The sequence below is a fragment of the Bos indicus x Bos taurus genome, chromosome 16, assembly GCF_003369695.1.
Source record: "Bos indicus x Bos taurus breed Angus x Brahman F1 hybrid chromosome 16, Bos_hybrid_MaternalHap_v2.0, whole genome shotgun sequence".
NCBI classification, from domain to species: domain Eukaryota; kingdom Metazoa; phylum Chordata; class Mammalia; order Artiodactyla; family Bovidae; genus Bos; species Bos indicus x Bos taurus.
In genome coordinates, this window is record NC_040091.1 from 53,621,524 (window position 1) to 53,693,612 (window position 72,089).

The 72,089-nt window shown below is 42.0% G+C and overlaps 2 protein-coding genes and 1 pseudogene across 2 annotated transcripts; all 3 read left to right on the forward strand.

The window, feature by feature from the left end:
• Positions 1–12,251: 12,251 nt before the first annotated feature.
• On the forward strand, positions 12,252–15,127 carry LOC113906226 (melanoma antigen preferentially expressed in tumors-like). Its single transcript, XM_027564117.1, has 3 exons — positions 12,252–12,538; positions 12,972–13,544; positions 14,554–15,127. Exons 1-3 carry the CDS (start codon positions 12,252–12,254, stop codon positions 15,125–15,127), a joined length of 1,434 nt encoding a protein of 477 aa, XP_027419918.1.
• Positions 15,128–31,932: 16,805 nt separating this feature from the next.
• LOC113906227 (PRAME family member 8-like) lies at positions 31,933–34,278 on the forward strand. Its single transcript, XM_027564118.1, has 4 exons — positions 31,933–32,177; positions 32,601–32,943; positions 33,091–33,170; positions 33,930–34,278. The coding sequence occupies exons 1-4, from the start codon at positions 31,933–31,935 to the stop codon at positions 34,276–34,278; spliced, it is 1,017 nt and encodes a 338-aa protein (XP_027419919.1).
• Positions 34,279–42,412: 8,134 nt separating this feature from the next.
• LOC113906228 lies at positions 42,413–45,513 on the forward strand (annotated as a pseudogene).
• The last annotated feature ends 26,576 nt before the right edge of the window (positions 45,514–72,089 follow it).

The window sequence follows — 72,089 nt, forward strand, 5'->3', positions numbered from 1 at the left end:
ATTTGGGCCCTATGTGATACTTTACATGTTTTCTCCTTTGAAAAGGGGAGTCAGCTTGTTCAATCTCCTGAAACAAATGCACAACAAGGAAACACATTAAGCAAAGCAGTGGAAGGAAATGAATGAGCTACTGGTTGCCTTTCTTCATTCTTCATACTGGAGAGATTCTTGCTCAAGTGCCAGAAGGGGCAGACCTATGGCTTAATGCCTACCAAATCCAGACTGGAAGTCAGACAAACTGAGTTTCTTCCATTCTGGTTCATCATTCCCAAGACAATGACTTTGGCTCTGATTTGATTTTCTTGAAGGATGGGGAGAGAGATCACCCTAATGGGTATGATTGACCTGAGAAGAATGCTTTGTTCCCTTGCATTTTCACAGGATTCCATTCAGAGAAGAGTCATGATGAGTGCTTATGACCCACACAGACTTGTGAATTTGGCAGCAATGAGCCTAGTGAGAGATGAGGCCTTGGCCATCTCCTCTTTGGAGTATCTGCCCATGGAGCTGTACCCACCACTATTCATGGCTGCCTTCTCTGGAAGACACAGTGAGACCCTGAAGGCCATGGTGCAAGCCTGGCCCTTTGCCCGCCTGCCTCTAGGAGGCCTGATGCAGAAGCCGCACCAAGGAACCATACAAGCAGTGCTGGATGGCCTTGATGTCCTGTTGGCCCAGAAAGTTCACCCCAGGTGAGTCCAAACCAGGTAGCTTGGTAGGATCTTGGGTGTCCTGGAAGACACTGCTGGTGTCAGGGAGAGTGAATGACCAAGAGGTGGACCAGAGACTTCTGAAAATGCTCAGAAGCTTTGAGCATTGCTGAGATCACATTGGGAAATACCTTACAAAAGTATAATGAGAAGGATGGAAGGGGAAAAGGAGCTGGAAGAAAGTGAGCAAGAGAGGAAAGAGAAAAGACAGAAGGTATATCAGGAATGTGATGTAAAAGCACAGATGGGAAGTTAGAATGTTGCCTAAGTTCTGAAGCTGTAGTTTCATTCAGTGAGTATTTTAAAGAATCCCACCCAATCTTCTGTTTCCCCACAGGAGATGCAAACTGCGGGTGCTGGACTTGAGAAATACTGGCCAGGACTTCTGGAACATGCGGTCTGGAGACATGGACCATGTGCCCTCAAGCTCACTGATGGCACCAGTGGCTGAGGACATGTCACGGACAAAGCACCCATTGACTCCCTTGGTGGTATACATAGAACTTTGTCTCAAGACAAAGACCTCGATCAAATTCCTCACCTACCTCCTCAGGTGGGTGGAGCAACGGAAAGGCTCCATGCACCTGTGCTGTAAGAAGATAAAAATTATTTCAAGGTCCAAGGAAAATATTAAGAAAATTCTCAGTATGGTGAAGCTGAACTGTGTACAAGAGGTAGAATTGAGTCTCACCCAGAAGCTGTCCACCCTGGCCAAGTTTGCTTCTCTCCTGGGCAAGATGAGAAATGTTCAGAGACTCCTTCTCTCCCCGATTCATGGGTCTGTTGCTGAGGAACAGGACCATCAGGCTCTTGTTCAATTTACCTCTCAGATCCTCAGGCTGCAGTACCTCCGGGATCTCCGTATGGAAGGTCCATCTTTCCTCGAAGGCCGCCTGAACCAGATGCTCAGGTGAGGGGACTAGCAATGATTGAGTAACAGTGAACACAATAGTAAAGTATCAAGTGCATTGTCTCATTTGCTGCTCTACTGTGACCTGTGGCAACACATATGCAGAGCAATCAGGGTGTGAGAAAACCAGTATAGAAAGGTTAGCAAAGGAACATCTGGAAAGGGACATCAGGTTAGGAATCTACAAATAGCGGGGCATAAATGTAGTGCAGACATGTATGTGAATTCTTCTTTGGGAAGGGATATCTCTGTTCGGATGACTTAGGCAAACAGGTTAGTGAAGGTGGCATTGACAAGGAAAAACCACATCAGACCTTAGCATTTCTAAACAGAAACTCTGTCGTCACTAATCTGTGACCACAATGAGCCTGTCTTAAAGTCCCAGCCCTTAAAGGTGGTCTTGTGTTGCACATAAGGTAATATTCTGGAAGTGCATGATTCTAAAGTTAATGGTAATGAAGCAGAAGCAAAAGGAGAGTGAACAATGATAGAAGGTTTGTAGATGATGCCTGGTTGGAAGTTGCTGAAGTTTGGTAGCCCCAGGGCAATGTATGGGGTCTTATTGTTTCTACACATCTTCCAAGTGCTTGATCTGGCCAGAGATACAGGCATCTGGAGCCCAAGCATCGACTGAAGGGATCTGAATTAAAAGCATATTTATCTCATCTCCCGATACTAAAATTCAGTGGTGTCCACACTTGATGGTGACTGTCTCAGGCTCTCCTTTGAGCATTTCTAGTGGATTCTATTATATTCATTCATGCTCCTAAGGAAGTGGAATGTGTTGTACTCTGCTTGACATATGAGGAAAAGGAATTTTCAAGATTCTTTGAGCTTGATCCAGTCACAAAATGAAAATGGCAGGACTTAGGTAAAATGAGACTTGACATTCTGGGTACTGAGTTTTATCAGATGGTAATAACAAACTTGGCTTCAGGCCAATCATTTATCTCTCAAGTGGAGATCACTTATCACTCTGGTATTCCAGATCTAATTACTTGTTTTTCTTTTTTTTTCCCCTCCAGATGCCTGAAGACCTCCTTGTACAACATCTCAATAACCAACTGCCTGCTTACAGAATCAGACTTGACTCATCTGTCCCAGTGTTGGAACATCTGCCAGCTAAAGGGCCTGAATCTGAATGGTGTTACCTTGACCAATTTTCATCCTGAGCTCCTCCAAGTTCTTCTGGAGAAAGTTGCAGGCACTCTTGAAGAGCTGGACTTAAACCTGTGTGGGATCATGGACTCCCACCTCATGGCCATCCTTCCTGTCCTGAGCAGCTGTTCCCAGCTCAGGGTCCTCAGCTTGTGTGGAAACCTCATCTCCATGACTGTCCTGAAGAGTCTCCTGCGTCATACTGATAGGTTATCTGCTTTAAGTCTAGAGCTTTATCCTGCCCCTCGGGAGAGTTACAGCTCTCTGGGTATTCTTCACCAGGAGAGACTTGCCCAGCTAAAAGCTGAGCTTTGGGAGTTCCTTACAGACTTAGGACGTCCCAGGAAGATTTGTGTTAGCCCCAGCCCCTGTCCTCACTGTGGTGATGACATGTGTGATCACCTGAGTCCCAATGCATAATACTGTAATACCCTGCTTGCTGCTGCTGCTGCCAAGTCGCTTCAGTCGTGTCTGACTCTGTGCGACCCCATAGACAGCAGCCCACCTGGCTCCTCTGTCCCTGGGATTCTCCAGGAAAGAATACCTGAAGTGTGTGGCCATATATTCCCTTCTCCAAATACCCTACCTAGGTGGTTCCTTCTATTGAAAACTTTCTTCTGGATACTTGGAAACTGAAATCCAGGGCATAGGTCCATTATGAAGGGAAAATGCACCCCTGGTTTCTGATATCTGCTCAGTGTGATTGAGAGAAGCAAATGTGATCCAGCAGGGGTGCAGGATTCTAGAAGGATGTGTTGATTTGGGTAGTTGCTGGGGACTTTTAGAGACATATTTATAAAGTCAAATATGAACTTGAATTTCTGGATGATTCAGTTTGAGTTATTTCTGTATGCACAGTTGTACAAATGATCAGAAATAAAGAGACCTTCATTGTAAATGAAAAATGTTGTCCATGATATCATCATGCTTTCTGTGTTTACATCTCTGGAATCTCCAGTTTCTGATGTGAGTGAAAAGCACTCCATAGACTATGATCTGAAACTCCATCATTCCTTTATATTTTTTTCCTTTTGATTTCCTTACTTTCTTCTATTGGTTAATACAAGCAACAAAGGAATCATACTCAGTGTCCTCAACAACACATCCCAGTTGGGAACAAGATGGCAGAGGAGTAGGTCGATGTACATCTCTCTGCAGGTACATCAGGAATACACCTTCAGACACAGAAGTGCTTGCAGAACTCCAGCTGAGAGTAGGCAGGAGTACCTGACCACTGGAAAAGAATATATAGAACCACGCAAAACTCAGTAGGATGAAGGAACTAGGGGGAAAAACCGGAGTGTTAGTAGGACTGGACCTGCCCTCAGTGGGTGGGGGAACTGAAGCAGGGGTCTGATCCCCACATTGGGGCAATTGTCTTGGTCAGAGGAGAAACATTTGAGGCCAAGAGTGAAGAAGCTGATCTTTGACAGCCTAAATGGAATGAGAATCAGACAATCCTTGCCACAGCCCTATTTACCCTAGACAGGGATGCAGGTAACCTAGAAATAGCTAGGAGCTGGAGCTTAGGGATTGTGGAACGATCCCAGGGCAAGGGCTGCTGTTGACTGCTGGGAGACTGACCAAGGGGATGTGAGGGAGGAGATTGTGGTGAGAAATGCCTGTAGAGGAAAGCCAGGCAGCCACGGAAACAAGACAATACTGCTGAGTCATGCATAGGGGGTGGGGCCATCACCATAACCTCTCCCCACCTGTCAGCATTGGCAGCTGGACAATAGAGAGGCTGCCCATCAAGCGCCTGATGCATGGAACAACAGAGTAGGATCCCACCCAGGGTGCATGATGCAAAGAACAACAGGGTAGGACCCTAGCCAGGGTGGCCACTTTATGTGCCTGAGGCACTGAACAACAGAGAAGGACCCCAGGCAAGAGAATCCTCTAAGTGCCTGAACCAGTGGAGCAATGGAGAAAGACTAGCCAAAGAGGTCTGATCACCAGCTGCCAGAGGCTCCAAAAGACTCTGTTAGGGCCATAACTCCTTAAGCTGAGGCAGGCCGTGTCCCTGAACACTTGGTGCCTCCAGGGTTCCCATGACCAAGCAGCTGTGCCACCTTCAGGCTCAGCCCTCACTAGGGCAGAGTTGCCATAGGTAAGAAAAGTCTTGCTTCTATATATGTGGGGTTGCTTCAGTCATGTCCAACTCTGCGACCCTGTGGACTGTGGCTTGCCAAGCTTCTCGGTCAGTGGGGTTCTCCAGGCAAGAATACTGGAGTGGGTTGCCTTCCAGAGCACTATTTTTCCTACTTCTCTAGCCACCACCTCCCCTGAGTACCTGGTGCTGCCAGGGCCCCTGCGACCCAAACACCTGCTCCACTTCCACACTTGACACTCACTGGGGAAGACCCAAGTCCTCCAGGACAGCCCCAGGAGCAAACCCCAGTGGACGACCCACATACAGAGGTGAAGATAAAACCACAGTTGAAACCCAGGGGCAGTGTGGCTAAGGAAGAGGACCCAAAACCTTCCCACCAGCTGTACAAGCTGCAGGTTAAATCTACATGATCAACTAGGCAGACTGTCTATGGAATATATAAAAGGACATTGAGAGCTCCCACAAAAGGAAACACACTAGTTCTGACAGCTGTGGACAGTGGGGGCAAGAACACACAGGAGCAGGACCAGATTAGAGTCTGAGCCGGCCCCACAGCATGTTCAGAGTCCAGCACAGTGTTGGAGGACATCCTAGGGAGACAAGGTGGACTGTGACTCCCAGCGAGGGAAAGGGCACTGACAGCAAAAGCTCAAGAAAAGCATTTATTAACCTTATATTTTGACATTTTCTGTAGTTTATTCTGATTTTTTTTCCCTTTTTCCTCCCTCTGTTGTCGTTGTCGATTTTATTAGTACTATGAAATCTATTTAAGCTTTTGAGATTTTTTTTAATCACACTTTTTGTTTCTGTTATAAACTTCTGTCTCTATGCTGCCCTTTTGCAGTTCTATAAAGTTTTCCTTTTGTACTTTTCCCCTTTTTTAATTTAAATTTTTAAAGCTTATTATTTTTCTACATTTATTCCTTTGTTTGCTTTTCCTACTGTTCTTTTCCTCTTGCAATTAATCTTTTATATATATATATATATATATATATATATATATATATATATATATATCTTCTTTATCTACCTCTAACTTTACATTTCTATTCTTTCTTTTCTTTCTTTTTCTCACCATATTTGTTCATTTTGCTTTCATTGCTTTTTTATTTCCAATTTGGTACCTTGCTTTAGTTTTGTTTTCCAGATTTTTTTTAAGTTAGTTTTGTTCTTAATTGATGGATATCATTTTTGGTTTTCTTTGTTCACTGGGTCAATCTATTGTACTTTATTTTTGTTGGACTATTTGATTTTGCTTATGGGTGTATATGTTCTGTGTATATTATTTTAATTATCATTTGCCTGATTTTGTAATTGCTATTTGTCCAGGATTTGCCTTTGGTTTCTCATTTTGGGGTATTTGTTTTAAACCCATTTAATGTCATAACAGAACACCTGTGAAATTTCCATTCCTGGCCAGAGATCAAGCCCTGAGCCTTTGGAGTGGGAGTGCTGACTCCAAGGCCCTAGAGTAACAGAGAAATCCTAGCCCTGCTGCTGCTGAGTCACGTCAGTCATGTCTGACTCTGTGCGACCCCACAGACAGCAGCCCACTAGGCTCCCCCATCCCTGGGATTCTCCAGGCAAGAACACTGGAGTGGGTTGCCATTTCCTTCTCCAATGCATGAAAGTGAAAAGTGAAAGTGAAGTCACTCAGTCGTGTCCGACCCTCAACGACCCCAAGGACTGCAGCCTTCCAGGCTCCTCCATCCATGGGATTTTCCAGGCAAGAGTACTGGAGTGGGGTGCCATTGCCTTCTCCAAATCCTAACCCTAGGGAGTATCAAATAGTGAGAACTCCCACAAAGACAAACACTTGTATATAAGACCAAGTATCACCCAACTACCAGCAGCACCCTGTACAGGCCACCTCATCCAAACAACAAACAAGACAAAAATACAAATCCAGTCATCAGCAGACAGAATTATCAGCTCACTCAGCCCTGTCCAACAGAGGGAAAAATAAAACTCACCTCCTCCCACTAGAATGTAAGCACAAAGTTATACCCTACATGCAGCTTATACAAACCACTGGGACAATCTCAAGAGGGCAGAAACCAAAAGAAAGAAAGAGTTCAGCCTTGAAACCTGGGAAAAGGAGACCTCAAACACAATAAGTTAAAAAAAATAATGAAAAGGCAAAGAAATACTGCACAAATGAAGGAACAAACTAGAAACACACAAATCCAAATAAATGAAGAGGAAATAGGCAAACTACCTGAAAAAGAATTCAGAATAATGGTAGAAAGATGATCCAAAATCTTGAAAATAAAATGGAGAAAATGAAAGAATCAATTAACAAAGACCTAGAAGAATTAAAGGATAAACATTCAGAAACAAACAACACAATTACTGAAATTAAAAATACTCTGCTACTGCTATGTCACTTCAGTCATGCCCGACTCTGTGCGACCCCATAGATGGCAGCCTACTAGGCTCCTCTGTCCCTGGGATTCTCCAGGCAAGAACACTGGAGTGAGTTGCCATTTCCTTCTCCAATGCATGAAAGTGAAAAGTAAAAGTAAAGTCCCTCAGTCGTGCCCGACTCTTAGCGACCCCATGGACTGCAGCCTACCAGGCTCCTCCGCCCATGGGATTTTCCAGGCAAGAGTGCTGGAGTAGGTTGCCATTGCCATCTCCAAAAAATACTCTAGACGGAATCAATAGCAGAATATCTGAAGCAGAAGAATGGATTAGTGAGCTGGAAGATAAAATGGTGTGGAAATAACTGCTGAAGAGCAGAATAAAGTAAAAAGAATGAAAAGAACTGAGCATAGTCTCAGAGATCTCTGGGACAATCTTAAATGCACCAACATTCGAATTATAGGGGTCCCAGAAGAAGAAGAGAAAAAGAAAGGGTATGAGAGAATGTTTGAAGAGATAATAGTTGAGTTTGAGTAAGCTCTGGGAGTTGGTGATGGACAGGGAAGCCTGGTGTGCTGCAGTCCATTGGGTCACAAAAAGTTGGACATGAATGAATGACTGAACTGAACTGATAGTTGAAAAATTTCCCAACATGGGAAAGGAAATAGTCAATCAAGTCCAAGAGGTGCAAAGAGTCCCATACAGAATAAACCCAAAGAGAAACACACCAAGACAAATACTAATCAAACTAACAAAGATTAAACACAAAGAAAGACTATTAAAAGCAGCAAGGGAAACCCCATACGTTTAACAGCTTACCTTTCAGCAGAAACTCTGCAGGCCAGAAGGGAATGGCAGGATATATTTAAAGTACTGAAAGGGGAAGATGTACAATGAAGATAAGTCTACCCAGCAAGGATCTCATTCAAAATTGGTGGAGAAATCAAAAGCTTTATAGAGAAGCAAAAATTAAGAGAATTCAGTTCTACCAAATCAGCTTTACAACAAATATTAAAGGGACTTATATAGTCAGGAAATACAATACAGGAAAAAGATCTACAAAAACAAACCCCAAACAATTAAGAAAATGGCAATAGGAACATATATATATCACACAGTCAGTCAGTTTAGTTACTCAGTCGTGTCCGACTCTTTGCAACCCCATGGACTGCAGAATGCCAGGCTTCCCTGTCCATTACTAACTCCTGAGGTCAGCCATCTCTTCCTCAGTCATCCCCTTCTCCTCCTGCCTTCAATCTTTCCCAGTATCAGGGTCTTTTCCAGTGAGTCAGTTCTTCACATCAGGTGGCCAAAGTATTGGAATTTCAGCTTCAGCATCCGTCCTTCCAATGAACATCCAGGACTGATTTCCTTTGGGATTGACTGGTTGGATCTCCTTGCAGTCCAAGGAACTCTCAAGAGTCTTCTTCAACACCACACTTCAAAAACATGGATTCTTCAGTGCTCAGTTTTCTTTATAATCCAACTCTCACATCCCAACATGACTACTGGAAGAACCATAGCTTTGACTAGATGGACCTTTTTTGGCAAAGTAATGTCTCTGCTTTGTAATATGCTGTCTAGGGTGGTCATAGCTTTTCTTCCAAGGAGTGTCTTTTAATTTCATGGCTGCAGTCACCATCTTCAGTTATTTTGGAGCCCCCCTCCCCCCAAAAAATAAAGTCTTTCACTGCTTCCATTGTTTCCCCATCTATTTGCCATGAAGTGATGGGATGGGATGCCATGATCTTCATTTTTTGAATGTTGAGCCAACTTTTTCACTCTCCTTCTTCACTTTCATCAAGAGGCTCTTCAGTTCTTCTTTTCTTTCTGCCATAAGGGTGGTGTCATCTGCATATCTGAGGTTATTGATATTTCTCCTGGCAATCTTGATTCCAGCTTGTGTTTCATCCAGCTTAGCATTTTGCATGATGTACTCTGCATAGAAGTTAAATAAGCAGGGTGACAATATACAGCTTTGACATACTTCTTTCCCAGTCTGGAATCAGTCTGTTGTTCTGTGTCCGATTCTAACTGTTGCTTCTTGACCTGCATACGGATTTCTCAGAAGGCAGGTAAGGTGGTCTAGTATGTGCATCTCTTTAAGAATTTTCCATAGTTTGTTGTTATCCACACAGTCAAAGGCTTTGGTGTAATCAATAAAGCAGAAGTAGATGTTTTTTCTGGAATTCTCTTGCTTTTTTTTGTGATCCAATAGATGTTGGCAATTTGATCTCTGGTTCCTCTGCCTTTTTAAAATCCAGCTTGAACATCTAGAAGCTCATGGTTCACGTACTGTTGAAGCAGGGCTTGGAGAATTTTGAGCATTACTTTGCTAGCATGTGAGTTATCTCGAAAGAGAAGATGAGTGCATGTCCTTCTACTCTGCCAGCAGTAAATAAATAGATATACATCAATAATTACTTTAAATGCAAATGGACTAAATGCTCTAACCAAAAGACACAGACTGGCTGAATGGATAAAGGAGCATGACCCATATATACGCTGTCTACAAGAAACTCACTTCAGATCTAAAGACACATATAGACTGAAAGTGAGAGGATGTAAAAATATATTGCACGCAAATGGGAAGCAAAAGAAAGCTGGAGCAGCAATCCTCACATCAGACAAAATAGACCTTAAAATAAAGAATATTGAAAGAGATAAGGAAGGACACTACATAATGATCAAGGAATCAATCCAGCAGGAAGACATAACAATTGTAAATATCTATGCACCCAACATAGGAACACCTCAATACATAAGACAAACACTAACAGACATAAAAGGAGAATTTGACAGTAACACAATAATAGTAGGAGATTTTAATACCTGACTTACACCAATGGACAGATAATCAAAACAGAAAATTAATAAGGAAACACAAGTCTTAAGTGATACATTACATGAGATAGCTCTCATTGATATCTTCAGGACATTCCATCCAAATGCAGAATACACCTTCTTCTCAAGTGCACATGGAACATTCTCCAGGATAGACCACATCTTGGGTCCCAAATCAAACCTCAGTAAATTTAAGAAAATTGAAATCTTATCAAGCATCTTTTCTGACCACAATGCTATAAGACTAGGTATCAATTACAAGAAAAAACTCTGAAAAGCACAAATACATGGACCTTAACCAGTACTTTTCTAAATAATGAACAAGTTACTGATGAAATTGAAAGGGAAATCAAAAGATTGGCAGGCAGATTCTTTGCCACTGAGCCACCCAGGGAGCCCCCATAAGTGACCCTATTAGTCGAATTCAGTCAGTGTTCATAGAGTGAATCCATGGTTGAATATTTGACTCCCTTCCTGCCATGTATTCCTTTCTGAATGAATACCTGATTCAGTCAAATCATGTGATTATAAGCAAAGATCCAATCAGGATTTACCTGATGGACGTTTGGAAATCTAATCAAGCCTCACTTTCTGATTGGATGGACAGAGGAAAGATGTGATCAGAAAAGCGCATAAAAACCTGAGGCATCAGGAAGAGGTGTAGAAACTTCTTCCTCTGGAGTCACTGCCTGGTTTCTCCACAAGATCTGACCTCTGAGCACCCTGTCAACGCCAGCAGAGCTGGTAAGTTACAGACCTCAGCAAAGGAGCCCTCCTCTTTCCTATGGTTAGCAGGTTTCCACTGGTGGCATGCAGCAGTGGATGTCAGGGAGATGTCTTTCTTTTCAGATGTATACATGTAAGCCTTTGGTTTTACCTCTAAGTGTAATAATGCATTAATCCCAAACATTTTGTTATGTGCTTTCCTTTATATCGTTTAAAAATATCTTAACCAATAAGATTTTATTTTCTAATGAAAACATCTAAATTTTTGACATTTTATTTCTTGACGTTGAAAAATATCCAGTTTGTGCAAATGATATTTATTGAAGGAATATCTGTTTCATGTTTCTCAGTTCAGTAACTGTGGGAACTGAGGATGGAGGCTGTGCCGGGCTACATGATGCTCTTATTCCCATAGTTTTAAGGCTGTAAGTGATGATTTAAATATTCCCCCCCCCCAAAAAAGATGGAACTTAACCTTCAGCTCATGGTACATGCTTCCCAGTGAAACCTGATTAAGCAAAGCAGTGAACGGATATGAATGGACTAGTGGGTTGGGTTTTTTTCCTCTTTCAGTTCAGTTCAGTTCAGTCACTCAGTCCTGTCTGACTCTTTGAGACCCCATGAATCACAGCAGGCCAGACCTCCCTGTCCATCACCAACTCCCGGAGTTCACTCACTCATGTCCATCGAGTTGGTGATGCCATCCAGTCATCTCATCCTCTGTCATCCCCTTCTCCTCCTGCCCCCAATTCCTCCCAGCATCAGAGTCTTTTGCAATGAGTCAACTCTTTGCATAAGGTGGCCAAAGTATTGGAGTTTCAGCTTTAGCATCAGTCCTTCCAATGAATACCCAGGACTGATCTCTTTTAGAATGGACTGGTTGGATCTCTTGCAGTCCAAGGGACTCTCAAGAGTCTTCTCCAACACCACAGTTCAAAAGTATCAATTCTTCGGCACTCAGCTTTCTTCACAGTCCAACTCTCACATCTATATATGACCACTGGAAAAAACATAGTCTTGACTAGACGGACCTTTGTTGGCAAAGTAATGTCTCTCCTTTTGAATATGCTATCTAGGTTGGTCATAACTTTCCTTCCAAGGAGTAAGTGTCTTTTAATTTCATGGTTGCAATCACCATCTGCAGTGATTTTGGAGCCCCCCAAAATAAAGTCTGACACTTAGTCCTTGTGAAATGCTTGTTTTGGTGTCTATGGGTCATAGCTATCACTTTTTCCTCACTTAGCCTGGACTGGCATGAAATTGTGCAAAACTGAGGCTATTCCACAACTATCAGAGCAGAGACTTTCACTCAGAGATGGTTCCTCTGAAGTGTGGGGAGACAGATGAAGGGGTGTTCATATTTACCTGAGAATGATGCCTTCTTTCCTGCAAGTTCTCACAGGATTCCTTTAGGAGTAGAATCAGGATGAGTGCCCCAAACCCCCAGAGACTCCTGAACCTGGCAGGAAAGAGCCTACTAACTGTTGAGGCCTTGTCCATTTCTGCTCTGGAGCATCTGCCCATCGAGCTCTTCCCCCCGCTCTTCATGGAAGCATTCTGTGGAAGACGCAGAAAGACCCTAAAGGCCTTGGTGCAAGCCTGGCCCTTTGTCCGCCTGCCTCTGGGAGGCCTGATGCAGACACCTCATTTGGGAACCTTACAAGCAGTGCTGGATGGCCTTGATGTCCTGCTTGCACAGAAGGATCAGCCCAGGTGAGTCTGGTGCAGGTAATCTGATAGGTTATGAGCAGTCAAGAAGAGACAGCTGACATCCGGAGAGTAGATGACACATGTATGGATCAGTCACTTCTAGTGATGCCAATGAAGAAACACAGAGACTTGGCCATGGCTGAGCTCCCTTTGGGAAATGCCTTCCAGCAGTGTAGGAGCACCTAAGATGCAAGGAAATGTGAAAGTACATGCACCAGCCTCCTCACAAGGATGCTTAAGGGAACTAGAGTAGAAAGTTAGGGAAAATTTAAATGGAAAAGGAGATGGAGGAAGGTGAGGCAGAGAGGGAAGAAGAGGGCAAGGCAGCTTGTGACATTGGGAATGTGAAATAAAAGCTCAGGTGGGAAGTCAGAGTGTTGCCTAAATTTTTTGTGGATCTTAAAACCATCACTGCCAATTTGCTGTTTCCCCACAGGAGGTGCAAACTGCATGTGCTGGATTTAAGGAATACTGGCCAGGACTTCTGGAGAATGTGGTCTGGATCCAGTGTCCAAGTGTCCTCAAGCTTTTCAATGGCACCAGGGGCTGAGGACAGGTTGAGGACCGAGCAGCCCTTGGCTCCCTTCGAGGTGTTCATAGAACTTCACCTCAAGGAAAGGAGTGTGGATGGATTCCTTACCTACCTTATGAGATGGGTGGAAGAGAGGAAAGCTTCCATACACCTATGTTGTAAGAAGCTGAGGATTATTTCATTTTCCATGGATAATGTTATGAAGGTCCTGAGTATGGTGCAGCTGGACTGTATCCAGGAGTTACATGTGAATTGCACCTGGCATCTGTCTACCCTGGCCATGTTTGCTCCTCTCCTGGGCCAGATGAGCAATTTGCAGAGACTCCTCATCTCCCACATCCACATGCCTGATCCTGAGGAGCGGGAGGAAGAGCACGTTGTCAAAATTACTTCTCAGTTCCTGAGGCTGCACTGCCTCCGGAATCTCCATCTGGAATCTCCCTTCTACCTCGAAGGCTGCCTGGACCAGATGCTCAGGTGAGTGTGCACCACTGACCAGGTAACAGTAAACCAAACACTAGAATATCAAATGCACCGTCCCCTTTGCTGCTCCATTGTGAACTGTGGTATCACATAAACACCCAAATCTAAGTAGGGGTCCAAACTGGGAGAGAGGCTCTTGAAAGGGGCACTATGATAGGAAGCTCTAGACTAGGGGTTAGAATCTAGGGTGTGGGTATTTGATTTCTTAGGAAGAGATATCTTTCCTAAATGACTTAGGAAAATAGGTAAGGAAAGGGGGCATTGAACACAGAGAACTCCTCTAGCCCTGAGCATTTCTGAACTGATGCTCTGTGTTCTCCAATTTTGTGACCACGATGAGCCTATCTCAAATTCCCTGTCTGTAAAAGGTTGTTTTTTGCTCCAGATATGGCAAATAATATATGGGAAATGCATGATTCTGGAGATGATGGCAATAGGGCAGGTGTCAAAGGGATCATAAAAATTGGTAGATGATTTGCAGATAAAGCAGGGATGTAAATGAGCCCTTGCAGACTGGCATCCTCTGTGGATGCTGTGGGATTTTGCCCAGGTTGGTCCTCTATGCATGTCACCCAGAAGCCTCACCTGCTTGAGATGGATGTCTGGGGCCCAAGCATGTTCAGAAGGTAGCCTGCCTAGGTAGCTAGTAAGTATATCTCTTACTATTAACATTCAGTGATGTCCACTCTTTATTGAGACAAGATGTTAGGCTCTCCTCTAAGTTTGCCTGGTACATTCCATTATATTCATTACTCTTTGTAAGGAAGCAGAGTACATTTTTCTCTGCTTGAGTACTGAGGAGAGAGAGCTTTTAAAACTCTGTGTGCTTGTCCCAGTCCCACAAAGAAGGTGAAATGACTGTCTACAATGAGATTAGCCATTCTGAGTATTAATCTTATTAGATGATCAGACCAAACTTGGGCTTGGGCAGATCACTTGTCTCTCAACTTGTGATCACCTTCCACCTCAGTTTCCAATACCTAATTCCTCTCTTTCTCCTCAGGTGCCTGATGACCCCATTGGACAACCTTGAGATAACTCACTGCCTGCTTACAGATTCAGACCTGACCCATCTATCCCAGAGCCCGAATATCAGTCACCTAAGGGGCCTAGATCTGAGTGGGGTTACCATGACCTACTCTAGTTCTGAACTTCTCCCAGCTCTGCTGGAGAAAATTGCATCTACCCTCCAGGAACTGTACTTAGAGCAATGTGGGATCAGAGACTCCCACCTTGAAGCCATCCTGCCAGCCCTGAGCCACTGCATCCAGCTCACGTGCTTCAGTCTCTGTGGTAACCTCCTCTCCATGGCCATCATGGAGAAGCTGCTGCAACACACCTCTGGGCTGCCCAGTTTAAGTCAAGAGCTGTACCCTGTCCCTCAGGAAAGTTTCAGCTCTGACAGGATCCTCCAACATGGGAGACTTGCCCAGTGTCAGACTGAACTGCTTGAGATTCTGAAGGACTTAGGACGCCCCAGGACCATCTGGATTAACTTCACACCCTGCCCACACTGTGGAGATAACACATTCCGTCGTCCTGAGCCCATCATATACGGTGGTAACAGCCTTGCCTAGTTTGGTGCATCAATCAAAGCTTTCTTCTGAGCACTTGGAAACTGAGATCTAGGACAAGATACATCATGAAGGGAAAATAAAGCTGGTTCCAGACATCTGCTCAATGTGAATGTGAAAAGGAAAGGTGATCCTGCAGGGGGAGCGGGACTGCAGGGGGAAATGTAGTCTCCCTGGTAAAGGAATGCTTGTGGACATGTGTTCGTCCTGTAGTGTCAGAACTAGGAACCTAAATTTCTTTAGGTGGATTCAAGCTTGAGACTCACCTGTTGGAGTTATCCTTGGGTATATAGTTGTAAAGAAATGGTCAGAAATAAGAGACCCTCATTGTAAATGGATTGCTGTCATCCATGATGTATTATCTTAATTTTTCAGTTTATACCACAGGAATCTCTGGACACTGATTTTTTTTTTTTAAGGCACTGTGTTGTCTATGATTCAAAACCTTACCATTCCCACCAGTTCTTTATTCTTTGGGGGCATCTTTGACCTCCATTGTTACTTCTGGGGCTGTTCTGTGGGTTAATACACACAGAGAGGAGCATACTCAGTGTCCAATGAGCCACTCGCGTGAAAGCCCAGCCAGGATCTTTACGGCTGACTCAGGCCATGACCCTGGTCATGAGGAATCCTCATCATTTCCTGGTCCCTCCATAAGTTTCAGTTTTTGACCTTGACCTTTCTTTGTGGGAGGAAAGGGTTTAACTGCAAAAGGCATAGGTACCAATTCTAGAAGGGGACTTCAGGACTTCAGATAAACTGAACTTCTGGACTTTGCCAACTCATTACCCAGGTGGATAATGATCCTTCTTAATTAATCTGCTGGGCTAGGGAAGTTATTATATATCTTTTAGCAAAACACACAAATCATAGAGGCATATAACATGGTTTTAGTATTTCTATAACTCATTAAAATTATATTCTTTCAAGGACAGGGAAGCCTGCCTTGCTGTAGTCCAAAGAGTAGCACACACAACTGAGGGACTGAACAAAAAATAATATAAATGTGTAGGATATAAAACAAATAACACTTGCAGGCAGTATATATTTTCACATGAATTGCCTATAACCTGAATTAATGAACAACTGTTAGAGTCAGAGGGAATTTTATGCAAGAGTGGATTACATTATAAAGTCAATCATACCACCTGTATTTTACTTTAACCTACTATATAAAGCACCAACTTCTTATGTGTTGTGTGATTTTTCAAGAAAAAGAAAATCATGAGCCCACAAATATCTTCCACCTTCCTTCACAATCTTTCTATCCTATCATGCGTGACTGAGGCAATTCAGGCCATTATAACAATCCAATGGACTGAGGGGCTTAAACAAAGAAAATTTACATCTTCCAATTCTGGAGGCTTGAAGACTGAGATCAGAGAGGCAGTGAGGTTGGGTTATGGAGAGAACAAGCTTCCTAATTTCCTCACTTTGTCAGGGGAGGGGAGCTCAAGTCTCTTCATTTGATTCTAAGGGCACTAAATGGCTCAAGGATCTTCAGCTCTATGATCTCAGCTAAACCTAGTTACCTCCTAAGGTAACTCCAAATCCCATCACCCTGGGGACTAAGGCTTCAAGATATGAATTTGTGGGGTGTGGGGTGTATGGGAGGTGGGGTAGGAGTTCATAGAAACCCATCACCATGAAGAGAAAGCAAGATTACAGTAAACTCATCAATATTCCAGTGGTCATCCTCCTCTCTATGTTTTTGCCATATCCACACCCTAGCTGCCTGCAAACAGCCAAGGCTGTGGTGCCTCCCGTGTGTCCAATACGAGTGCTCTGATCAAGCCAGGTTGAAGGCTGTGCTCTCTCCCCACTCTCCATTCCTGCTCCTTTGTTGGCTGACAAAATCATTTCCCTGCAACCACTGGAGAGAGAGAGAGAATATTACTCAGATCATGGAAATCTTACAAAGTATTTCCAGTTTATTCCAAGCCCCACGTGACCTGCCTGAACCCTCCCTGCACAGCATTAGTGACCTTCACTTTTTCCCAAGTTAACTACATACTTCACTACATCAGTGTTTGCACAGTCCACCCAGTGACCCAACAAAATCCCGGTAATTAAAAGCATTATTTGTTTCACATACGATAATATACATGTTTCAATGCTATTCTCTCAGATCATCCCACCCTTGCCTTCTCCCACAGAGTCCAAAAAAGTGTTCTATACATCTGTGTCTCTTTTGCTGTCTTGCATGTAGGGTTATCATTACCATCTTTCTAAATTCCATATATATATGCATTAGTATACTGTATTGGTGTTTTTCTTTCTGGCTTACTTCACTCTGTATAATAGGCTCCAGTTTCATCCACCTCATTAGAACTGATTCAAATGTATTTCAGGATGCGGAATACATGTAAACCCATGGCTGATTCATGTCAATGTATAGCAAAAACCACTACAATATTGTAAAGTGATTAGCCTCTAATTAAAATACATAAATTTTAAAAATATATAAATAAAAGCATTCTTTGTTTGATCAACAATTATTCAGGTTCTTGAACTTCTCCCAAGAGGGTCTGAGGGTTTTCATGTAAAATTCATTTCGAATAAGAATTGTAACTCTGTTCAGGAAGAAACCACACTCTTGACATCAGATCACCTCCAAAATCTGATCAGAATTCCTCACCACCCACTCTTGTTATCTGATAATGTTGTGTTCCCTTCAGCAAGAAATCTTCTAGATTGGTTCATCCAGAATCCCTCCCAGATCTGATGTCTCCTCTTAGAAATTTTACACCTAGCAAAATCCTGCTTCTTAGCATTGAATCCACACTTGTGCCTGTTGAATTGCAAATAAAGCCCATTTTCATAATGGGGTATATTTTCCTGTATTGCATAGTTTTGGATAAAATGTGACTTTACCACTGACACCTGTGTCCGTCTCTGATTTTGCTGTGTCACAACTTCACAGCTGATTACTGCCCAGGCAAGGAAGGTCCCCTGAATACCTTTCATGTTCCCACATCCTCGAATGGCCCATTTGGAATCTGGCCACATTTAGAGCTCTTGTATTAGCTCTTGCTCCCAGGATGTCCCACACTTCTGAAAACTGCTACACCACCACAGCACTGTATGACTCACCTGGAGCATCATCTCCACATCTCAAAATCCTTCATCACAACTGCAAAATTCCTCTTGAATATAAACAATCTTATTCATATATTCCAGGGTTGAGGTTGTGGATATTTTGATCGGGGAGGGCATGATTCATCTGTATCCTGGAACCAGGCAGGAGTCCTCTGGCTCAGAACATGTTCCATCACTTAGCCCTTGATCTATGTACTCCTTTCTGGGCATTGAGAAGGTGGAGGACAAAGGTTGAGAGTGGAAGTGGGCTGATGAATTCTAGTGCTCCATGACCTTACACACACACACACACACACACACACAGTCTAAAATTGGCTCTTAAACTGAACTGACCAGAAGTACTTGAATCAGATCATTAAGGGTTCCAATGTAAGTTTAAAACTTTGCTACCAGGTTAATAATTGGGCTCCTTGACCAGTAGCAAGCACTAACATGGTTGGTGGAGGATTTCCCTACTCTCTCTAAAAGAGTGGAAATGAGGGTGGAATTGAGCCAGAGAGGACCTTTATCCTTCCTCTCTTCTTCACCTGGTGTCTCAAAGTGAAGAGGCTCAGCATCTCTGGCAGATGTGGTAGGTACTGGTGGGGGGGTGGGGTGGGCGGTGCTTGTTAAAACACTGATGTTGGTCTCACCCTCTGAATTTCTGGACAGTGGGTCTGGGCTGGGGCTGGGAAGCCACTTTTTGAAAAGTTCTCAGGGTTTCTCTGATGATCCAGTACTTAAGAAGTCTCCTTGCAATACAGGGAACACTGGTTTGACCCCTGGTCTGTGAGAGTCCCACATGCCATGGAGCTGTGGGCCCCTGCACCACCACTACTGAGCCAGCGCTCTAGAGCCTGAGATCCACAACTACGGCAGCCAGATCGTTCAGAGCCTGTGCTCCACAGGAGAAACCACCACACGAGAAGTGTATAGCCCCTCTCTCTGCAACCAGAGAAAGCCTGAGAGCAGAAGTGAAGACCTACCACAGCCAAAAATAAAATAAATGGATAAAATAAATAAAATCTTTAAACATAAATTTTAAATAAGTTCTCAGTTGATGCTGATACTACTGGGGGACCAGACATTGGGAACCACTGTAGTAGATGGAGCCACTCCACTTTTATTTAATCAGTGCAGTTTTTGGATAACAGGTTCTTCAGAGAAAGCAATGTGGAAAAATCTTAATCTTATTCTCTTTCATACTTCCTCCTGGAAGAGAAGAGCCCATGACTCCAATATTTAATTACAAAGCTCAAAGTGGGCAGAACATAGCTGGCATAGAGCAGTATTTAACATCAACCAACAGAACTTCCAGTTCCACGACTTCCAGGCTGTGTGCCTTTGAAGAAGTTACTGCTCCTCTCTGAATCTATCTCTCCTTCTATGGCATGGGCACCATATGCTCTCTAACTCAGATAAAAACACAAAGTCCAGAGCTTGGGGCGGAATAAGTCCTCCGTAAATGGCAGGACTGTTGTTTGACATTCAAAGACCACAAGGTGAAACAGCCATGGCGACAAACAGAACCTGAGGCAGAGTCTCACATGTCAGCCATCCCCGCACTGGGACGACCCAGAGGGATGGTATGGGGAGGGAGGAGGGAGGAGGGTTCAGGATGGGGAACACATGTATACCTGTGACGGATTCATTTTGATATTTGGCAAAACTAATACAATTATGTAAAGTTTAAAAATAAAATAAAAGAAAAGAAATCTTTGCCTAAACAATTTAAATAAAATTTTGCCTACACACACACACAAAAAAAATTGTGATGCTTTGATTTTGGAAGCCAGTAACTTAAGAGAAAACCCTGGGAGCCAAATTCAGCCCACTGGCTGGAACAAGGCTGTCCTCTGGTAGCCCATTAGACAATTATTTATAGTTGGCTATGGCTTAGGCTCCCAGTTGGCGCAGTGGTAAAGAACCTGCCTGCAATACAGGAGACTCAAGAGGTGGGGGTTGAATCCCTGGGTTGTGAACACTCCCTGAAGTATGAAACAGCAACTCACTCAAGTATTCTTGCCTGGAAATTTCCATGGACAGAGGAGTGTGTTGGGCTACAGTCCTTCGAGTGGCAAAGAGTCGGACTCAATTGAGCATGCAGACACCTATAAGGCTTAGGTTCAGGGTTTCTCTGATTGGCACTAATCCAGGGAGCAGATGTGAAAGAAAATCTGAATCAGATTTCTCCATCCAGCGACTTTCTGTTTTCTCTTGGAAACCATCTGAGGTGTTTTTAGGTGTACAGATGCTAGGAGAAGTGATACCTAAAATTGAAAGACTAAGCCTTGCTGCCCTACAAACAATTTGGGACTGATTCCGAGGTCCCAGTTTTGAGCCAGACATTATCTTGCTCCCAGCTCACTTCACACCCTGGATCTCAGGTTCTTTGTTTGAGGAAGAAATTGTTTCTGATGTTCCTGTGACATGTTAGGTACCCAGGCTAACCTCTGAGTCTGACTTTCCTGCTGGGTCCTGTTTATCCTGGAATTTGACTCCCACAGTCACTGGAAAAGAAGTTTGGCTGCAGGTGATTTCTGAAACCCAAGTCCCCAACTGCCACCTGGGGCTCTTCTCATCCATTGTCCACTTCAGTTGTAGGAGAGCAGTTTCCTCCACTCAAATCCCCAGTCTCAGGTCAAACTGTCTGGCATCTTCCAACATGAGACTGTAAACCCACATCCCCAGGGCCAAGTGGGAGGTGGGTGAAGGACTGTAGGTGGGGGCCAGGGAGACCTGGAGGACACTGGACCCCACATCAGGGAAGCTGCTTCTGAGTTAATGCTGAGTGATACCGTTTAGGAATGTGCATCAGTGCTGCTACATGTTTCTTTTACTGTTTTTCCCCAGGGGATATTGGGAGTAAATTGTGAAACAAAACTTAATTTTTCCTTCTGAAATACTTCATTCTGTATGACAGTCTCTAGCTTCATCCATGTGTATGCAAGTGGTATATTTTTTCCTTTTTAAGGCTGAATAATATTCCCTTGTGTATATATGTCACATTGTCTTTAACCACTCCTCTATTGATAGACATTTATGTTGCTTCCACGTCCTGGCTACTGTAAATAGTGCTGCAATGAACATTGGGATACATGTATCTTTTGGAATTATGGTTTTTTTCTGGGTATATGTCCAGGAGCAAAGGATATATGGACTCTAGAAAAAAATAGTACAACTGAATCTACTTTCAAAGCAGAAATAGAGACATAGACATAGAAAACAAACTTACGGACATCAAGAAAGGAAGGGGGAGGGATAAATTGGGAGACTTGGGTTGACATATGCATACTGCTATGTATAAAATAGATAACTAATAAGAATCTACTGTATAGCACAGGGGATAAAAGAGAATGTACAGTCTGTAGGATGTATATTAAGTTAACTTTTAAAATACATTCCAAAATACAGTAGGTTCAGACAGATATTGCTTGATTTCACTTATATGAATTACCTAGAATAGGCAAATTCATAGAGTCAGAAAGTACATTGTTGGGGGTGTGGTGTGTGGGGGTGGGGAAGGACTTAGTATTTAATGGGGACAGAGTCAGTTTCAGTTCAGTTCAGTTCAGTCGCTCAGTCGTGTCCAACTCTTTGTGACCCCACGAATCACAGCACGCCAGGCCTCCCTGTCCATCACCAACTCCCAGAGTTCACTCAGACTCACATCCATAGAGTCGGTGATGCCATCCAGCCATCTCATCCTCTGTCATCCCCTTTTCCTCCTGCCCCCAATCCCTCCCAGTATCAGAGTCTTTTCCAATGAGTCAGCTCTTCGAATGAGGTGGCCAAAGTACTGGAGTTTCAGTTTTGATGAAATAGAGTTATATCATTTTTGTGTTGACCAATCATGATACAATGGTATTAAGTGAGTAATAGTTACATAATCATAGTAGTGAAAGATGTTAATTATTTTCACAATCAATAGCCAGACAAAAATAAAAGATAATTACAATTGCAAGCCATAATGTGAACATGATTAATGATTCCCTGGTGGCTCGGATGGTAAAGAATCTGCCTGTGATGCCAGAGACCTGGGTTCAACCCTTGGGTCAGGAAGATCCCCTGGAAAAGAAAATAGCAACCCACTCCAGTATTCTTACCTGGAAAATCCCATGGATGGAGGAGCTTGGCAGGCTACACTCCATGGGGTCACAAAGAGTCAGACACGACTGAGTGACTTCACGTTCGTTCATAAAATAATTAAGTACAGTTTGGGGGCGGGGGTCAAGCCAAGTGATGTGGTAAGTGGAAGTGAATACATGCATATGTTTTCATCCACCCAGTCTGTCTATGTCTTTTGAATGGTGCACTTAATCCATTTACACTAAAGGTAATTATAAATATGTATGATCCTATTACCATTTTCCTAATTGTTTTGCGTTTATTTTCTGTAGGTTTTTTCCTTCTCTTGTGTTTCCTGCCTAAAGAAACTCCTTTAGCATTTGTTGTAAAGCTGGTCTGTGGTGCTGAATTCTCCTAATTTTTGCTTTACTGGAAAGCTTTTGATTTCTCTATCAAATCTGAAGGATAGTCTTGCCGTGTAGAGTATTTTTGGTTGTAGTTTCTTCCTTTTCATTACTTTACATATATCATACCACTCCCTTCTGGCTTGCAGAGTTTCTGTTGAGAAATCAGCTGATAGCCTGATGGGACTTTGAATGTTATTTGTCATCTTGCCCTTGGTGCTTTTAATATTTTTTCTTTATCTTTAATTTTTGTCAGATTGATTACTATGTGCTTGGTGTGTTCCTCCTTGGGTTTATCCTTCCTGGGACTCTGTGCTTCCTGGACTTGGTTGACTATTACCTTTCCCATGTTTGGGAATGTTTTAGCTACTATCTCTTCAAATATTTTTTCAGGTCCTTTCTCTCTCTCTTCTCCTTCTGGGACTTTTATAATGCGAACATTGGTACGTTTAATGTTGTCCCAGAGGTCTCTTAGGCTGTCTTCATTTCTTTTCATTCTTTTATCAATATTCTGTTCTGTGGCAGTGATTTCCACCATTCCGTCCTCCAAGTCATTTATCTGTTCTTCTGCCTCAGTTATTCTGCTATGGATTTCTTTTAGTGTATTATTCATCTCTCTTTGTTCTTTAGTTCTATGTCTTTGATAAACAATTCTTGCATCTTCTCAGTCTTTGCCTCCATTGTTTTCCCAAGATCCTGGATCATCTTTGCTATCATTATTCTGAATTCTTTTTCTGAGAGGTTGCCTATCTCGACTTCATTTAGTTGTTTAGTTTTTTAATTTATTTATTTGTCTTAATTGGAGGCTAATTATATTATTGTGGTGGTTTTTGCCATACATCGACACGAATCAGCCATGGGTGTACATGTGTCCGCCCATCCTGAAACCTTTCCCACCTTCATCCCCACTCCATCCCCCTGGGTTGTCCCAGAGCACCAACTTTGAGTGTCCTGCTTCATGCATCAAACTTGCACTGGTCATGTGTTTTACATATGGTAATATGCATGTTTCAGTGCTATTCTCTCAAATCATCCCACGCTTGCCTTCTCCCACATCATCCGAAAGTCTATTTTTTACATCTGTGTCTCTTTTGCTGTCTTGCATATAAGGTTGTCATTACCATCTTTCTAAATTCCATATATATGCATTAATGTACTGTATTGGTGTTTCTCTTTCTGACTTACTTCACCCTGTATAATCAGCTCCAATTTCATCCACCTCATTAGAACTGACTCAAATGCATTCTTTTTCATCAAAAGTGAAAGTGAACTCTCTCAGTCATGTCCAACTCTTTGTGACCCCATGGACTGTAGCCTGCCAGGCTCCTCAGCCCATGGGATTCTCTAGGCAAGAATACTAGAATGGGTTGCCATTTCCTTCTCCTTGTTATCTTCCTGACTCAGGGATCAAACTGGGTCTCCCACACTGCAGGCAGATTCTTTACTGTCTGAGCCACCAGAGTCTCCTATATTCTTTTCTATAGCTGAGTAATATTCCATTGTGTATATGTACCACAACTTTCTTATCCATTTGTCTGCCAATGGACATCTAGGTTGCTTCCATGTCCTAGCTATAGTAAACAGTGATGCAATGAACATTGAGGTACACGTGTTTCTTTCAGTTCTGGTTTCCTCAGTGTGTATGTCCAGCAGTGGGATTGCTGGGTCACATGGCAGTTCTATTTCCAGTTTTTCAGGGAATCTCCACACTGTTCTCCACAGTAGCTGTACTAGTTTGCATTCCCACCAACAGTGTAAGAGGGTTCCCTTTTCTCCACACCCTCTCCAGCATTTATTGTTTGTAGTCCTTTTGATGGCAGCCATTCAGATGAGTGTGTGATGGTACCTCGTTGTGGTTTTGATTTGCATTTCTCTGATAATGAGTGATGTTGAACATCTTTTCATGTGTTTATTAGCCATCTGTATGTCTTCTTTGGAGAAATGTGCGTTTAGTTCTTTGGTCCACTTTTTGATTGGGTCGTTTATTTTTCTGGTACTGAGCTGCATGAGCTGCTTGTATATTTTGGAGATTAATTATTTGTCAGTTGCTTCATTTGCTATTATTTTCTCCCATTCTGAAGGCTACCTTTTCACCTTGCTTATAGTTTCCTTCATTGTGCCAAAGCTTTTAAGTTTAATTAGGTCCCATTTGTTTATCTTTGCTTTTATTTCCATTATTCTGTGAGGTGGGTCATAGAGGATCTTGCTGTGATTTATTGTCAGAGAGTGTTCTGCCTTCTAAGAGTTTCATAGTTTCTGCTCTTACGTTTAGATCTTTAACCCATTTTGAGTTTATTTTTATGTATGGTGTCAGAGAGTGTTCTAGTTTCATTCTTTTACAGGTGGTTGACCAGTTTTCCCAGCACCACTTGCTAAAGAGATTGTCTTTTCTCTATTGTATCTTTATCTTTTTGCCTTCTTTGTCAAAGATAAGGTGTACATAGGTGTGTGGATTTATCTCTGGGCTTTCTATTTTGTTCCATTGATCTGTATTTCTGTCTTTGTGCCAGTACCATACTGTCTTAATGACTGTAGCTTTGTAGTATAATCTGAAGTCAGGAAGGTTGATTCCTCCAGTTCCATTTTTATGGGATTTTATCTTGTCCTTTCATCTGGGACATGACTTTCTTATTTTTTTATCATGATTAACTCTGTAATATAGTTTTTGTTTCAGCTGCTGTGAGACTGTGCTTCTTCTTGCTTCTTATCTGTGGCCTCTGGTGGATGAGGCTAAGAGGCTCATGCAAGCTTCTCGATGGGAGGGAATAGCAATGGGAAAACCTGGCTCTTGCTCTAGTGGGCAGGGCCTTGCTCAGTAAAGCTTTAATCTAATTATCTGCTGAGGGTTGCGGTTGCATTCCCTCCCTGGTAGTTGTTTGGCCTGAGGCAACACAACTCGGGGTCTATGGACTCTATGATAGGGTTAATGGTGAACTCCAAGAGAGTTTATGCCACCAGAGACCTTCCAGTGCATCAGTCCCTGTGATGAGCCCTTGCAGACCCATGCCTCCACAGGAGACCCCCAAACAATGGCAGGTAGCTTTGATTCAGGATCCTGTGGGGTCACTGCTCCTCTCCTCTGGGTCTTAGTGTGTGCAAAATTTTGTTTGTGCTCTCCAAGACTGGAGTCTCTATTTGCTTCAGTTCTCTGGAAGGCCTGTAATCAACTCCCATTGGCTTTCAATGCCAGATTCCCTGGGGATTCCCAGTCGCTTTTCAGATTCTCAAGCTGGGAGGCCTGATGTGGGGTTCAGAACCTTTAAAATAGCTCAAGAACTTCTTTGGTATTATTGTTCTCCAGTTTGTGGGTCAACCACCCAGGTATGGGATTTGATTTTTTCATGATTATGCCCTTTCTACAGTCTTGATGGGGCTTCTTCTTTGCCTTTGGATGTGGGGTATTGACTTTTTTTATTTTCATTTTTTAGCAGGTTCCAGCATCCTCCCGTCCATGGTTGTTTAACAGCTGGTTGCACTTTTGGTGTTCTCGCACGATGAGAGGACCACATGTCCTTCTACTCTGCCATCTTGAACTGAAAGCCTAATGCACTGTATTTGTTATAATTCTCTGGATCTCCTGTCTTACTAGTCTATTAAGATGCAGAAAATATTTTCCCTTGTTCTGTGTTCTCATATCTAGAGTTGTACTATTACAAATATTCTCTATAAGGTTATGGATATGCCTCATGACCTCAAGATGTTTAACTATGTCAGAAGCCTGAGTTCAAATTGAGTAGTGCAAGAGACACTGATTTTATGAAGTAGATGAGATATAAGATATATAGGTAGTTACATTTATAAATTCATAATAAAACAAAGAGAGGCACAAGACACAAATAATTTGAAAACAAGTGAGAACAAATTAAGCAATGATTAGTAGAACTAATTATCACCTGATGTCAGTAATCCATCAGGTTCACAGGGTAGCCATCTGGAAAAGCCAAATTCTGGAAAAGTCAGTTAGAGAAAAAAAGATAAATGCTTCATCTTTGTTTACAAGGGTATAAATTATCAACTCTTTGAAAGTCATTGTAAAAGGAAAGGTTTTGTGGAAAACAAAGATTAATATTAAAACCTGTACAAAAACCACTGAGCTGAAGTTGAGACCAGAAATAAAATTTCCAAACCGATTTTTGTTTGCTTGTTTCATTCATTTTAAACCAATGGACATCTTAGGTTAGTTATTATATGTTTGTATTTTTATCTACTTTTAAGGTTGTGTTTTTTTTTTTAATAGATACCAATAAAGTGGCTCTTCATAAAAATAGGGGTGAGAGGGAAATTCAAGAGAGAGGGGATACATGTATGCTGATGGCTGATTTGTGCTGTTGTGTGGCAGAAACCAACACTACATTGTAAAGAAATTACCTTGAAAATTAAAATTCAATTGTTAAAAGTTGATAACATATTCTTTTGCAACTTATGGAGTCTTGAAGCACAGTATTATTTTTAGAAAAATAAAATTTTCCAATTGAGAAGTTTCTCCAGTTTAAGGATTTACTGAAGAGTAGTATTTTAATAGCAATTTATACCAATAGAGATGCAAGAGGCATTCACACATGATGGTGCAAACGATGTGGCTTTCATAACCTCTAGAAACCTCAGTCCCAATAAATAGACTAAGAAAGTAAAAAGTCTCTTTTATACAGCTGATGAAACAAAGGTTAAGTTGTCAAAGGTCTCTGAAAGTTGGCATAGAATCCCAGTTTATTAGATTGGTTGTCAGATGTATAACATATGTGTACCTTCCTCATGGCAGTGACCAAGGTATCAATACTTCTCAAAGAAGCAGGATGATAAATACAAGTTACTCCTCAAAGTCCATTGCATTTGTTTTTGTTTGTTTGTTTGTTTCTGTAAGATTAGAATTCTGAAAATATATTTTATCAAGCTGGCTTTTCCTAAGTATTTGCAAAACTATCAAATTTGGAATATCAAAAGAACCCCATTTGGTCCTCTGTTGTCATAGTCCTGAATAAAATTTATCTCCAACACTTAAACTTGGGTCTGTCTCTCATTTTCTTTGGCACAATTCCCACAGCTGATGACTGCTCAGACAGGAAAAGTTCTTCTCGGTATCCCCAGGTTCTCACATACCCAAGAATGACAAACCTGGAGTCTGGTCACTGTTGTAGACTTCCATATCAGCTGGCGGGTTTTCTTCAGAGAATTATTTATAATTTTTTTTAAAAACAACTTTTGGCTGTGCTCAGTCTTTGTTGCTGCATGGGCTTTCTCTAGTTGTTGTGAATGGGGGCAACTGTTTACAGCAGTGCTTGGTTTCCTCATTGTGGTGGCTTCTCTCTTTCTTTTTAATGGCTGGATAATATTCCATTATACACACTCACACACAACTCATCTTCTTTTTCCATTTTTCTTTTGTTGAATGTCTAGGCTGTTTCCATTCTTGGCTACTGTAAATAATACTATGAATATAACTGTGAGTGTATGTTTTTGAATAATTGTTTTTTTCTGGATATTTGCCCAGCAGTGAGATTGCTAGACCATGTAACAATTCTATTTTTAGTTTTTGGAGTGTCTCCATACTATTTTCCATAGTGGTTGCACCAATTTACATTCCTACCAACAGTGTAAGAGGCTTCCCTTTTTGTCACACACTCACGCATTATTAAGTAGTTTAAAATTCCCTTTTATTTATTACTTGACTGGAGATGCTAACTACAAAGGAATGAAGGGTGAGCCTTCAGAACAGTGCCTCTTTGGAATTTAATAGAAGCTGTGATCCCATAGAGACAACTTAGACTTCTCAATTTCCAAATTTCCACTAACATCACACTAAGTCTCTCTGACCATTGTTTCCAACATTTAGGTTTCCTGGCAACTTGGGAGACTCCTTCCAATCCTGTCAGCTAATTATTCTCTGCACAGAAATGGGCAGGTTCCTGTACTTGGCAGTGACCTTCGTTCAACAGTTTACACATAGGGAAAATATGAGTGAAGTTTAGGTTTTCTCTTAAGGTTACCTGAAGGAATGCATAAAAAGTGTCTGTGTGGTTGCTCACCAGTTTCTGTTCAATAAAAGAGATGTCTATGCTTATTGTTGTTACTAATCTCAATCTAATTGCAGGGCATTAATAAAAGATATTGATGGCCTAGGATTTAAAATGTCACGAGTAGAGTCCAGTTTAAACCTATTTTATGTAAAAGCCATTTATATAAATGAGAGAAATATGGTAAAAGTGATCTTCCGGAAAGTGACCAAGACAGAATACCCCTCAGAGTGTCTTCATCTTGGTGGCCACAGATGTTAAGAATAATTTGGGCATCAAATAACTGGGGTGGGTGTTAAACTGACTTAAACTAAAACTGAAGTCGCTCAGTCGTGTCTGACTCTTTGTGACCCCATAGACTGTAGCCTACCAGGCTCCTCTGTCCATGGGATTTTCCAGGCAATCGTACTGGAGTGGATTGCCATTTCCTTCTCCAGGGGATCTTCCCAACCCAGGGCTCGAACCCTGGTCTCCCGCATTGTAGACACTTAACCATCTGAGCCACCAGGGAAGTCCAGGGTGGGTGTTAGGCATGGAAAATTATTAAAGGTGGACAAAGGGGCTCCCTTTATGTGTGGCCATAGACTTCAAAGAAATCCTTGTATGATGCAGCCTCAAGTGGAAATCATACCTGAATGTGGTAGAACATTAAATACCAATAAGTGTTTCCATATTTAGTGCAGAAAAGTTGTTGGTATTTATGAAGAGAAAAACAGGAACTTATTTCTGTGCCTAACGGTGTCACTTTGATCAGAATCTGTGTTGAACATAGCTAGTTAGGAGGAAACAGTAATGATCTAAATGCACTAGGGAAGGGGCCAATGCAATTATGGTTCGTTTGGCTTCTACTCCAGTATTCTTGCCTGCAGAATCCCATGGATAGAGGAGCCTGGCGGGCTACAGTTCATGGGCTCCTAAAGAGTTGGACACGACTGAAGTGACTTAGCATGAAAACACACACACCCATGAAAACTGGCTGGGAAATTTGCTATTTGAAAATCGTCCTCAGTGAAAAAAAATAAATAAGTAAATAAACAAACCTCAGCTGGTAGCACTTGCCCCTGGATGACAGGGTTATTTGGAGCTGAACAAGGTTTATTTCTTCTCTGGCTCCAAGTTCCCAACGAACCCAGAGTGCCCACCTTTAGTGCCTCTCAGTCTTGGAAATATCTGATTCCAGTATTCACACCCCTTCCTCTTCTCACATCTTAGATTTATTCTTTTCTTGCAGTTGGTTGTTCTGATCTCAACTTTTGGGGAAAAAAATGCCATCTAAGATGACAGTGTCTCCTCTAAACCATTCTCTTTTCCTATATTTCTTTATTTTATTTTATTTATTTTTGTAGCCTGGAGTCATCATTTCTGTGGGGGCTTTTCTCTACTTGTGTTGAGAGAGGGCTACTTTCTAGTTGCTGTGCATGGGCTTCTCACTGCAGTAGCTTCTTATTGTGATAGCTTCTCTTGTTGTGGAGCACAGGCTCAATAGTTGTGGCACATGGACTGAACTGCCCTGTGTCGTGAAATCTTCCCCAACCAGGGATCAAATCTGTGTATCCTGCATTGTTTGGTCAGATTCTTCACCAATGAGTAACAGGGAAGCCCTCTTTTACTATCTTAACATCACCTAGAGCAAGGTCTTTAAATTTCCCTGTTTCCAAAAAAATAGAAATAAAAAAGAAAACTTTAAAAAAGAAACATTGCTGCTATCACTCACGTTGTCTCTTTAGGAATGTCCAGCTGAAAACTGTCCAAACCCCTCTTATTCTCGCTGAGATTTTGACCTGTCCACCTTCAGAGAAGGCTTGACTTAAGGCTGGAAGAACCACCACATCCCCAAAGCTCTTCCCTGGCTGCCTGAATAGGCTCACAATCTCCTGGGTTTCCCAAATAACTCCTGAGTGAAAAGCTGATACAGGGATGAGTGTATTTTGTTTTCTTTTATAACATACCATTGTTTTCATGAGACTGTTTTAATCATGGACATATTGCTAATTTTGATTTGGCCAAAGTTCCCCCAACAATGTTTCTGTCAACTTTTTTTTTTTCCTTGTTCAGTGGCAGGAACCAAAAATCCCTTTCCTGTCTGACACACAAGAATACAACTGTCCATATTGGTAGAATTCAGTCAGTATTAGAGAAGTGAGTCTGTGAATAGGTCCTGGATCACCCAGACACACCATCATTCTATTTGTTTCCTGAATGTGTATCTATTTCAATCAACTACTCTAGATAAATACGATGATCTAATCAGGATAAATCCAATGGATCCTCTATATTCTAATCAGGTGTTCCTTTCTGATTGGATTAACAATGGGATAGAGGGGTTATGGGGGGAAAAAAGGTATATAAAAGTCTGAAGCACTTGAGAAGAGAGGCAGAATCTTCCTGCTCTGGAGACATAAGCTGAGTTCTCCAGTGTCTGGGGTCTGAGCACCCTGCCAGCCGCTTCAGACCAGTACGTTACCACTGTCATAAAAGAATACCCTTTCCTTCCCCACAGTTAGCTACTCTTGAAGACTGACTTGTAGTTCTGGATGGCAGGGAGAGTTTTCAAAAATTTATTTCTTTATGATGAACCCATTTCAGGTGTTAGTTTTGCCTCTCAGTGTAGTTTTGCCTGAATCGCAAACATTTTCATTAGTGCTTTAGCTGGTATCATTTTTTTTAACATCTTTACCCATATTTAAAATATCTGTTTGGAGTTTTGTTTCATGAGATTTCAAATACACATTTTTTACACAAATGGCATTCATGTCAGGGGAAACTAAGGATGGAGGCTGTGTGGGTCCCCATGACCTTCCTCCTCTCATAGATTGAGGGCTCCAAGTGGTGGTCTGATGTCTTCTGCTCGTAAAGACTGGAGTGAGCTTTCAGGCTCCTTGATACTCACATCCAGGTGGGACACGAATTAAGCAAAGCACTGGGTGGAAATGAAATGGCTAGTGGTTGCCTTTCCTCCTCATTGATACTTGTGAGAAGCTTGTTCAGAATCCAGTAGGGAAAGAGTCATAACTTTGTGCCCATTGAGGCCTGAATGTCATATGGTCTAATCGAGGCACTTACACGTCTGCCAGAGCTGAGACCTCAGTCCTGAGTAGATTTCTCTGAAGGGTTGGGAGATTGTCTTAGATGTGTTCCTCTTTGGCTTGACATGGATTCTTTGTTCCTTAGCAGTTTCCAGAGGATTCCTTTTGAAGCAGAGTCAGGATGAGTCCCGACCCCACCCAGACTTTTGGACCTGGCTGGAATGCACCTGGTCAGGGAAGATGCCTTGGTCTGTTCTGCTCTGGAGTTTCTGCCCACGGAACTCCTCCCACCCCTCTTCATGGACGCCTTCCATGGGAGACACATCAAGACCCTAAAGGCCATGGTGCAAGCCTGGCCCTTTGTCTGCCTGCCTCTGGGGGGCCTCATTGACCTGCCTCATGTGGGGCCCCTACAAGAAGTGCTGGAAGCACCTGATGTCCTGCTTGCCCAGAAGGTTCATTCCAAGTGAGTCGGATCCAGATAGCTTGATGGGGTTCTGGGCATCCTGGAAGAGACATCTGGGCTGGACTAAGTGGATGGCCAATGGATGGGCAAGAGGGTTCTGAGGATGGCAGTGAAGAAGCTCAGAGGCCTTGGCTTACTACGGAAAATATTTTACTGATGTGTAAATGTGCCTACAATGCAAGGGGGTTGAAAGAGCATGCCCTATCTCCTTCTTATGATGCTTAATCCCACTAGAAGTGGAGAACTAGAAAGGAGAAGAGGAGAAAGGGAGTTGGAGGAAAGAGAGGCAGAAGAGGGCAAGGCAGCAGGTGATGAGATATGTGAAATAAAAGCACCGGTGGGCAGTCATTTGTCAAATTCTGAGACTGTGGTTGCATTCTGTGTGGATTTTAATGCATCCCTGTTAATCTCCTGTCCTTATAGGAGGTGCAAACTGCGGGTGCTAGATTTGCGGAATACTGGCCAGAGCTTCTGGAGCATGTGGTCTGGAGCCAGCACCCATGGGTTCTCAAGCTTCGGAATGGCACCAGTGGCTGAGCAGAGCTCGAAGACCCATCAGCCCTTGGCTCCCCTGAAGATATACATAGAGCTTTGCCTGAAGAAAATGACCCTGGATAACTTCCTTACCTACCTCCTCAGGTGGATGGAGCAGAGAAAAGCTTCCATTCACCTCTGCTGTAAGAAGCTGACCATCTTTGCAATGCCCGTGGAAAACGTCATGAAGATCCTGAATACGGTGCAGCTGGACTGCATCCAGGAGGTGCAAGTGAGTTGGATTTGGCATCTGTCCACCCTGGCCAAGTTTGCTCCTCTCCTGGGTCAGATGAGCAACATGCAGAGACTCCTTCTCTCCTGCATTCACATGTCTGCCCTTGAGAAGCAGGAGTAGCAAGTTGTCCTATTCACCTCTAAGTTTCTCAAGCTGTACCATCTCCAAGATCTCTATTTAGACTCTCCCTCCTTCCTTGAAGGCTGCCTGGACCAGATGCTCGGGTGAGTGTGTACAACTGGCTGTTAGCAGTGAACACAACATTGGCAAGTCAAGCACACTGGGTTCTTTGCTGCTCTATCCTGAGCTGTGCTATCATCACCACCGAAATCAAGGTAGAGGAACAGGGACACCATACTAGAAAGCTGTGGATATGGTTGTTTGGATCCAGTGAGGGTGGGCATGGGTCCTTCCTTAGAAAGGGAAAACTATGTCAGATAATTTAGTAAAATAGGTAGGCGAAGAGGGCATTAAAGAAGGGAAACCACCTCAGACTTGAGCAGTTTCAAAAAGATGGTCTGGGATTTCCCTGATGGTCCAGTGGTTAGGACTCTGCTCTTTCAGTGTTGAATACTCAGGTTTGATCCCTGGTGGGGGAAGTAAGGTTGCATAAGTGGCATATGTGGTACAGCCAGAAAAAAAGACAGTGAGGGAGAGAGACAGAGAGAAGAGGTCTGAACACAATGAGCTTGTCTCAAATGACTAGTCCCTAAAATGTTATCTTTTGCTCCAGTTAAGTTAGTTAATATTTAAGATACGCATGATTCTGAGAGGATGGTAGTGAAGCATGTCCAGAGATCATACAAAGCTGCAAGTGGTTTGCTGGTGATGCAGAGATGAAATGTCAGCTAAAAGGAGAATAGTCATTCTGGGTACTGATGCAGTTAGTAGGACCTTGTCTTTGTGCAAATCACCTATCTGACAACTTTAGCTCAGCTGCTACCCTGCTTTCTCAGACCTAATTGCTTCTTCCCCCACCCCAGATTTCTGAGGACCCTCTTGGATCACCTGGCAATAACTAACTGCTGGCTTACAGAATCAGACCTGACCCATCTGTCCCAGTGCCCGAACATCCATGAGCTCAAAGGCCTGGATCTGAGTGGGATCATCATGACTGACTTTAGTCCTGAGATCCTCCACATTCTTCTTGAGCAAGTTGCAGCCACCCTCAAGGAACTGAACTTAGAGCAGTGTGGGATCACAGAGTCCCAACTTGAGTCCATCCTGCCTGTTCTGAGCTGCTGTTCTCAGCTCAGGACCTTCAGTCTGTGTCGGAATGCCCATCATGGAGAAGCTTCTGAGTCACACCACTGGGCTGTTCTACTTAAGTGATGAGTTTTACCCTGCCCCTCAGGAGGGTTACAGCCCTCATGGAATCCTCCACCTGGGCGGACTGGCTGAGCTTCGGGATAAACTCATTGAGATTATGCAGGATTTAGGATTTCCAAGGGCCATCTGGCTTAGCTCCAGCCCATGTCCTCGCTGGAGCAATAAGACATTCTATCCCAAGGAGCCCTTTCTGTATCAATGTTACATGTCTGCCTAGTTGGATGAATCTGTCAAAGCTTTCTTCTGAGCACTTGGAAACTAAAATCTAGGCAATAGCTGCATCATGAAAGGAAAACTGACCCATGGTTTCAGACATCAGTTCACTATGAATGGGAGAAGGAAAGATGATACAGCAGGGGTGATTGTAGAGAACTGTAGACTCTGGGAGTGACAGGACATTTGGGAATATGTGTTTATACATTCAAATATGAACTTATAGTTTTGGAGGTCAATATAGGCTTGAGATCCACATGTTGAAGCTTTTCCGGGGTAGATGTTTGTAAACCAATGATCAGAAATAAAGAGATCCTCAGTGAAGACCAACTGTTGCCCTCCATGATTTATTACTCTCTTTTTCAGCTTATACCTCAGTAATCTCCAGTTATTAATCTAGAAAAAGGCACTGAGTTGTCTATTATCCAAAGCCTTATCAATTCTGCACATTCCTTATTCTGTCTGGAGCACTTCTTACCGTATCTTTGCTTACATCTTTTGCTGTTCAGTAGATTAATAGACAAAGGGGAGCATACTCAGTAAGATGGTCAGCAAGCCAAATGACAAATCCTGAAATTTACAGCAGAATCAGTGTTTATTTACAAGACAGTCACAAGATGAGACAGGAGAACAAATCTGAGACCTAGCACTTCAAAGAGAAAGGAGCAGGGATATTTGTAGTGAAGAGCATAGGGAGATTGCAGGTTCAAGAAAAGGTGAGTGAATGCAGGGAAAATCTGAGGTAGCTGCTGCTCTCTGCAGGTTTATCAGAGTTTCATGCCTTTTCATGGAATACACATCCAGAAGATGGTGGCATTAGCATGATCTGAGGATAGAGATTTTGGCCTTCTCTTGGAAAAAGGTCATCTACTGTACACTCATGGAAACCTAATTGAAAGTTCCACGGTCAGTACTGGAGTGAACTGGGTAAGGCTAGATCCATGATCCAAAAAACTTCAAGAACCATTACTATAGTGACTGTATACCAGAGATGTTAAAATGGGTGTGGTTAAGGGAGTCTTGTCATAAACTGTTTAAACTCTGGGATACTTGCAGGGTAATGCAATTTGCTTGAACACTGAAAGTGAGCATGACAGGTGAAGACAGGTGAAGACATTTGCTGTTGTTGTTGTTGTATTTAATTTTATTTTATTTTTTAACTTTACAATATTGTATTGGTTTTGCCATGTTGTTGTTGTTCCATAGCTAAGTCATGTCTGACTCCTTCTGACCCCAAGGACTTAGCACGCCAGGCTCCTCTGTCCTTCAGTATGTCCCAGAGTTCGTTCAAATTTAGGTCCATTGAGTCAGTGAAGCTATGTAACCGTCTCATCCTCTGTCACTCCCTTCTCTTTTTGCCTTCAATCTTTCCCAACATCAGGGTCTTTTAAAATTAATTGGCTCTTCACATCAGGTGGCCAAAGTATTGGCACTTCAGCAACAGCCCTTCCAGTGAATATTCAGGAATGATTTCCTCTAGGATTGACTGGTTTAATCTTCTGTCAGTCCAAGGGACTCTCAAGAGTCTTCTCCAGCACCACAATTTGAAAGCACCAATTTTTTGGCAGTCTTTCTTATGGTCCCACTGTCACATTCATACATGACTACTTGAAAAACCATAGCTTTGTATGAATCACTGTCAGCAAAGTGATATCTTTGCTTTTTAATACTCTGTCTAGGTTTGCCATAGCTTTCCTTTTAAGGAGCAGATGTCTTTTAATTTCATGGCTGCAGTCAATGTCCACAGTGATTTTGAAGTCCAAGAAAATAAAATCTGTCACCTCTTTCACTTTTTCTTCTTTTATTTACCATGACATGATGGGACGAGATGGCATAATCTTATGTTTTTTAATGTTGAGTTTCAAGCCAGTTTCTTCACTCTCCTCTTTCATCTTCATCAAGAGAATCTGTTTTTCCTCCTCAATTTCTATTATTAGAATGGTATCATCTGTATATCTGAGGTTGTTGATATTTCTCCTGGAAATCCTGATTCTAGCTTGTGACTCATCCAGCCTGATATTTCACATGATTAAACTCTTGAAAGCAAAAACAGGCAGGGTGACAATATGCAGACTTATCAAGCTCCTTTCCCAATTTTCAACCAGTTAGTTTTTCCATGTCGGATTCTAACTGTTGGTTCTAAACCCACATACAGATTTCTCAGAACACAGGTAAGGTAGTCTGGTACTACCTCTTTCAGAATTTTCCATAGTTTGTTGTGATCCACATAGTCAAAAGCTTTAGTGCAGGCAATGAAGCAGAGTTCAGTTCGGTTCAGTCAGTCACTCAGTAGTGTCTGACTATTTGTGAACCCATGGACTGCAGCATGCCAGGCTTCCCTGTCCATCACCAATGCCCGGAGCTTGCTCAAACTCATGGCCATTGAGTCGGTGATGCCATCCAACCATCTCATCCTCTGTCGTCGCTTTCTCCTGTCTTCAATCTTTCCCACATCAGGGTATTTTCAAATGAGTCAGTTTTTAGAATCAGATGGCCAAAGTATTGGAGTTTCAGCTTCAGCATCAGTCCTTCGAATGAATATTCAGGACTGATTTCCTTTAGGATTGACTGGTTTGATCTCCTTGCAGTCCAAGGAACTCTCAAGAGTCTTCTTCAACACCACAGTTCAAAAGCACCAATTGTTCACTGGAGTGGGCACTGGAGAGGGCTACCCACTCCAGTATTCTGGCCTAGAGAATTCCATGGACTGTATAGTCCATGAGGTCTCAGAGAGTCGGACATGACTAAGTGACTTTCACTTTCACAACCAGAATACTGCCCAGATTTAATGCTTCCTCTCAGCAACTTATGGGCCAGGAAGCATAGTGCTTCTTGGCTTAAATCGCTGCCTGTATCTGCTGAATTGTGAATGAAGTCCATTTACATGATGGAAAATATTTTCCTCTATTGTCATAGTTCTGAATTAAATTTGCCTTTACCACTTACACCTGTGTCAGTTGCTGATTTTTATTTTTGGCACAATTTCCCAGCAGATTACTGCTCAAGAGCAAAGGTCCTTCTGAATATCCCCGAGATTCCCACATATCTGAGAATGACCAACTTGGAGCTTGTCCACTGTTGTAGATTTCTATATCAGCTCAAGATGTTTCTTCATATAATTAGTTTCTTTTTAAAAGATTTAATTTAAATATAGTTGATTTACAGTGCTGTGTTTAATTTCTACTGTATAGCAAACTGACTCAGTTTTACATATATATATACACATACATTATTTTGCATATTATTTTCCATTACACTTTATAACAGGATACTGAATATAGTTTCTTTTGCTGCACAGTAGAATCTTGTTGCTTACGCATCCTGAAGATGGTGACTGCAGCCGTTAAATCAAAAGACGCTTGTTCCTTGGAAGCCCAGGAGGAGGGCATGGCAATCCACTCCAGTATTCTTGCCTTTAGAATCCCATTGACAGAAAAGCCTGCCAGGCTAGAGTTCATGGAGTTGCAAAGAGTCAGACACAACTGTAGCAACTTAGCACCCATGTTCCTTGGAAGAAAATCTATGATAAACCTAGATAGCATATTAAAAAACAGAGCCATTACTTTGCCTACGAAGATGTGTATAGTCAAAGCTATGGTTTTTTCAGTAGTCATGTATGGATGTGAGAGTTGGACCATAAAAAGGCTAAGTGCTGAAGAATTGATGCCTTCAAACTGCAGTGCTGGGGAAGACTCTTGAGAGTCACTTGGGTAGCAAGAAGATCAAATCAGTCAATTCTAAAGGCAATCACCCCTGAATATTCATTGGAAAAACTGACGCTGAAGGTAAAGCTGTAATACTTTCGCCACCTTATGTGAAGAGCTGACTCATTGGCAAAAAGCCTGATGCTGGGAAAGATTGAAGTCAGGAGGAGAAGGGGACGACACAGGATGAGATGGTTGGGTAGCATCACTGACTCAATGGACAGAGTTTGAGCAAGCTCTGGGAGATGGTGAAGGACAGGGAGGCCTGGAGCACTGCAGTCCATGAGGTTGCAAAGATTCGGACACAACTGAGCAACTGAACAACTATATATGACAGTTTGAATCTGCCAATCCAAACCTCCCCTTCCCCACACCCCTCCCCAGTGGCCACCACAAGTCTGTTCTCTATGCCTTTTATTCTGTTTCATTTTCATAGGTGAGCTCATTTGTGCCACATCTTTGACTCCATATATACATGACAACATAGGGTATTTGTCTTTCATTTTTTCACTTGCTTCGTTAGTATCATCTCTAAGTTCATCTTCATTACTGCAACCAGCAATAGTTTATTCTTTTTAATGGCTCAATAATATCACATCTTCCTTATCCATTCTTCTGTCAGTGGACATTTAGGTTGTTTCCATGTCTTGGGTATTTTAAATGATGCTAATATGAACCCAGGGGAACACATATATTTTTGAATTACAATTTTTTCTTCTGGGTATATGCCCAGGGGTGGGGTTGATGGATCACATGAGAATTCCATTTTTAGTTTTATGAGGAGCTTCCATACTGTTTTCCCTGGTGGCTGCACAATTTACGTTCCCACCAACAGTGTAAGAGGATTCCCTATTCTTCAGAGGCTCACGGGCATTTATTAATTCGATTTAAAGTCCCTTTTATTTATCATTGAACTGAAGGTGCTGGACTGCAAGGGGATGAAAGGTGAGCCTTTAAAACAGTGTTCTTTTTAGATCTCATAGAAGCTTTGATCCCATAGAATCATCCCAACCTTAGACTTTGAAATTTCAAAATTTCTACTAACATCACGTGAAGTCTCTCAGACAGTCCTTTCTAACATTTAGGTTTCCCGTCAGCTCTGGAGCAGACAGTGGTCCTTTGGATACTGTCAGCTAAATATTCTCTGGGAAGATTCCCCTGCTTGACAGTGACCTTGGTTCATCTGCCTACAAATGGGGAAAATATGAGTTAGGTTTAGGTTTTCTCTGATGGTTATCTAAAGGTTATATAAAAGTGCCCACACGGTTGCTCCCCAGTTTGTGTTCAAAATCAGAGATGCTTATGATTATCATTGTTACTAATCTCACTCTATTGGAAGTATGTATTGATGGCCTGGGATTTAATATGTCTGTTGAGTAGAATCCAATTTAACCATGTTTTATGCAAAGGGCATTCAAACCCATAGAAGAAACATGGTGAATGGAATCTTCAGGAAAGTGACCAAAGGAGTGAACAGCTTTCAAATAGTCATCACTAAGGTGGCCAGAGGTGTACAAGAATAGTTTGGGCATCAAATAAATGGGGTGGGAGAGAGGCAAGGAAATTGTTTAAGCTAGGTTCCCTTTCATGGGTGCCGTTACACTCAAAAGAAACTGTGTGGTGCAGCCTCGGGTGGGAGTCACCCCTGATTGTGGCACAACTTGAAACACCGGATTCTTGACCTTGGGACCACCAGGGAAGTTCCCAGAAAAGTGTTGATCTTAATGAGCACAGAAACACAATTTTCTTTCTGTACCTAATGGAGTCACCTTGACCAGAATCTGTATCGAACTTACCTAAGTTTGAAGAAATAGTAACTGTCTAAATACACTTATAAAAAAGGTGGATTCATGTTGATGTGTGACAGAACCAATAAAGTAATTAACCTCCAATTAAAATAAATAAATTTATTATACAGAATGAAGTGAGTCAAAGAAAAAGGTAAATATTATATTCTAACACATATATACAGAATCTAGAAGAATGGTACTGAAGAACTTATTTGCAGGGCAGCAGTGGAGAAACAGACCTAGAGAATAGACTTATGGACATGGGGAGAGGGGAGGAGAGGGTGAGATGTATGGAAAGAGTAACATGGAAACTTACATCACCATATGTAGCATATACAACCAATGGGAATTTGCTGTATGGCTCAAGAAACTCAAACAGGGGCTCTATATCAACCTAGAGGGGTGGGATCGGGAGGGAGATGGGAGGGAAGTTCAAAAGGAAGGGGATATATGTATACCTATGGCTGATTCATGTTGAAGTTTGACAGAAAACAATAAAATTCTGTAAAGCAATTATCCTTCAATAAAAAAAAAAAGAAAAAAAAAAAAAGAGGGGGCCAATAAGATTATAGCTTGGCTTCCATGACCACTGGAAAATGGTTCAGGCTGCTAGCCATCTGGAAGCTGTCCTCAGTGAGAAAAAAATCTTAAGAAAACCTCTTCTGATAGCACCTGTCCCTGGGTGACAGTGTTATTTTCCAGTGACCCACATTTATTTTCCTCTGGTGCCATGCTCCCGAAGAGTCCACAGTGCCCACCATTAGTAACTGTCAGTCTTGGAAATGTCTGATCCCAGGACTCCACCTCTCCCTCTTCTCACATATTAGATTACATCTTTTAATGTTGTTTGCTGGACTGATCCCAAATTTCTAGAGGAAACACCCTCCAAGATGGCACTGTCCCCTGTGAGCCACCATATTTTCATTTCAAAATATCACCCAGAATAGCAGCTTTAAATCATCCTTTTTCTTAAAATAAAGGAGAGAAAGACATGTATTTTACACTGTTGGGATCATTCACAAGGTCCCTTTAGGAATGCCCAGTTCAAAACTCTCCTGATCCACTCTTACATCTCCTTTGTTGCCTGTATAGGCTCACAATCTTCTATGTTTCCTACATAACACCTAAGTGACAAATTGATACAGGGACACTTTTTTATTATTTTTGTATCTTTTGGGAATATCTGGACTGTTTTTATGAAGCTGTGTTAATTCTGGGACATTCTGATAATTTTGACTGGGCCAAAGTTCCCCCAACAAAGTTGGTTTCAAGTTATTTTCTTTCTTGTTCAATGTCAGGAACCAATAAATTGTTCCATGACCAAACCCAGGGATATAATTGTCCATATTGGTGCATATCAACCAATGTTTGTGGAGTGAATCCATGTGTGAGTTCTTGATTCCCCGACCATTATTCTGTTTCCTGAATGTATATCTGATTCAGTCACCTAATGTGGAGAAAAATGAAGATCCAATCAAAATCAATACAGTGGGCATTTTATAATCTAATCAGGCACCCCTTTCTGATTTTGCTAGTAGTTGGACAGAGGGATGATGGGATTAGAAAAACCTGTAAAAGTCTTGGCCTCTGAAGAAAGGATGCAGAATCTTCTGACTCCTGAGTCACTGGCTGAGTCCTCCACAAGGCCTATGGTCTGAGCACCACACCAACATCACAGTGGTAAGTTACTGTCAGGACTGTTCTCAGACATCTTTAGCTGACCTTAAGGGTGGCATGGAACTCAAAATGACACAGAGAGGTTTTGTGTTTTTTTAATTATTTCTCTTTAGATGATAATACTTCAGGTTTTCATTGTGCCTCTACTTGTATTTACCCTGAATCCCAATTATTTCGATTCATGCTGTAGCTGATACCATTTTCAGATAGCTTTACCATGATGATATTTTTAATAAAAATATCTGTAAATTTATTTTTTGAAATGTAAAATACTTTTTTGTGTGTACACCTGACTTTCATGTAGGAGCATTTTTTCAAATTTACTATTCGTTGTAACTGCAGTAACAGGATGGAGGCTGTGTTGCTCCACATGACAGTCTTCTTCCCATAGACTAAATGATCATCTGAAAGTCTTCCCCAAATAAAGTTTGGAGTCAACTTTCAGGCTCTTGGTAACCACTTCTCAGTGGGACATGAATTAAACAAAGAAGTGGATGTATCTGAATGTACTAGTGGTTGAGATGCTTGTTACTGAAACCAGTAGGGGAAAAGCTACAGCTTTGTGCCCAGTGAACCCACAGTATCAAAAGGAACAACTGAAGGGCTTCCACCCTTGCCAGTGCATAGATCTTGGCCTTGACTAGGTTCTTCTGAAGGGCTGGGAGACAGTCTATGGTGTGCTCACATTTGCCCTGAAATGGGTGCTTTGTTGCTTGGCATTTTCCACAGGATTCCTTTTGGCGAAGAGTCAGGATGAATGTCCCAACCCCACCCAGACTCCTGGACCTCTCAAGAACAAGCCTGCTGAGGGAGGAGGACTCAGTCATTTCTGCTTTGGAGTTTCTACCCACGGAGCTCTTCCCACCCCTCTTCATGGAAGCATCCCAAGGGGGACACATTGAGACTCTGAAGGCCATGGTGCAAACCTGGCCCTTTGTCCTCCTGCCTCTGGGGGCCCTGATTGACCTGCCTCATGTGGGACCCCTACAAGCAGTGCTGGAAGCACTTGACGTCCTTCTTGCCCAGAAGGTTCCCTCAAGGTGAGCCTGACTTGGGGAACCTGGTAAAATCCTGGGTGTCCCAGAGAAGACAGCTGGGGTGAGGGAATGTGGGTGCAAAGGAATGGACCAGAGGGTTCTGAAGATGGAAATGAAGAAGGCCTGTCTCATTAAGGGAAGTGCCTCTGGAAGCATAAGAGTGCCTGTAATGAACAGGAGCCTGAAATATCATGTACTTCTCCTCTTAGTGATCCTTAAAGTTACTAGAAGTGAAGATTCAGAAAGGACAAGAAAAGAAAGCGAGATGGAAGAAAGTCAGAGAGGAAAGAGGGCAAGACAGCAGGTGACATCAGTAATCTGAAATTACAGCGGAGGAGAGCAGTGTGAGCTTAATTTTTGTGGCTATTTTTTCTTTCTGGGTGGATTTTAATGCATCTCTACCAATCTCCTTTTTCTCTATAGGAGGTGCAAACTGCAGGTGCTAGATTTGCAGGACACTGGTCATAAACTCTGGAGCATGTGGTCTGGAGCCAACAATCATGGATGTACAAGCTCAGGAAGAGCACCAGTGATTGAACCCAGCTCGATAACAAAGCAGCACTTGGTGCCATTGAGGGTTTTCACAGACCTTTCCCTGAAAAAAAGGACCTTGAAAAACTTCCTCACCTACCTTCTCCAGTGGGTGGAGCAGAGAAAAGCTTCCATACATCTGTGCTGTAAGAAGCTGAAGATCTTTTCAATGTCAATGGAAAATATTGTGAAGGTCCTGAGCTTGGTGCAGCTGGACTGTATCCAGGAGGTGCAGGTGAATTGCACCTGGCATCTGTCCACCCTGGCCACTTTTGCTCCTTTCCTGGGCCACATGAGTAATCTTCAAAGACTCGTTCTCTTCCCTATCCATTTGTCTGCCTTTAGGAAGCACGAGCAGGATCACGTTGTGCAAATTACCTCCCAGTTCCTGAGGCTGGGCCACCTCTGGGATCTTCATCTGGAGTCTCCCTCCTTTCTTGAAGGCTGCCTGGACCAGATGCTCAGGTGAGTGTGCACCACTGTCTGGGTAACACTGAACATAACATTAGAATGTCAAAGTCACTGTCACTGAAGGGTGGTGTCCCATGACCATGGAAATAAAGATTGCCTGCTAAACTGTTATAGTGGCTCTTGAAAGGGACACCTTGCTGTGAAGGTATAGATTATTGACTGGGATGTTTGGATCTGGCCCTGGAGGGTTTGTAATTTCTTCATTCAGCAAAGGTGTTTATGTTCAAATGACTTCAAAATAGAGGAAATAAAGGGGACTCTGTTGGGGAATCACATCAGAGCAGAGCATTTCTGAAGAGAAGCTCTATGTTCACCAGGATTGTGGCCACAATGAGCTTGTCTTAAACTATCTGTCTGTATAACTTGTTTTTTTGTGCTCCAGACAAGGTAATTAATATAAGGGAAAGTGATGATTCTGGAGATTATGTTAATCCAGCTGAGCCAAATGGATAATAAAAAGTGATGGAAAGTTTGTAGATGATCCAGGAATGTAAGTGAGCCCATTAGCCTGGCATCACATTTGATGTTGTAGAATCTTGTGTAAGTGTATTCTTTATGAAGTTCTCTCTAGATCCACACCTGGCCAAAGATATAGGCATCTGGAGCCCAAAGTTGGACTGAAGGAATCCCTAGATTAAATAATTTTTTATTTCATCCACCTAGCAATAAAATTCAGTGATGACCACCCTTGATCGAGGCTCTGTGTCAGGCTCTCCTCTGAGCATGTTCTAGTGCCTTCCATTATACTCATTCATCCTCATAAGGAAGTGGAGTATGTTGTATTCTGCTTGATAGATGAGGGAGAGAACTTTCAAGATTCTATGAATTGACTCAATCACATAGTGAAGGTAACAGGACTGAGCCTAGATTGAGACTGGGCAATCAGTGTATTGACCCTCATCAGATGGTCAGACTTAACTTTTGCCCTGAAGAAACCATTTGCTATCACATGTAGCCACCATGGGGCTTCCCGGGTGGCACTAGTAGTAAAGAACCCGCCTGCCAGTGCAGGAGACACAAGAGACTCGGATCGGATTCCTGGGTCAGGAAGGTACCCTGGAGAAGGAAACAACAACCCACTCCAGTATTCTTGCCTGAAAATGCCATGGACAGAAGAGCCTGGTGGGCTACAGTCCACAGTGTTGCCAAGAGTCAGACTCGGCTTAGCAACTGAGTACCACACCACCGTGTAGCCACCTGGCACCCAGTTTCCAAGAACTAATTGTTTGGTTTCTCCCCAGGTGCCTGAAGACCACTTTGCACAACCTCTCAATAACCAATTGCTGACTTACGGAATCTGACTTGATCCACTTGTCCCAGTGCCCGAACATCTGTCAGCTAAAAAGCCTGGAAATTGTTGGTGTCACCATGACTGATTTTAGTCCTGAACTGCTCCAAGTTCTGCTGGAGAAAGTTGCAGCCACCATCCAGGAACTGTACTTAGACCAGTGTGGGATCATGGACTCCCAGTTTGAGGCCATCCTGCCTGCCCTAAACCGTTGCTCCCAGCTCAGTTCCTTCAGCCTATGTGGGAACCTTCTCTCCATGGCTGTCATGGAGAAGATGCTGTGACACACCACTGGGCTGCCCTGTTTAAGTCAGGAGTGGTATCCAGCCCCTCAGGAGAGTTACAGCCCTCAGTGTGTCCCCCTGGAAGGCAGACTTGCTCACCTTCGGACTCAGCTGTTAGAGATTCTGAGAGACTTAGGCCAGCCCAGGATCATCAGGATTTTCCTAAGTCCCTGTCCGCACAATGGTGAAGACTTATGTTGTCATGTGGAGCCCATTATATATAGCTATAGTACCCCTGCCTAGATGGTTGTCTCTATGAAAAGCTTTCTTCTGGGCACTTGGAAACAGAAATCTAGGACATGTGTACTTCATAACATGAAAATCTATGGTTTCAATGTGAATGGGCAAAGAAAAGATGATCCAGCGGAAGTTCAAGATTGTAAGGGGAAATGTAGACTCTGGAAAATGATGGCACTTTCAATGACATGGGTTAAATAGCATAAGAATACAGAATGTAATTTTCTGAGTATACTGAAATGGTCAGAAATAAAGAAATCTTCAGTATATATGGACTGGTGCCCTCCAGGATACAGAATCATTTTCTCTGTTTTCACCTCAAGATATTTAGTTACTGATGAAAGAAAATGCAATGAATTATCCATTATCTGAAACCTTGCTATTCCCACTAGTTCTCCATTCTGTCTTGGATTCAGCATTTATACAAAGCTACCAAAGAATTATAGTTCACCTAAGCTGCTTTAGCAGCCAGCACAGGGAGGAGCAAGGGAAAGAGTCCAGTCCTCTCTCTAGAGATAGACATTCTGAGCCTCCAGACTCCTAGGTTACCTGCTGGTACATGAGACCAGGTGACATGAACTAACATGGTGAGCAGGACTGTAGGTTTTAGCATGCTATAAACATTTGCTGTAATGTACATGTTCATTTAGTACAAATATTTGTGCTGTGATTTATATAAATAAGATCCATCTTTCAAAACTGTAAAAAAAGTTGAGTACTTAAAAAAATGCATGAAAGGCCCCATGGATTGTAACCTGCCAGGCTCCTCTGCCTATGGAATTCTCCATGCAAGACTACTAGAGTGTGTAGCCATTCCCTTCTTCAGGGGTTCTTCCCCACCCAGGGATCAAACCCTGGTCTCTTGCACTGCAGGCAGATTCTTTACTGCCTGAGGTACCAGGGAAGTCCCAGATAGAGGAGCCTGGTGGGTCCTCTGGGGTCCCATAGAGTTGGACAGGACTGAGCGATTAACATGGGGAAATAAATGAGAAAACTGTTTTTAAAAACTAAATTATAATACTAGGTAGTTCTCTGACTAATGCACGTGGATAATTTTATAAAATGCTTGAGTTCGTTTGGAGCCACCAAAGAAAATAAATTATTTTAATAATCATTCAAAAAGAACAGTTTCTTCTTTAAAAACTAATTAGAATAGGGACCTCCATGTTGGTCTAGTGGCCAAGACTCCATGTTCCCAATGAAGGGGCCCCAATTGGATCCCTGGGCAGGGAATTAGATCCCACATGCTGCAACTAAGGGTTCCCGTGCTGCAACTAAAGATGGATCCTGCATGCCACAATGGAGTTGGATGGACTGTCCTGAATGCCACAACCAGACCTGGAGCAGCCAAATAAATAAATGAATAAATAAATGTTTTTAAATTAAATAAGTCAAAATAAAAATCTGAGCCATGTGATTCCAATAACTATTTTTTAAATTTAATTTTATTTTTTAACTTTACAATATTGTATCGGTTGTGCCACACATAAAAATGAATCCACCACAGGTATACATGTGTTCCCCATCCTGAAGCCTCCTCCCTCCCCATACCATCCCTCTGGGTCGTCCCAGTGCACCAGCCCCAAGCATCCAGTATCATGCATCGAACCTGGACTAGCGACTCGTTTCATATATGATATTATACATGTTTCAATGCCATTCTCCCAAATCTCCCCACCCTCTTCCTCTCCCACAGAGTCCAAAAGACTGTTCTATACATCAGTGTCTCTTTTGCTGTCTCGTATACAGGATTATTGTTACTATCTTTCTAAATTCCATGTATATGCATTAGTATACTGTATTGGTATTTTTCTTTCTGGCTTACTTCACTCTGTATAATAGGCTCCAGTTTCATCCACCTCATTAGACCTGATTCAAATGCATTCTTTTTAATGGCTGAGTAATACTCCATTGTGTATATGTACCACAGCTTTCTTATCCATTCATCTGCTGATGGGCATTTAGGTTGCTTCCATGTCCTGGCTATTATAAACAGTGTTGCGACGAACATTGGGGTACATGTGTCTCTTTCAATTCTGGTTTCCTCAGTGTGTATGCCCAGCAGTGGGATTGCTGGATCATAAGGCAGTTCTATTTCCAGTTTTTAAAGGAATCTCCACACTGTTTTCCATAGTGGCTGTACTAGTTTGCATTCCCACCAACAGTGTAAGAGGGTTCCCTTTTCTCCACACCCTCTCCAGCATTTATTGCTTGTAGACTTTTGGATCACAGCCATTCTGACTGGCGTGAAATGGTACCTCATAGTGGTTTTGATTTGCCTTTCTCTGATAATGAGTGATGTTGAGCATCTTTTCATGTGTTTGTTAGCCATCTGTATGTCTTCTTTGGAGAAATGTCTATTTAGTTCTTTGGCCCATTTTTTGATTGGGTCATTTATTTTTCTGGGATTAAGCTGCAGGAGTTGCTTGTATATTTTTGAGATTAGGTGTTTATCAGTTGCTTCATTTGCTATTATTTTCTCCCATTCTGAAAGCTGTCTTTTCACCTTGCTTATAATTTCCTTTGTTGTGCAGAATCTTTTAAGTTTAATTAGGTCCCATTTGTTTATTTTTGCTTTTATTTCCAATATTCTGGGAGGTGGGTCATAAAGGATTCTGCTGTGATGTATGTCGGAGAGTGTTTTGCCTATGTTCTCCTCTAGAAGTTTCATAGTTTCTGGTCTTATGTTTAGATCTTTAATCCATTTTGAGTTTATTTTTGTGTATGGTGTTAGAAAGTGTTCTAGTTTCATTCTTTTACAAGTGGTTGACCAGTCCTACTCAAACTCTTCCAGAAAATTGCAGAGGAAGGTAAACTTCCAAACTCATTCTATGAGGCCACAATCACCCTAATACCAAAACCTGACAAAGATCCCACAAAAAAAGAAAACTAAAGGCCAATATCACTGATGAACATGGATGCAAAAATCCTTAACAAAATTCTAGCAATCAGAATCCAACAACACATTAAAAAGATCATACACCATGACCAAGTGGGCTTTATCCCAGGGATGCAAGGATTCTTCAATATCTGCAAATCAATCAATGTAATACACCACATTAACAAATTGAAGGATAAAAACCATATGATTATCTCAATAGATGCAGAGAAAGCCTTTGACAAAATTCAACATCCATTTATGATCAAAACTCTCCAGGAAGCAGGAATAGAAGGAACATACCTCAACATAATAAAAGCTATCTATGACAAACCCACAGCAAACATTATCCTCAATGGTGAAAAATTGACAGCATTTCCTCTAAAGTCAGGAACAAGACAAGGGTGCCCACTTTCACCACTACTATTCAACATAGTTTTGGAAGTTTTGGCTACAGCAATCAGAGCAGAAAAAGAAATAAAAGGAATCCAAATTGGAAAAGAAGAAGTAAAACTCTCACTATTTGCAGATGACATGATCCTCTACATAGAAAACTCTAAAGACTCCACCAGAAAATTACTAGAACTAATCAATGAATATAGTAAAGTTGAAGGATATAAAATCAACATACAGAAATCCCCTGCATTCTTATACACTAATAATGAGAAAATAGAAAGAGAAATTAAGGAAACAATTTCATTCACCATTGCAACAAAAAGAATAAAATACTTAGGAATATATCTACCTAAAGAAACTAAAGACCTATATACAGAAAACTATAAAACACTGGTGAAAGAAATCAAAGAGGACACTAATAGATGAAGAAATATACCATCTTCATGGATTGGAAGAATCAATATAGTGAAAATGAGTATACTACCCAAAGCAATTTATATATTCAATGCAATCCCTATCAAGCTACCAACGGTATTCTTCACAGAGATAGAACAAATAATTTCATGATTTGTATGGAAATACAAAAAAACCTCAACTAGCCAAAGCAATCTTGAGAAAGAAGAATGGAACTGGAGGAATCAACCTGCCTGACTTCAGGCTCTACTACAAGCCACAGTCATCAAGACAGTATGGTACTGGCACAAAGACAGAAATATAGATCAATGGAATAAAATAGAAAGCCCAGAGATAAATCCACGCACATATGGACACCTTATCTTTGACAAAGGAGGCAAGAATACACAATGGATTAAAGACAATCTCCAATAACTTTAAAAAATATTTAGAATAGCAAAATTTCAGAGCTGGAAGAATTACAATTGTGTTTTTAAAAATGCATTTTATATTTTAGAGAAGTTTTATCTTCTATCTAAAACTGAGCAGAAAGTAAGGGACTTCCTATGTAAATCCTGCCCTCAGCACATGCATAGCCTTCTGAGCTATCAACATTCCCCACTGGATTGGTATATTTGTTATCAATGATGAACCTACATTGATGTATCATTATCCCCCCTACATATATAGTTTATATTGAGGTTCCTTCTTGGTGTTGTGCATTCTCTGAGTTTTGTCAAGTACATAATGACATTGTAGAATTACACAGAGTGTTTGCTCTGCCTATTTATCCCTCCTCCACCTCAACCCGGAGAAAAATCTGATTATGTCACCATTCTCAGAGTTTGCCTTTTGCAAATTTTTTTTTTGCAAAAAAATATTCATAAAAAAAATAATTGTCATGTAGTTGGACTCACTTATGTAGCCTTTTCAGATTGGTTCTTTCACTTAGTAATAGACATTGAGGATACCTCCATGTCTTTTCATGGTTTGATACCATTTCATTGTTTGAATATATCACAGTTCACTGGTTCTTTCACCTTTTGAAGGACATCTTGGCTTCTTTCAAGTTTTGGCAACAATGAATAAAGCTGCTATAAGCTTCCATATGTATGCTTTTTTTGTATGGACAGAATGGACTGATACCAAGGAGTGAAACTGTTGGATTGTAGGATAAGAGTACATATTAAAATAATTTTTTTCTTGACAATCCCCCCTGTTAGACAGATACCTTTCCATGAAGAGTAGGAACAGTGTCTCTACTACCCTATGGTCCATATCAGACCACAAGGCTGTTAAGGTAGTAAATAATTACAACTGCATGATCCCTGGAAAGCTTTATCATCAGTTTATGGTCAAATGTTATTTTTTATTGAAAAGTCAATTTGGGGAAGATCAATGTCATATTATTGAATACCAGCCTTTGACTGTGTGGATCACAATAAATTGGAAAATTCTGAAAGAGATGGGAATACCAGACCACCTGACCTGTCTCTTGAGAAACCTATATGAAGGTCAGGAAGCAACAGTTAGAACTGGACATGTAACAACAGACTGGTTCCAAATAGGAAAAGGAGTACGTCAAGGCTGTATATTGTTACCCTGCTTATTTAACTTATATGCAGAGTACATCATGAGAAACGCTGGGCTGGAAGAAGCACAAGTTGGAATCAAGATTGCCAGGAGAAATGTCAATAACCTCAGATATGCAGATGACACCACCCTTATGGCAGAAAGTGAAGAGGAACTAAAGAGCCTCTTGATGAAAGTGAAAGAGGAGAGTGAAAAAGTTGGCCTAAATCTCAACATTCAGAAAACTAAGATCATAGCATCTGTTCCCACCACCTCATTGGGAATAGATGGGGAAGCAGTGGAAACAGTGTCAGACTTTGTTTCTTGGGGCTCCAAAATCACTGCAGATGGTGATTGCAGCCATGAAATCAAAAGACGCTTACTCCTTGGAAGGAAAGTTATGACCAACCTAGATAGCATATTCAAAAGCAGAGACAATTTGAATCAGTTCTAATGAGGTGGATGAAACTGGAGCCTATTATACAGAGTGAAGTAAGCCAGAAGGAAAAACATAAATACAGTATACTAACACATATATATGGAATTTAGAAAGATGGTAACAATAACCCGGTGTACGAGACAGCAAAAGAGACACTGATGTATAGAACAGTCTTATGGACTCTGTGGGAGAGGGAGAGGGTGGGAATATTTGGGAGAATGGCAATGAAACATGTAAAATATCATGTAGGAAACGAGTTGCCAGTCCAGGTTCGATGCACGATGCTGGATGCTTGGGGCTGGTGCACTGGGATGGCCCAGAGGGATGGTATGGGGAGGGAGGAGGGAGGAGGGTTCGGGATGGGGAACACATGTATACCTGTGGCGGATTCATTTTGATATTTGGCAAAACTAATACAATTATTTAAAGTTTAAAAATAAAATAAAATTAGAAAAAAAAAAAAAAAGCAGAGACATTACTTTGCCAACAAAGGTCTGTCTAGTCAAGGCTTTGGTTTTTCCAGTGGTCATGTATAGATGTGAGAGTTGGACTGTGAAGAAGGCTGAGCACCAAAGAATTGATGCTTTTGAACTGTGGTGTTGGAGAAGACTCTTGAGAGTCCCTTGGACTGCAAGGAGATCCAATCAGTCCATTCTAAAGGAGATCAGTCCTGGGTGTTCATTGGAAGAACTGATGCTAAAGCTGGAACTCCAGTACTTTGGCCACCTCATGTGAAGAGTTGACTCATTGGAAAAGACCCTGATGCTGGGAGGGACTGGGGGCAAGAAGAGAAGGGGACGACAGAGGATGAGATGACTGGATGGATCACCGACTCGATGGACAAGAGTTTAAGTAAACTCTGGGAGTTGGCGATGGACAAGGAGGCCTGGCGTGCTGCAATTCATGGGGTCGCAGAGTCAGACACGACTGAGTGACTGAACTGAACTGAATATAAATATGTAAGATATAAAAGAAATAATACTGCAGTTAATATATATGTCCATGTGAATTACCTATAAAACAAAACTCCATGTGTTTTCCATGCTCCCAGTTATACAATAATGTCATAAGGATGTACTGTACAGTGTGGGGATAAAAATTACTAATACTATATCTTACATTTGAGTACTGCTAAAAGAGTAGGTCATAAAAGTTCTCACCACAAGAAAAAACTATAACTATGTGACATAATGGTTGTTAAGTATTTATCGTGATGATCATTTTTAAATATATATATCAAATTATTTACATATACACACAAAATAAATACAATGCTATATGTCAATTGTATTTTAATAAACATGGGAAAAAATGTAATCTGAGAAAATATGCCAAAAGAGAAACTAGAAAAAAAGAGACAAAGGTTTTACTATGAAAACAGTAACAAATATTTGTATTTCTGATTGATTCAGCTGCATAAACTGAAATGGCCAGCTGAGATGGAGCAGAGAAAGTGTTGCTGGGTGATCCTGTACTAATCTTCAACACTCAGACAAAACCAAGTGTGACTGGGTGGCATGGACGTGATTAAATACCAATTTAAGGAGGAAGGATCTGTCACCTAACTTTCTCATCAATAGAGGAAAACTACCCCTTATTTTTGGTAAACTTTCTTCCTAGATTAGCAGTATTCAAAGTTCTGGTCTCAAGACTCCTTTATATTCTTAAAATGTATTGAGGATCCTAAAGAGCTTTGTGTATGTGGGGTATGTCTATCAATATTAATCATATTAGTTAAAGTGGAAGGATGCTTAAAAACTCATTTATTAACTCAATTATGCATACCAATTCAAACCTATTTCATATTTTTACCAAAAGTGGTGATGTTTTACAAAAAAATGAGCATAATATAAAAGCCAATACAATATTGTAAAGTAATTAACCTCCAATTAAAATAAATAAATTTATATTTTTTAAAAAAGAGTCATACCTAAAAAAACTAACAATTTTATTGGGATGTAATTTAAATATTTTATAAAACATCCAGTTAATCTCACCTGGTGGCTCAGATGGTAGAGTCCACCTGCTATGCAAGATACACAGGTTCAATCCCTGGGTTGTGACGATCTTCTGGATAAGGGAATGGGAACCCACTCCAGTATTCTTGCCTGGAGAATTTCATGGACAGAGGAGCCTGGTGGGCTACAGTCCTTGGGGTCATTAAGAGTTGGACACATAAATTTGGTCACATAAAGACTAACACACACACATACAATTTATATATTTTACAAAATATACACTTAAAGTATGCAATTCAATGTTTTTCAGTATACTTACAGAACTCCATAGCTGTCACCAAAATCTTAGAACATTTTTATCACCCCCAAAGAAACTCTATACCCACTAAGAGCAATGCCCCATTTTCTCACAAATGTCTCAGGTCTTGACAGCCTCTGATGTACCTTCTGACTTCACGAATTTCCCCACTTCCACTGACATTCACGTGATGGTCTGTCAGTCAGTCCTTTCCAACAATTAGGATGTCCGACAGCTCAGTGGAGGGGATCCTTCTGAGTCTCCTGCTTGAGGGAATCTACCAATCACTCACTTCCTGGAAGAGGGCAGTCTCTACTCCCTGGCTCAGATCAGAGTTTACCAGCTTAAAAAGAGGGAAAAGGGCAGTGGCATTTATATTTTCTGTGAAGATTTTTTGAAGAAGTGGATGATAAGTGCCCTTTCAATGGATGTTCAACCAACAGAGATGTTTATGATTATTATTGATACTAATCTCACTCTACGGTACCTCATGAATAAAGAATTGAAGAACTGGTTATTAAAAGTCTATTTAGTACAATCCAGCTGAACTCATTCTAATGCAAAGACCTTGATACCCAGAGTAGAAATGTAGTAAATGAAATCTTTTCAAAATATACCAAGGTGGAGAACACCTTTAAGAGAATCTCAGCTTTGGCAGCCAGTGGTGCAGAAATATTTGGGCATCGCTCTGAATGGGGGAAAGAAAGGTATGGAGAATTCGTTGGAGTTGAGGGAGATTCTCACTTTATGTCTTGAAATTTCAAAAGGATCACTGTGTGGAACCCAATGTGGCAGTCACCACTGAAAATAGTAGACAAACACCAAATATAGCTTCTGAATTCTTAGGGAAAAGGTGGTGAAATTTGTGAGCATGCTAAATATGAGGAGAAAAACAGAATTTTATTTCTATTCTTAATTGCATTGCCTCAATCAGAAATTGCATTAAACTTAGCTAAGTGTGGAGAAGCAATCATTATCAAAATATACTTGGGGGAATTCCCGGGTTGTCCAGTGGTTAAGAATCCACCTTCTAATGCAGGGGACATAGGTTTGATCCCTGGTCAGGAACTAAGATCCCACCTGCTGTGGGGCAATTAAGTCTGTGTGCCAAAATGATGGGCTTGCACATGTAAGACTGCACATGTAATATCCTGCATTCTACCACTAAGACTCAATACAGTCAAATAAATAAACATTTTTTAAATATATGTACATGGAAAGGGCCAATGGGATTATGGCTGGGTTCCCAGGATCCCTGGAAAATGGCTGCTGCTAATTGCCAATTGGGAAGCATCTCCTGTGGGAAGAATCTAGAAGAAAATATGTCCTGGTAACAGCTGCCATGATGAGGATAGGGCTATTTGCAACTGACTCTTGTTTATGTCTCCCCTGGCTCCAAGTTCCCAAAGATCCCACACTATCCATCCTCAGTGGCTCTCAGGCTTGGAAAGGTACGAGTTCCCAGGATTGGATGACTCACTCTCCACTCACACTCTCATAGTTAGTGTTTTTAAGTAAATTTGCTGAGTTGATCCCATCCTTATGGGAAGTAAGGAGCTCAAAATTAACACTGTCTCCTCATAGTTACTCCCTTCAAATTTCTAGACTCCATCCAGAGAAAAAATTTAATCTTGATCTTACAAAATAGGAATAAAATATTTTACACTGTTTGGGTCATTCACTGGGTACTTTTAGATATGTGAGTGCCTGCTAAATCACTTCAGCCATGTCCAACTCATTGCAATGCTGCCAGGCTCCTCTGTCCATGGGATTCTCCATGCAAGAATACTGGAGTGGATTGCCATTTCCTTTTCCAAAGGATCTTCCTGATTCCAGTGATTGAACCCACATCTCTTATGTCTCCTGCATTGTCAGGAGTGTTCTTTACCACTTGCAGATACACTCAGCTGCCATTCTTAAGAAACCATTGTCTTTAGAAAGAGTTTTAATTCTGGGACATTTTGATTATTGCTTTTGGTAATTGTTTACTATTATTATTATTAGTCTCATTCAGGAAGACATTAAACTCTCCTTATTTCACATCTAGGACTACATGGGTACCTATTAGTAAAACCCAATCAATGTTTGTGGACTAAATCCAGAAATGATTCCTTGATTGCCATGACCCCCTGTCCCCCATTTTTTCTCTTTTTTGAATGAATATGTGGTTCTATCATTTCATCTAAATAAAGACAAATATACACTCAGGATTAACCTGATGGGCTGTGTGTGTGCTTAGTCTCTCAGTTGTGTCTGACTCTTTGTAACCCCATGGACTGTAGCACTCCAGACTCTTCTGTCCATGGGGATTCTCCAGGCAAGAATACTGGAGTGGGTTGCCATGTTCTCCTCCAGGGGATTTTCCCAACCCAAGGACTGAACCCGGGTCTCCCACATTGCAGGTGGATTCTTTACCATATGAGTCACCAGGGAAGCCCAATCTGATAGAATATAATTAGGTACAACTTCCTGATTGGAAGGTAGTAGTTGAAAAGACAGATAATGTGATTAGAAAGGTCTACAAAAGCCTTACCCCTTACCCAGTTACCCAGGAAAAGATGCAAAATTTCCTTGCTCTGTAGTCACTACCTGGGTTCTCCACAGAACTGAAGTCTGAATACCCTGCCAGTCACAGCAGAGCTGGTAAGATAACAGTCTAAGGACACCCAGGTCTCCCTTATGGTAATCTGGTCATGAATGATGGCATACAGTTAGGGATTTCAGGGAGATTTTCCTTTTTCTTCCTTTTCAATGAATAGATTTCAGGTTTTGGTTTTGCCTCTAAGGGTAACTTTACCTTTAATAATACTTTGATCTGCAATTTGATGTATATCATTTTTAAATACCTACACCAACTAGATTTACTTTTTAATGAAAAATCTCTATTTGGAACTTTATTTCTTGACATTTAAAATATTTAGTTTGTGCACAAATAACATTCATTTTAGTGGTATCTCCTTAATCTTTCCCAGCCAGTTTACTGTGGGAACTGAGGATGGAGGCTCTTTTGGCCCACATGACTCCCCTATTCCCATAGGTTAGGGCTGTAAGTGATGGTCTGAGAGTGTTCCCCCAAAACAGATTGTGATCAGGTTTCAGGCTCATAGTACCCACCTCCCAGTAAGACATGATTAAGCAAAGATATGGAAAAAATGGATAAGGTAGTGACTGATGTTTCCATCTCCATGGTACTTGTGAGACACTACTTGAGGTTCCAGAAATGGTAGACCTATGTCATTTTGTTAGGGGAAGCACACTGATTGAAACTGCCCACCCTGGCCATGCACCATAGTAACCATTTGCATGAGTTGTTTTACGACAGGAGGTCCTGGTAAGGATCATGGAACTAATAAGCCACCACCAACCAGAAGAGTTCAGGAAAGGTCAAAAGGAGACACCATATGTCCGACCACCTCCCAGAATCCTTCTCTCTGGCATCCATCTTGGCTGAACAAGGCATGCACCACCAGGAAGGACTCTGAGTCAGAATGATTGGCTAAAGACAACCAGGAAATTAATCCATCACCATAAAACCTAAGACCACAAACCATGTGGCAGAGCAGTTCTCCTGGGTTCCCTTACCCTACTGCTCTCCACCCAGGCTCCCTTTCCCAGTAAAATCTCTTGCTTTGTCAGCATATGTGTTTCCTCTGACAATTCATTTCCAAGTGTTAGACAAGAGCCCAGTTTCAGGCCCTGGAAGGTGTTCCCTTTCCTGCAACAATTTTGTCAACAGAGCCCAGAGTATAACTTGTGTAAACTAAGGCTCTTCCACTACTGCCAGAGGAGTAACTATGGCCACAATTTGGTTCTTCTGCAGTGTGAGGAGACACATGAAGGTCACGCTTGGCCTGAGAAGAATGATTTATTCCCTAAAAATACTCATGGGATTCCTTTTGGAGTAGAGTCAGCACGAGTGTCTGGAACCCTCTCAGACTCCTGGACCTGGCAGCAATGAGCCTGTGGAGGGACGAGGCCTCAGCTATCTCCCCTTTTGAGTACCTGCCCACTGAGCTCTTCCTACCACTGTTTATTTCAGCCTCCTTTGGGAGACACAGTGAGACCCTGAAGGGCATGGTGCAAGCCTGGTCCTATGTCTGCCTGCCTCTGGGGGATAGTCTGATGTAGTTGTTTCACAGAGGGAACCTACAAGCAGTGTTGGATGGGCTTGATGGCCTGCTTGCCCAGAAGGATCACCCCAGGTAAGTCTGATCCAAGTATCCTGGTAAGATCCTAGACATCCTGAAGAGATAGCTGGTGTCATAAGAGTGGATGGCCAAGGGATGGACCAGAGGCTTCTGATGAGGCTGATGAAGAACTCAGAGGCTTTGGCTATTGCTCAGTTCATTTTGAGAAATGCTTTCCAGCAGTGCAGGAGTGCCTAAGATGCAAGGGAACCTGAAAGTACATGTCCCGGCCTCCTCCTTAAGGGTACTAGCAGTAGAAAGCTAGAGAAAATGGAAGAAGAAAAGGAGACGGAGAAAGGTGAGGTGGAGAAGGAAAAAGAGGGCACGGCAGCAGATGATGTTAGGAATGTGAAGTAAAAGCACACATGGGAAGTCTGAGTGTTGCCTAAAATTCTGAGACTGTGATTTCATTCTATGTGAATCTTAAACCATTACACCCAATCTGCTATTTCTCCACAGGAGATGCAAACTGGAGAAGGGCCTTGGATGAGGAGGAAGTAAGTGGAAATCCTCATTCTGTCTGTATTACTGGGATTTTTTACAATGAGAATATTGCCCTGTACTCCTTGGGCATAATCAACAAAAGCATGGAAAACAAAAAAAGTTTTCTTTAATTGCTGAACCAAACCTGCTTGCTCACCACAAAGCAGTGAAATTAATATACTAACTGGGAATGGCAGAGAAAAGTGCAGGATTTACTACAGGAACTAAGAAAAGAACAGGGACAACCAGTTACTCAAAAGGACAAAATTTTCAGATGACTTTCAGGAAAAGACTTTTGAAGACAAGGTGAGGGAGAGTGTTGTGGAGAGCAGCTCCTGAACATTCTTCTGATTGGTTGGTGGTGATGTAATTAGAAGCCAACTTCATCAGCCTTCTTCTTCCAACTGCTCTGTGGTCTACTCGATTCTGGTCAGCATGCAGTTAACTTCTTCCACATGGTGGGAGTTTCAGTATATACAAATGGCTCAAGAATATGGCTCAGAATATTATCTATAGCCCCTGAAGTGGTTTTAAAGATCCTTGAATTTGATTAATGGCTGCTGCTAAGTCACTTCAGTCGTGTCCGACTCTGTGCGACCCCATAGACAGCCTCCTACCAGACTCCTCTGTCCCTGGGATTCTCCAGGCAAGAACACTGGAGTGGGTTGCCATTTCCTTCTCCAATGCATGAAAGTGAAAAGTGAAAGTGAAGTCGCTCAGTCGTGTCCAACTCTTAGCGACCCCATGGACTGCAGCCTACCAGGCTCCTCCGTCCATGGGATTTTCCAGGCAAGAGTACTGGAGTGGGGTGCAATTGTCTTCTCCAGATTAATGGCTAAATTATTATCTGTTGCTTGATTGTTCCCCCCTGTTTCCCCATTTTCTCATATTTTCTGTTTATATTTATTCTTTGGAACTTGAGGAAGGCCTAGAAGCCTAAAGGTTCTCTACAAACAAGAGGCAGGAGGAGAACTTGGTGGAGGATCAGTCCAGGAATGCCCTGTAGGGTCCTGTTTTGTTACACTTTCATATACAATTTACATTGTGCACTGTATTGACCACAAGTGTTATTTCTTCCATATCCAACCTATTTGTGATATTGATAACCAACTAGTGTTGAATTTCCCAAGATTTGCATTTCAGTGCAAAATAACATTTGGTTATAAACTGACTTTAAAGGTTTTCAGGATTTTATACACCTTTACTGCTCATCAGGCTTCTTGTTCATCTGTGGGACCACAGGGTGAGAGAGTTCCTGCCTTTTATGGGATAATCTCTAACAGGTAAGATTGTCAAGGGAGAAAAATAATTGCAATACATGCCCTTTTCATATAATCCAGCTATCTTTCTTTTTTTTTTTTTTTGTTTTAATGACACAGCTCAACTCCAGAAAAATAAACGACCCAATCAAAAAATGGGCCAAAGAACTAAATAGACATTTCTCCAAAGAAGACATACAGATGGCTAACAAACACATGAAAAGATGCTCAACATCACTCATTATCAGAGAAATGTAAATCAAAACCACTATGAGGTACCATTTCACACCAGTCAGAATGGCTGCGATCCAAAAGTCTACAAATAATAAATGCTGGAGAGGGTGTGGAGAAAAGGGAACCCTCTTACACTGTTGGTGGGAATGCAAACTAGTCCAGCCACTATGCAGAACAGTGTGGAGATTCCTTTAAAAACTGGAAATAGAACTGCCTTATGATCCAGCAACCCCACTGCTGGGCATACACACTGAGAAAACCAGAAGGGAAAGAGACACGTGTACCCCAATGTTCATCGCAGCACTGTTTATAATAGCCAAGACATGGAAGCAACCTAGATGTCCATCAGCAGATGAATGGATAAGAAAGCTGTGGTACATATACACAATGGAGTATTACTCAGCCATTAAAAAGAATACATTTGAATCAGTTCTAATGAGGTGGATGAAACTGGAGCCTATTATACAGAGTGAAGTAAGCCAGAAGGAAAAACATAAATACAGTATACTAATCCAGCTATCTTTCTCCTTGATATTTAATGAGTTTAAAACATGTCCACATAAAACGTGCACACAGATGCTTGTAGTGGCAAACCAAGGAAGCAACTAAGATGTCTCTCAGTAGATGAATGAATAAATAATGTCTGGTACATTCAAACAATTCAACATGAAACAGGAAAAGACACAGAAGTAACTTACATGTATATTACTAACTGAGAAGCCTGCCTACTGGACAATTCCAATTATATAACTTTCTGGAAAAAGCTTCCTTGATAGCTCAGTTGGTAAAGAATCCACCCACAGTGCAGGAGACCCCAGTTCGATTTCTGAGTTGGGAAGATTTGCTGGAGAAGGGATGGGCTACCCACTCCAGTATTCTTGGGCTTCCCTGGTGGCTCAACTGGTAAAGAATCCGCCTGCAATGTGGGAGATCTGGGTTTGATCCCCGGGTTGGGAAGATCCCCTGGAGAAGGGAAAGGCTCCCCACTCCAGTATTCTGGCCCGGAGCATTCCCTGGACTGTGCGCATGAATTGGTGGCCATATGTCAAAGGTGAGTCCCACTTTAGGTCCTGGGTGTGTTCTCCTTTCTATTGTAAGGAATAGAGTGTAAGCTAGAGGACTAAAATATCCTGGGGATTTCTGCTAGGAGGGAAAAAGTAGGCAAAGACCCATTTAATAGTGTCTTGCTATATGCCAAGTTGGGTGCCAAACTCTCAAGTGCATCATCTCATTGATTCCTAGAAAATTCCAGAACCTAGGTTTGTATCATTGTCTTCCTTCACACACACACACACAGAACAGAAAAACTGAGCTCTTGCCTGACACACCTTCTTTCCAATATCCCCTCTCTCCTTGAATCAGCATCACCAGTCCATGAAACCTCAGCAGACTGTTTTTCTGTGAATGCCCTCTGTTTAGGGTCAATGTGATGGTTAATTTTCTTGTGTAAATGTTCCTATGCAAAAAAAAAAAAAAAAAAAGTGCTGGTAAAACATGAGTTCTGGTTGAAGATGTTTCTGGAAGAAATTAGCATTGGAAACAACTGAATGAAGAGATCTGCCCTTACCAATGTGGATGGGCATCATGCAGTCCTTGGGTTCTAAACAAAACAAGGAGGGAAAATTCTCTCCTCTCTCTCTTCTTACCCACAAACGTTGAAGCTTCTGGCTCTCAAGTCTCCATGCTGTGAACCTTAAACAGTGGTCCCCTGCTTCTTTGGTCTTTGGTCTCAGACTTGGAGTAACACCATTACTTTACCTGATTTTGAGCCTTAATCCTCAGTCTGAATTATAGCACTGGCATCTCAGGTTGTCTAGGTTACAGATAGCAGACTGTGGGACTTTTCAGACTGTGTAACCAAGCAAGTCCATTAGCATAACAAAAGTCTTCCTATATATATCTGTATATACAGGTGACCCTAGAAAACACTGGTTTGAAATGCTCAGATTGACTTACACACAAACATGTTTCAAGAGTAAATGTCATTATACAGGATATAGTTGGTGGAATTCAGGGATGTGGAAATGAGGAAATGGAGGGTAGACAATAAATTATATGAAGATTTTCATCTGAGCATGGGTAGCACCCCTCACTGACACATTGTTTAACAATCAGCTGTACAGTATTTTTTACTCAGAAGAACCCTAACAACTACAGTGTCTTACCACAGACAAGGAAGCAATCCTTTCAGTGTTTTGACTGATATCTGGGGTCAAAGCACGCTATTCTCATCTTCCTTAATGGGGAGATACTGAAGGTTCCATGGGATTTAAGTCAGTCTTCCATTAATATAATCTAGTCCCCAAAGATGTAATTTTTAATGAGATATACAAAAACCATGTTACATGCCTGTATAGTTTTAGTTTTTTGTTCAGAGAAATTTGTATAACTTCACTGGTCCAACTAGAATAATTCAAGGACTACTACTCACTGGGGTAATTGGTTGGTGAGGTACAGAGGCTCAGCTTATCTACAGTGCAGATGACCACTTCCAGAACTGTGAACAATGCCTTGTGGAAAAAAGCCCTTTCCCAACACACAGAAGGGCCAAGAACTGAGACTTATAGACCTATCAGGAGAAACATGGGGACTACTCATGTCCAAGATCAAGGACTGAGTCAGCAATGAGGGCCCTGCCAAGAACTCTTCACTCCAATGGCTCATTGGACACTGAGTATGTTCACCCTTCTGTATATTAACCAATTGGACAGACATAGGAATATGTAAGGAGGTAAGAGATGCCCCTTAAGTCTCAACATTCAAAAAACTAAGATCATTTAGTTGGAATGGCATCCAGGCCCATCACTTCATGGTAAATAGATGGGGAAAAAGTGGAAGCAGTGACAGGTTTTATGTTCTTGAGCTTCAAATTCACTGTGGACAGTGACTGCAGCCATGAAATTAAAAGACTCTTGTTCTTTGGAAGGAAAGCTATGGCAAATTAGTGTATTAAAAATCAAAGACATCACTTTGCTGACAAATGTCTGCATAGTCAAAGCTATGGTTTTTCCAGTAGTCATGTATGGATGTGAGAGTTGAACCTTACAGAAGGCTGAACGCCAGTGAATTGATGCTTTCAAACTGTGGTGCTGAAGAAGACTCTCGAAAGTCCCTTGGACTGCAAGGAGATCAAATAAGTCAATCTTAAAGGAAATCAACCCTGACTATTCATTGGAAGGACTGATGCTAAAGTGGAAGCTCCAATACTTTGGCAACCTGATATGAAGACCTGATTTATCGGGAAAAGACTCAGATGCTGGGAAAGATTGAAGAGAAAAGAGGAGGGGATGGAAGAGGATGAGATGACTAGATAGCATCACTGACTCAATGGACAAGAATCTGAGCAAACTCTGGGAGATAGTGAAGGACAGGGAAGCCTGCAGTGCTGCAAACCATGAGGTCCCAAGGAGTAGGACATAAATTTGCATCTGAAAAAGAACAATGAGCTGCCTCAGATAGAATAAAGAATGGGTGGAAATGGTAGAAACTCAGAAACTCTGACTCTTTTTTCATCTGTATCTGGAGATTCCTGCAAGGTAAACTGAGGGGAAAAAAAGCTCATACATGGAAGGCAGCAGTTGGTTTATACTGAGCATCTCTTTATTTCTGATTATTTCTTTACAGCCATCTACCCAGGGATAACTCCAACATGTGGGTCTCAAGCCTGTATCCACCTTCAGAAATTCAGATTTATAATTCAGGTTTATAAACCAGAAATTCAGGTTTATAAACCAGAAATTCAGGTCTTACTCTGTAGGACACATGTACACAAAGTTCCATTACCACTCAGCATTGGCTATTCCCTCTGCAGTCCTGCACCCCTGCAGGATCACTTTTCCTTTTCACATACACATTGAGCAGATGTCTGAAACCATGGGTCTGTTTTCCCTTCACAAAGTACCAGTATCATAGATTTCAGTTTCCAAATGCTCAGAAGAAAGCTTTTGATCAATGCACCCAACTAGGCAGAGGTGTTACTGCCATATGTGATGGGCTCAGGATGATTGAGTGTGTCCTTGCCACAGTGAGGACAGACACTGGAACTAATCCAGATGGTCCTGAAACATCCCGAGTCCTTCAGAATCTCAAGCAGTTCAGCCCAACCCTGGGCAAGTCTCCCCATTTGGAGGATTCCTAGAGAGATGAAACTCTCCTGAGGGACAGGGTAGAGTTCTTGACTTAAACTAGGCAACCAGGAGGTACATCACAGCATCTTCTTTATGATGGCCATGGAGAGGAAGCTCCCAAGCACACTGAAGAAACTGAGCTGGAATCAGTGGTTTAGGGCAGGCAGGATGGCCTCGAGTTGTGAATCCATGATCCCACACCTGATCTAAGTACAGTTTCTGGAGTGTGGCTGCAACTTTCTCCAGTAGACTTGGAAGGAGCTCAGGAATGGAATAGAACAGGGTGAATCCACTCAGATTCAGGCCTTTTACCTGACTGTTTTTGGACACTGGGAAAGATGAGTCAAGTCTGAAATTGTAAGAGGCAGAGAGTTATTCCAAGGGTGTCCAAGGGGTTTGTCAGGCACCTGGGGAAAAATAGAGTTATTATCTCTTAGAAACTGGTGTGAAGGTGACCTAAAGATTACAGACAAGAGATTTGCTGAAGGCCAAGTTTTGTCTGACCATCTGATGATGATCATTATCCAGAATTCCTAGTCTCATTTAAGCCTGAGTCCTCTAACCTTCACAGTATGACTAGGTCAAGTTCACAGAACCTGGAAATCTCTCTTTCTTCATCTATGTGGCAGAGTAAAACACATTCCACTTCCTTATGAGGATGAATAAGATAATAGAATGGACTGGAACAAGCTCACAGCAGAGCCTGACATCTTGTCTCAGTCAACAATGGGCATCACAAATGTTAATAGTAAAAGACATACTTAAAATGCTTCCTACTCAGACTTCCTTCCACCCATGCTTGGGCCCCAGGCATTCATGCCCAAAAGCCAGGTAAGGCTTCTGGGTGACATGCATAGAGGACCAGCCTGGGCATGTACCCACAACATCCCTCAAAGATGGCAGTTTCCAGGAGCTCACTTACATCCCTACATTATCTGCAAACGATCTACCAGTTTTTATTTTCATAAAAAATATTCATCTACCAGTTTTATCCCCATTGCTCCTGTTCTATTACCATCACCTCCAGAATAATGCATTTCCCATGTATCAATTATCCTATCTGCAGCAAAAAGCCTTTTACTGACAGGGAATTTGAGACAGACTCATTATGGTCACAAAAGTATTGAGCACAGAGCTTTGGTTTAGAAATGCTCAGACACAGAGTTTTCCATCTTCAATTTCCCCCTTCCCTTACTTATTTTCAAGTCATCTAAACTAAGATATCTCTTCCTAAAGAAGAAATCATATTCCCACTCCACTAGATCCTAACCCTTAGTTGATAGCAACCTACAAGATGTCCCTTTCCAGAGCCTCTATCCAGTTTGGACTCCTGCCTTGATTTGGGTGGTTATGCTTGGACTGCAGGGAGATCCAACCAGTCCATTCTGAAGGAGATCAGCCCTGGGATTTCTTTGGAAGGAATGATGCTAAAGCTGAAGCTCCAGTACTTTGGCCACCTTATGCGAAGAGTTGACTCATTGGAAAAGACTCTGATGTTGGGAGGGATTGGGGGCAGGAGGAGAAGGGGACGACAGAGGATGAGATGGCTGGATGGCATCACTGACTCGATGGACGTGAGTCTGAGTGAACTCCGGGAGTTGGTGATGGACAGGGAGGCCTGGCGTGCTGCGATTCACAGGGTCGCAAAGAGTCGGACACGACTGAGTGACTGATCTGATCTGATCTGTGATACCACAGTTCAGGATAGAGCAACAAAGGAGACAGTTTGTTTGACATTCTAGAGGGTTTTTTGTTTTGTTTTGACCAACCAAAAAACTTTTTTTTTTTTTTTTTAAATAGTCCGGGTATGCCTGGGTTCTGGACCCTTCAGCACCTTCCCCAAGTCAGCTCATCTGAGGCTCCTGTGACAGGGGTTTGACTGTCCCTTCCTTGGGTGCCTGAACTCTTTCCCCAGAGGCTAGGCACAAAATGTCAAGCTGGAGCTTCTGCTTTCTGCTTCTCAACTTTGCCAGCTACTGTGCCTCAACCTTTGCAAGTCCCCCTACCCCAGACTTTCTCCTGATGTAGATAAAGAAATACTGTGCATTTATATGTTATAGCCCACCTCTCATTTGGAGGCCTACAAAAATTCTGAGGAGAAGAGGTTGACAGAGGATGAGATGGTTGAATGGCGTCATTGACCTAATGGACATGAGTTTGAGCAAACTCCAGGAGATAGTGAAGGACTGGGAAGCCTGGAGTGCTGCAGTCCATGGAGTTGCAAAGAGTTGGACATGACTGAGTGACTGAACAGCATGAAAATCCTAGAGGAATTCTCCTTTCATATCCCATCCTCTGTTGTCCCTGCCCTGGCCCCTGGGCTCTAAGAGCAACAGCACAGACTTCCCCAACTCAGATACCAGTGAAACTGAGTTCTGTGCCTGGAGGGGTGGAGGGTGGTGAGTTGTGTTCACTGTTACCTGGCCAGTGGTGCATAGTCACCTGAGCATCTGGTCCAGGCATCCTTCCAAGAAGAAGGTAGATACCAGAAGGAGATCCTGGAGGTGGTACAGCCTGAGGAACTGAGAAATAATTTGGACAACATTCTGCTCCTCCTGATCTTCAAGTGCAGACATGTCCCTGTGAGAGAGAAGGAGTCTGCACATTGCTCATCTGGCCCAGAAGAGGAGCAAACATAGCCAGGCTGGACAGATGCCAGGTGCAATTTACTCCCACCTCCTCAACACAGTCTGGCTGCACCATACTCAGGAACTTCATAATATTGTCTCTGGGCATTGACTCTATCTTTAGTTTCTTACAGCACAGGTGTATGGAAGCTTTCCTCTCCTCCACCCATCTCATGAGGTAGGCGAGGAATCCATCCATGGTCCTTCCATTGATGTGAAGTTCTAAGAACACCTCCAAGGGAACCAAGGTCCACTGTGTCCTTGGCCTCTTCTTAGCCACTGGTTACATGAATGAGCTTGAGGACACCTGGACACTGGATCCAGACCACATTCTCCAGAAGTCCTGGCCAGTATTTCTTAAATCCAGCACACGCAGTTTGCACCTTCTGTGGGGAAATAGCAGATTGGCAGCAATTATTTGAAGATCCACTAAAATGAACCACAGCCTCAGAATTTAGGCAACACTCAGACATCCCACCTGGGCTTTTACTTCACATTCTTAACATTTCCCTCTTCTTCCATCTCTGTCTCAGTTTCTTTCTTTTTTTTTTCTGTCTCAGTTTCTTACATCTCCTTTTCCCCTTCCATCCTTCCCTGTTCTCCATTTCTAATATCTTCCATAAGCATCACTAGAAGGAGGCAGAGAGTGTACTTTCAGGTTCTCTTGCACATTAAGCATTCATACACTTCCTCAAACTTTCCCCAAAGGGTGCTCAGCAATGACCAAGTCTCTGTACTTCCTCACTGGCATCATCAGAAGCCTCTGACCCTGGCTGTCTCTTGAAAGACTCCCCTAACTCTACCAGTCTACCTGAATCAGACTCACCTGGGGTGATCCTTCTGCACAAGCAGGATGTCAGGTCCATCCAGCACTGCTTGTAAGGTTCACAGATGAGGCATCTCCATCAGTTCCCCCCAGAGGCAGGTGGACAAAGGGCCAGACTTGCACCATGGCTATCAGTGTCTCATTGCAACTCCCATAGAAGGCTTCCATGAAGAGTTGGGGGAAGAGCTCGATGGGCAGAAACTCCAGAGTAGTGATGACCAAGGCCTCGTGCCTCAGCAGGCTTATTGCTGCCAGGTGCAGGAGTCTGGGTGGATTCCAGGCACTCATCCTGACTCTGCTCCAAAAGAATGCTGTGGAAACTTGCAGGGAACAAGGCATATCTCTCAGGCAAGCATGAGCACCCTTTCATTGGCCTCCCCACTCTTCAGAGGAGCCAACTTATAGCCATATTCCACTCCTCCTACAGGGCTGGAAAACCCAGGAATAAAACCCTGGTCTCCACCATTACAGGCAGATTCTTTACCATCTGAGCCACCAAGGAAGCCCAGAAGACTCCCAGTTTACCAGAATTCTACTCTAATCTCTATGGGCACAAATCCATAATGCTACTTCTATGGGAACCAGAGCAAGCATCTCATAAGTACCAAGGAGGAAGAAGCCCAACCACTTGTCTATTCATTTCCATTCACTGCTTTGCTTTACTTTGATGAACTGGGAAGTGGGTACTCCCAGCCTGAAGATTGACCCTAATAGTTTTGATGGAAACTTATAGACACTTTCTTAGGGCCCTAAAACTATTGAATAGGAGCAACTCAACTTTCATCAATTCCCACAGTTAACTGAGCTGGGAAAGATGAAGGACATACCCCTAAAATGAATGCTGTTGCACAAACTACATATCTTAAATGTCAAGAAATAAAGCTCCAAACAGTAAGCTATTTTAATCAAAAGGAGAATCTGTTTGGTTAAGATAGTTAAAAATGATATAAACCAAAGGACAAATCAAAATGTTGAGAAAGAGGCAAAACTACACTGAGAAGAAAATTAAAGCGTTAAATCTGTTAATCAGTAAAGAACTAATTAGGGACTTCCCTGGTGGTGCAGTGGATGGGAATCCATCTGCCAATGCAGGGGACATGGCTCAATCCCTGGTCTGGGAAGATTCCACCTGCTGCAGAGCAACTGAATCAGTGTGCCACAACTACTGAGCTCACATCCTGCAGCTACTAAAGCCTGTGCACCTAGAGCCTATGTTCTGAAACAAGAGAGGCTAACACAGTGAAAAGCCTGTGCACTGTAATGAAGAGTAGCCCCTGCTAGGTGATATTAAAGAAAACCCAAGTGAAGCAATGAAAACAGCACAGCCAAAATCACTGCAGATGGTGACTGCAGCCATGAAATTAAAAGACGCTTGCTCCTTGGAAGAAAAGTTATGACCAATCTAGACAGCATATTAAGAAGCAGAGACATTACTTTGCCAACAAAGGTCCATCTAGTCAAAGCTTTGGTTTTTCCAGTAGTCATGTATGGATGTGAGAGTTGGACTATAAGGAAAGCTGAATGATGAAGAATTGATGCTTTTTAACTGTGGTGTTGGAATAGAGGAGATCTAACCAGTTTCCTAAAGGAAATCAGTGCTGAATATTCATTGGAAGGACTGATGCTGAAGCTGAAACTCCAATACTTTGGCCATCTGATGTGAAGAAATGACTCATTGGAAAAGACCCTGATGCTGGGAAAGACTGAAGGTTGGAGGAGAAGGGGACGACTGACGATGAGATGGTTGGATGGCATCAACGACTCGGACCTGAGTTTGAGTAAACTCCAGGAGTTGGTGATGGACAGGGAGGCCTAGCATGCTGCAGTCCCTGGGGTCGCAAAGAGTCAGGCATGAATGAGTGACTGAACTGAACTGGCAGCTGAACCATAATCCTATTCCATAAACCTTTCCAAGTACATATAAATAATGCTATTTCCTCAAAATTAAGAAAATTCAAAAAAAATTCTGACTAAAGTGATGCCATTAGCCACAAAATAAAATTCTGTTTTTCTCATATTAAGCACTGTTCACGAATACCAACACTCTTCCCTACAAAATTCAGAATCTATCTGTCTATGTATTTACCTATCTTTCTATCCTAAGGATCTGCCATGCTCAGAAATGACTCCTACCCTAGGATGTATCACCCAGAGATTTTTTGCAGTTTCAGGATGCAAAGAAAGCATGACCCTCCCTCTATCTCCAAGAAATCCCCATGCCTTTCTTTCCTCCGTTCACTGAGATGTCCAAGTAATTCAATTATAAATCAGTCTACCAGGACTAGGATTTTTGTAGTGTTCTAAATCTTGTTAACCTTCCAAAAGATTCCTTTCACCACATTTCTTCCATGGGTATAAATGGCCTTTGCATAGAATTGGGCTAAACTGGATTGTACTCAATATTCTTTGTAACTCTCAGTCTACCAATCACTTTTATTCATGAGATGCAGTAAACTGAGATTAGTAACAACAATAATAAACATCTATGTTTGCGGAACACAAACTGGGTGAGCAACGATGCCAGTAATTTTCATCCACTACTTTAAATAATCTTCACAGAAAATGTAAAGTTCACTGCTTTTCCCCATTTTTAGCCTGGTGGATCTGAGCCTGGGCTTGGAACAGACACCTGCCCAATTCCACATAGTCAATAATTGGTAGATTCCCTCAGGTGAGGGGTTCAGAACATCCGTGGAGCTATCAAACAACCTAAGTTTTAGGATGGACTGACGGACAGACTTCATGTGATGTCAGTTGATACTAAGAAATTGCAGAGTCCATGTTGGGGATCCCAGGGTCCCTGATATTCAAGGAGGTAGAAGGGTTCAAAGTGTTGAAATGTTCTAGAAATTATAAAAGCTCAGCTCTTCCCCTTACCCCTGAGAAGAGTTTAACCTCCCCTGTTCAGTTCCACACAGAGACTATACTCAGGAAACACACTGTTTCAAGGAGGAGTAAGAGGGAGACCATGTGCCCAGAGGTGCAACCTTCCCATCCAGTTCTGGGCCAGTAGGACTCCCAGGTCTGGTGAGACTCTGGATTTGGCATTTCTCTCCTCCTCTGATTGTCTGTCCTCATGACCTTGCTTGCCACCCAGGTCAGAGCAGTGTCCTAGCCCGTTAGAGTGTTGTTCCGTCCTGATTCTCCAGTCACAGTATTCCACATGAGATTCCAAAACATCTGCTCCCCAGTCCTTCCACTGGAGTTTAAAATGTTTCTGTGCAGCCAGTTCCCTCTCCCAGAATGAGCTGAATCAGCAGCCCTCTCTTTCTGGAGCTCACCAATGTCACTTCTCCTATAGGACTAAAGTAGACTTTCCTTCCAGTTATACTCAGTCTTCTCCTAGTTTCAGAAGGATATGTATTAACTCCTCACTAAATATCTGATAGAATTTGCCTGTAAAGACATCTGGTCCTGGAATTTTATTTTTTGGAAGTTCTATAATCACAGTTTCAATCATAGTACTTACGACTGGGCTGTTTATATTTTCCATTTCTTCCTTCGTGTAGTCTTAGACAGTTGTAACTTTCTAAGAATTTGTCCATTTCTTCTAGGTTGTTCATTTCATTGGCATATAGTTGCTTTCAGGAGTCTCTTAATTCTATATATTTCTGTGGTGTCAGTTGTAGCTTCTACTTTTTCATTTCTATTATCACGGATTTGAGCCCTATTTGCTTTTTTCTCGATGAGTCTGGCTAAAGGTTTATCAGTTTTTTAAAAAATCAACTTTTAGTTTCACTGATCTCTTTTATGGTTTTATTCATCTCAGTTTCATTTATTTCTCATCTATTATTTATTATTCCTTTCCTTCTACTAACTTTGGGGTTTGCTTTAGGTTTAAGGTAAGGTTATTTATTTGAGATTTTTCTTGTTTCCTGAGGTTAGGTTGTGTTGCTATAAACTTGTCTCTTAGAACTGTTCTTGCCATATCACATAGGTTTTAGATAATTGTGATTTCATTGTCATTTGTCTCTAGCTATTTTTTTTAATTTCCTCTTTGATTTCTTTGGTGATCCATTGGTTGTTTAGTAACATATTGTTTAGTCTCACAAAAAAAAAGTTTGTGGTTTTTTTTTTTTTAGGTTTCTTTTTCCATGTATTTTACTTCTAATATCATAGGACTATGATCTGAAAAGAAGCTTAATAAGATTTCAATTTTCTTAAGTTAACCAAGGTTTGATTTTTGGCCCCAGATGTTATCTATCCTAAAGAATGTTCCATGTGAACTTGAAAAGAAGGTGTTTTCTGCTGCTTTTGAGTGGAATGTTCTACAAATATCAAGTTCATCTAGTCTAATGTGCCATTTAAGTCATGTGTTTCCTTATTGATTTTTCTCCCTGGATTCTCTGTCCATTGATATATATCAGATGTCACAGTCCCCCACTATTATTATGTTGCTGTTTATATCCTCTTTTATGGCTCTTGGGAGAAGGCAATGGCAACCCACTCCAGTACTCTTGCCTGGAAAATCCCATGGACGGAGGAGCCTGGTAGGCTACAGTCCATGGGGTCGCAAAGAGTTGGACATGACTGAGCAACTTCACTTTCACTTTTCACTTTCCTGCATTGGAGAAGGAAATGGCAACCCACTCCAGTATTCTTGCCTGGAGACTCCCAGGGACGGGGGAGCCACTGGGCTGCCATCTATGGGTTTGCACAGAGTCGGACATGACTGAAGTGACTTAGCAGCAGCAGCAGCAGCATGGCTTTTAGTCTTTGCCTTATTTATTGAGGTGCCCCTATTTGGGGTTGCATATATATTTACAATTGCTATATCTTCTTCTTAGGTTGATCCCTTGATCGTTATATAGTGTCCTTCCTTGTCTCTTGTAACAGTTTATATTTTCTGATATAAGTATTGTTACTGCAGCTTTTCTAAAAAAAAAAAAAAAAACAAGAAAAAAA

Excerpts from the sequence above, each read along its gene's own strand:
- LOC113906227 (XM_027564118.1), top strand. The coding sequence starts at position 31,933 with ATGCACCTGGTCAGGGAAGATGCCTTGGTCTGTTCTGCTCTGGAGTTT. Across the intron at positions 32,944-33,090 it reads ACTGCATCCAGGAGGTGCAA|TTTCTCAAGCTGTACCATCT; the intron begins GTGAGTTGGATT and ends TTCACCTCTAAG. Across the intron at positions 33,171-33,929 it reads TGCCTGGACCAGATGCTCGG|ATTTCTGAGGACCCTCTTGG; the intron begins GTGAGTGTGTAC and ends CCCCCACCCCAG.
- LOC113906226 (XM_027564117.1), top strand. The coding sequence starts at position 12,252 with ATGAGTGCCCCAAACCCCCAGAGACTCCTGAACCTGGCAGGAAAGAGC. Across the intron at positions 12,539-12,971 it reads GCACAGAAGGATCAGCCCAG|GAGGTGCAAACTGCATGTGC; the intron begins GTGAGTCTGGTG and ends GTTTCCCCACAG. Across the intron at positions 13,545-14,553 it reads TGCCTGGACCAGATGCTCAG|GTGCCTGATGACCCCATTGG; the intron begins GTGAGTGTGCAC and ends CTTTCTCCTCAG.